The sequence below is a fragment of the Eulemur rufifrons genome, chromosome 1, assembly GCF_041146395.1.
Source record: "Eulemur rufifrons isolate Redbay chromosome 1, OSU_ERuf_1, whole genome shotgun sequence".
Taxonomy (NCBI): domain Eukaryota; kingdom Metazoa; phylum Chordata; class Mammalia; order Primates; family Lemuridae; genus Eulemur; species Eulemur rufifrons.
In genome coordinates, this window is record NC_090983.1 from 79,518,810 (window position 1) to 79,590,898 (window position 72,089).

The 72,089-nt window shown below is 34.7% G+C and overlaps 1 long non-coding RNA gene across 1 annotated transcript; it reads left to right on the forward strand.

Annotated features, from left to right (window-relative positions):
* The first annotated feature begins 20,740 nt into the window (after nucleotides 1-20,740).
* On the forward strand, nucleotides 20,741-56,195 carry LOC138386557 (uncharacterized). Its single transcript, XR_011233888.1, has 3 exons — nucleotides 20,741-20,826; nucleotides 33,848-33,956; nucleotides 55,116-56,195. It is a non-coding gene; the product is annotated as an uncharacterized lncRNA (long non-coding RNA).
* The last annotated feature ends 15,894 nt before the right edge of the window (nucleotides 56,196-72,089 follow it).

Here is a 72,089-nt window from a genome sequence, read left to right on the forward strand (position 1 = left end):
AAGAGCATGGAGCCGGCATCTGGTGAGGGCCTTCCTGCTGTATCATAACGTGGTGGGAGGCATCACATGGTGAGACAGAGCAAGTGAGCCAGAGAGAGCTTGCTTTTATAATAAATCCACTCCTATGACAGTGACATTAATCTATTCATGAGGGCAGAGCCTTTATTAATCCATTATTCTGTTTACAAGAGTAGAAGACTTAAGTTTCCAGCACATAAACTTTTTAGAGACATATTCAAGCCATAGCATTAGCTTAATAAATGTTTCTTTCCTTATATTTCAATTTCACAATTTTATACATAGCCTTTGAAAAACCTGTATAGATATATTAGAAGATATATATCTTCTAATGGAAAATCCTCAATATGCATATGATTTTTTTAAAGTGGATCTATTTAGTGGAAGTATGAGCCTATAAAACATGGTTTGAAGTCAGATTTTCCTTGCCTCAAATCTAAGTTTTTCTACTTATCAATAAACCTTGAAGAAGCTTCTTAATCTTTTTGATTCTTACTTTTGTTATCTATAAATTGAAGTTAATGTTTACTCCATCATGTCATTGTAGTGGTTAGCAAGAAAAATACTACAAAAACAACTAGAATTATTCCTGACACATACAAAACATTCAATAATGACACTCAGTAATGATATGTAATTCCCATTATTGTTATTGATATAATGGTGATGATGATAATAATGATGAAAAAGAATAGAAGGAAGATAGAAAAACTTCTTCAAAAATATTGAAGCATAGAAATAAAATATTCTAGCCTAACAAATCATAACAGCTAGAGCTAATTATGTTGGTGTGGATAAGAGATATGAGAAAACTGGAAGATATATAATGAGAAAAGGTATAGGTTATAATAAAGCAAAGGAAAATAAAAATAATTTTATAGATTGAAATCAAAATATTCTCATTAGCATTTACTTACCGTATGAGAGAAAAAGAGGGAAAATCATACCAAAAATTCAAGAGGAAGAAAAAATACAAATTGAACACATTTAAAATATTTAGAAATTCTTATCAACAACTAGGTAGAGGCTAAGAATGAATCACTGGCTCGCTTTATAAATTGTGGAAACTTCACGCATATCTTGTTAAGTAAAGGTCTCCAAGAGAGAAAGGCACCACCATCTTGGAAGAGCTAAAACATTTAAACAATATTTCCAGTAAATAAGGAGCTGAAATTTAAAGGCTGATAGCAAATGTAAATGGAGGAAATAACATTTCACATCTGTGGCTGCTGCCAGAGATCATATGCAAATGTCCTACACATAATATATACTAAAAATTAAATGGAACATTAGAAATCATTTGATTTAATAGAGTTATTTTACTGATAAGGAAACTGAAGCTAAAAATGTGTGTGATGAAAAATGTTACATTTCCCATTGATGCAAATTACTGAGGGAAAAGAAAAATAAAACCAAGCAAAGCACCTTATTTCTGGAATCAGATCCACTGATAATATGAATTACAGAAGACCATTTATACTAATAGAAGTAGTAATATAGATGTATCAATCATGCTGATACATATGCCCTGAAAGTAGACTGTAAATAAATTCTATTCTGAAAGATAGATTTTCCCCAGAGTAAAAGCAAACAAAAAGTACTTTGCAGCTAAACTCTTTGTAAAGCAAATAATTATTTCATAATGTGACAAACAAATTCTAAATGATCTCTTTTAAAACGTTATTTTTTGGTAATTATCTATTAAACAAACATGTTGGTGATGCAATATATGTTGGACATGGAACATATATAAATGTGTGTGGTCTTTCCTGACAAGTAGCCTAACGACTAGTCAAAGAAATGATAACACCATTAATTGTAATGTTTAACTCTTATGCTAGTTCCATAACAAAGATTAAAACAAATGATAAAATGATGCTGGAGGCATAGTGATTAGAAAGGTTTTCCAGAGGAGATGGTACCCAAGTATGGAACAAACTATAAGTACTTTGTGGTGGAAGTGGAATGAGAAAGTTGTTCCAGAAATGAGCAAAAGTACAGAGATATGGAAGTAAATTGTATAAATAATCCAAAAATTGGGCTGAAGTTGTGGGGACTCTAAATTCATGGGATTAGAAGGCTGTTGGCATCAGAGATAATGCTAAAATTATAGGTTAGAGCCAGTATTTAAAGCTGTTTGATGCCATATTTAAGAGGTAAGATTTACCCTAAATACGAAAAGAAGCCATAGATGGTTTGTGAGCAAGAAATGGCAATCTGATTTTTGGTTTTGGAGGACAGCTGACAGTTATATAATGGATTGATTGAGAAGGTAGAAATTGAAGAGTCTATTTGGAAGTCTACAGAACAATTCAGAAAGTATTCAGAAACGATAGAGATCTGAATTCAAATAGTTTCTCTGGGAATAAGTGGGAATATGTGGCAAATCATTTCTTGATGAAAATAAAAATATAATGTATGGAATGGGAAAGAATATTTGCAAATCTGTTAAGAGACTTGTAACAAAAATATGTAAAGAACACTTCCAATGCAATAACAAACAAGATAAATAACCCAATTAAAAGAAGAAAAATTTATCTAAATAGAAATTTCTCCAAAAAAGATATGCAAATGACAAATGATCACATGAAAAGATACTTCACAAAATTAGCCATTATAGAAACAGAAATTAAAACCACAATCAATGAGATGATATTTCATTCCCACTAGAATGGCTATTAATGGATATTGTTTTGGGGGGAGGTGATGAAATATTTAAAATTGATTGTGAGGATGGTTACACAACTCTATAAACATACTAACTACACTCTAATTGAATGAAATACATGATATTAATCAAATCTCCAACAAAACTGCCTTTAAAAGGAGTGGGTAGATTTGAGTGATATTTTAGAGTTAAAATTGGCAGAATTAATAATTCATAAACTTACAGTGTTAATGAATAAAGCTGTTAATAAAATTTAATCCTCTGTTTCATCGTTTGTGTGAGTGTGAGCATAGCATTGCCACTGTCTATAATCAGAAGGAAGAACATGTTTGGGGAAAAAATATAAATTTCATTTTATACATGTTGAGTTGAAGTTTTGGTTTCTTTGGTCTCTTGTTTTGACTTATGACATCAACAACTTTGAAGAGGTTCTGGAAAAACTGAATATTCACATGTAGAAGAATAAAACCAGATCCCTATTTTTCACCATATATAAAAATCAATTCAAAATAGATTAAAGAGTTAAATGTAAGACATGAAACTATAAAATTACTAGAAGAAAATATAGGGGAGATGCTCTATAATGTTGGTCTGGACAAGGATCTTTTGGATAAGAACTAGAAAGCATAGCAACAAAAGCAAAAGGAGATAAAATATTTCCAAGTTATGCATCTGAAAAGGAGTTAATATCCAGAATATAGAAAAAACTCAAACCACTCAATAGCAAACAAATAATTCAACTAAAAATGACTACAAGACTTTAATAGACATTTCTCAAAAGAAGACATACAAATGGCCAACAGGTATCAGGTATATGAAAAATCACTCAACATCACTAATCATCAGGGAAATGAAAATCAAAACCACAATGAGATAACACCTCACTCCAATTAGAATGGTTATTACCAAAAAGACAAAAAATAACAAATGCTGGCATGAATGTGGAGAAGTGAGAACAATTATACACTATTGGTGAGAATGTATTATACTAATGTACAGCCATTATGGAAAATAGTATGAAGGTTCCTCAAAAAATTAAAAATAGAACTACTATTAGTTATTTATTTTTATTTTAATCCCATTGATTCATTGATTTACATATTTTAAAATTTGTTAATATTTTTAATGTCCTAGAATTCTGCTTACTATGGTAAATCTTTCATGTGCACTTGAAAATAATGTATATTGTCCTCTTTGAGGTTGAAGTGTTCTATAAATATCAATTAGGTCATATTGGTTGATAGTATTACTCAGGTTGTCTGTATTTTTACTAAGTTTCCATCTAATTTATTTTATCAGTTAATGAGAGTGAGATGTTGATTTGGCCAACCATAATTGTTGATTGTCTATTTTTACATTTTTTTAATCAGTTTTTGCTTCACAGATTTTACAACTATTTTTTAGGTGGCTAAAAATTTGAGATAGCTATGTATTCTTTATGAATTAAACCCTATGTCATCATACAATGCCCCTCTTTATACCTAATAATATTCCTTGTTTTAAATCTAGTTATTAATTTAGTCATGTCACTTTTTTATTATTAATGTTTATACAGAACATTTTTTCCCATCCTTTTATTTTTATCCATTTTATGTCTTGACATTTAAATTGAGTTCCACATAGCATATATTTGGTCTTGCTTTCTTATCCAATCTGGAAATCTCTTCCTTTGACTTGAGAATATTTAGAATATACACATTTAATGTAATTATTGATGTGTTAAACTTAATTCTATTTCGCAAGGTGTTTTCTATTTATACTACCTGTTCTTTGTTCCCTTTGTTGTCTTTTTCTGACTTCTTTTGGATTAATTTTCTTCATGTTCCATTTTATTTCTACTATTGCCTTAGTGGATATGTCACTTTTTAATTTTTTTGTGGTAACAGAGTTTGTCAACCTTACCACCATCAGTATTTTTTAGTTAGACAATTTTGATTTTGTTGTAAGAAACCTTGAATTCCAGTTACATATATGTTATTCTGTATGCTATGTGTCCATGGTTGTTCGATACTTTGTTATATTTTTCTCCAATTTTTGTTCTTTGTGGAAAATCATCAGTGTGGTTAATTTCTATGGATTTATCTCTAAGTTTTCTGATTTTTCTTAAGCTGTTTTCTGTCAGCTGATAATTCTATTGATGGAATACTTTATCTCAGATATGGTGAGGGGGTTTTGCTAGCATTTTCATTTGGTAATTTCTTATAATTTCTATCCTTCACTAGTTTTTTCATTTATTCATTAATATTTTCCAGATTTTTAAAACTGTATCCTTCAAAACATTAATTACAGTTATTTAAAAATCTCTGACATATCTGGTATATCATCTATGAGACTGTGTTTATTGTTTGATTTATCTTTACAGTAAGCTATATATTTTTTTGCTTTTTAGTGTTTTTCAAAATGTTTATTAATTATTATAAGAGAACAATAGAGGCCAAAAGGACTAGTATATCCATTAGAAATGAATATGATTCTTCTTCTGGCAGCCATTAATATAGTGGGTTGAGTAAATTAGCAGGTTTCTGAGATTGACATTTTTGTTATTGCTGTGGTCACCTTCAGTGCAACACAGACTTCCGTTTCTTTCAGCACTTAGGATTTATTCCCGACATTCGTGCTCTACCATAAGCTTTTAGCAATCTAGTAATGCTCGTACCACATAAGGCTCTCTCTCTCCACACTTTTGGTCTTCCACCATTAGTAGACTGTGGTTGCTTATTATTCTTGTTACTTGGTGAAAGAGGGTTTTGTCAATGTTGTGGGGTCTGGGGTAGAGGAGGGGTTCTCTATTCTCTTGTCTCAGCCTCAGTCTTAGATATGTCTGTTTTCCTGGCCCTTGAGGTTGGAGATTTTTCTGTCTGTATTCCCTGACCCTTTTCCTCAATGACGGCCAGATTCTGTCTTGTGTCTGTTTTGAGCATTGAGCAGAAGGCAGCTTCTTACCCCACCCCCAACAATAAGAAACCTCTAATATTTCCTAGAACTGAGAAAGAGATGACTTATTTAGACAGAAGGTGAGCTATGCAAATTATCACAATCCTTTCCATTTACCTAATGTATGGCTAGGCCCTCAACACTGGCCTTATTTTCTCACTTATTTTACCTGTCCCATCCTTTCTGGGAATTTGAGTATAGAACCCCAGGTATAGGTAAATTCATACCACTCTGAAATTTCATTAAGAGCTACCATATCTAACACCTTCCCATTATTAAAAAAATACATATTAAAAGATAAATTCTGGTATAATATTACTACTAGTTGTCTAGAATTTTGAAAAATGTTCTAAATTCTAGTTACACCTAAGTGTCTATGAATCACTAGATAAAACAATTTCTTGGAACAAAGTTTCCTCATTTTCAATGTAATTCAATTAAAAAATCAGGTATAGTTTTGTGCAAGTCACTGTGTTGATCCAAAGATAAATGAAATGCAGTATTTTCCCCAAAGGAGTTTGTACTCCAACCTCAGGCATATTTGATCAATATCTAAGGTCCCTCTATGCTCAAAAATTATATGATTCAACATCCTGTGTTCAAGAAAAAAAAATACCTTAGGTTAAAACATAAATAAAATCATATAACCACACTAGATAATATTTGAAGTTAATAATAAAATACTGTTTAATTCAGCCTGACAGAATTCTATTGATTTTAGTGTATATGAGGAATTTGATTTGTGCTCCCTTTGTCTCTTTTGATTAATAGAATATCTCAGTTTATCCAAAGATTCAGTCATCCAAGCTCCTCCAGTGTATTCCGTTTCAAATAAATTGAAAGTTTTGTTCCAATGAAGCTTGGTTTAATAAATAAAAGAATCTCTAAAAGTTAATTTGGAATACAGTATAATACCTTTAGAATTCAGATAATAAGTAGTTTTTAATACTAGATATATTTCAAAAAAAATGATCATGTCTCAAGTCTCATTTGAGTTTGCAAGAAAATAGAAAGTGTTATGAACAATCACAAGTGTAGCATTTTTTCTACAACTTTTGTTAAGATTTTGTTTTTTTAGTAGTTTGTCCTAAAATGTTACAATAGTATCTGTTATGATGACATACTAAAACAACTACTAGTCTGGTTAAATTCTTATAATTATTCATGATGCCTTGAAATGTAATTCTTCATATAATTAATAGTTAAATAAATTATATATCTCAATAAAGTAGCATCCTATTTTATTAAAAAATTATTTTCAATGACTATGCATTGGCAATGAAATAATCTATACAGTATAATGTTAGTTTATTATAAAACTTTGTATGAATGTGTGTGTTTGGAGAGAAAGTGTATGTATGTGCATCTGTATATCTATCTATGTATCTTAACTCTGCTTATCTTGGGAGTACATGGAGCTGTGAGTTATTTTTGGACTCTCTGAGAATTTTATTCTCCTAATACCAACATATTCTCACACCAAATGAGTTTCCTACATTTCCTTTCAATTTTGACACTGCCCTCACATCACACATTAGTCACTAGTCCCAGGTCATCCACACTTCTGAACAACTGGCTATAAATCGGGAGTCACCAAGACCCCCTTCTCAGTTTTGATAATTTGCCAAAACAGCTCCCAGAACTCAGGAAGGCACTTTACTTATGTTTACCAGTTTATTATAAAGAATAAAAATAAATAACCAGATGAAAAGGCACAGAGAATGAAGGCTAGAAGTATTCCTGGTTCAGGAGCCTCTTACCCCATGAAGCTGATGTATGCCACCCTCCTGACACATGATTGTCAACCAGAAACTCTCCAAATCCTCTTGTTTAGGGGTTTTTGTGGAGGCTTCATTATGTAGGCATGATTGATTCAATCATAGGCCATTGGTAACTGATTCAATCTCCAGCCCCTCTCTGGTCCCTGGGGGTTGGAGGTGGGGCTGAAGGTTCCAGGCTTCTAATCAAATCTTGGCCTTTATGGCAATCAGCCCTGATCCTAAAGCTATCTAGGGGCCCAGCCCACCAAGAGTGCCTCATTAGAACAAAAGATGCTCCTATCACCCTTATCATTTGAGAAATCCCAAGGGTTTCAGGAGTTCTTTGCCAGGAACTGAGGACAAAGACCAAATATCTTTCTATGATATCACATTCTCTATATTGTTTTCTTAAAATTATAGCATATGTATGTGTGTGTGTGTGTACGTGTGTGTGTGTGTATATATATATATATATATGTATAGCTTTTGTAAAAGCAAAACTAATTTAACTTATAAAATCTACTATCTAGCAAAATGTAGCCTTAATATAAAACATTTGTTTGCTTCAATGAATGATTCTGAACCAAACTTTCTTAAGAAATGTTTAAAATATATCAGGAGGCCTTTCATGCAAATTGAACCAGGTTTACCTGCTCTCATATGTGGAATAATTTCAGGGCCATAAAACCACCACCTACACACTCCTACTTCATTCTCACTGTCACCACTATCCTTGCCACAGAGGTTGAATTACCAAATAATACTCATGATTCACATAACACGGATTTGTCTTTAAGTTAGTTTTCTGCTTGGAACAGTCTGCAAAAGAAACATGAACATTTAAAATAAACCTTGAAAAGCTACATGGTCTGAATGTTTGTGTCCCTAAAAAATACATATGTTGCAATCCTAAGTCCCAAGGTGAGGGTATTAAGACATGTGGCCTTTGAGGGGTGATTAGATCATGAAGGTCCAGCCCTCATGGATGGGATTAATGCACTTAGAAGGAGACCCAGGGGAGTGTGTTCTCTCCTTGCACCATGTGAGGACACAGCTAGAAAGTGCCATCAGTGAAACAGAAAGCAAGCCCTCACCAGACACCAAATCTACCAGCTCCTTGATCTTAAACTTTCCAGCCTCCAGAATTCTGAGCCATAAATTTCTCTTGCTTATAATATTCCTAGTATATGGTATTTTGTTATAGCAGCTCAAACAGACTAAGACAAAAAAGCAAAATAATTCTGTATAAATCTCACAAATGTCAAAAAGGATTTTATTATGATTTGTTTTGTTTTTAATCTCCTATAGTCGATGAAAATTTAAAAATAAGGATTTTCTGACTTCTGTCTAGTAAGCCTCCATGCCAGCTGTGTGGTGGCTCTTGGATCTTTTCAGGGACAATCTAGCCCCTCTCAGGTCTTTTCAGTTATGGCTTTACCTGGTCAACCCCATCAACAAAACAAAATTCTGGATCCCAAGCAAAAAGATATTTTTTTTCTTTTAGAAGGCAGGGCAGGAGCTAAAGTGTGATATTCATAATTATTTTCTATTTCTTTTTAATTATTATTTCAGTATGCAAATTTGGGTTAAGATAGCACAAGTTTCAGTTAAGTTCAAATATTAACTTCAGATTAGAATTTACATTTATGAAGTAGTTGATTTGCTTAATTTTGGTGACAAAAAAATAAAAAAGACATAATTTTGCCCTCAGGAAACTTCTATTAGATGACAAAATAACATCAACATAATATTAATACAGAAGGAATAAAGATCACAAACTGATATCATGCATCAATTTCATAATTTATAAGGTAAATTTATAAGATTACTTGGTCTTGTACTAAGTAGACCATCTATGGGATGAAACAAAAGACAATTCCATTTTCCTTTCTGGAAGAGGTCGGACAAAGATTCAGAGCATATGATGTTCTCTGAGAGGGCAAGAACTGAGAAACTGGAAACAGAAGGGGAGCATCAGCCTCTTCTGTGTGAATAGAAGGTCAGCGTAGGCAAGAGGTAGAAGAAGCATCAGTGAGGCTGGTCCCAGTTAAATCAAAAGAGAACAGACTGGATTCCAGGATGATGTGACAAAGACAGAGGTCAATTTATTTATACATGCCCTTGGCTACTGTCAAGATTAGTTGGGGATAGTTGACAGGAACAGAATTGTACTGAAACACTCAAATGTTTAGCTTCACGTGGTCACTGCAAATGTTAGGTCATTTACCTTCACATCTCCTTAGCTTTCTTTTAAGAAGTTGGTTGGCAAGCTGGTTTAAATAATTTCAACATTACTAAGAAAAGCACCTCTCAAAACATACACATACACACACACACACACACAAAAAAAAAAAAAAAAGAAACTCTTTGCATGTGGTCTTTGCACAAAGCAATGTGTTTCCACTGTGGATTATGAGAATGTTTACTTAAATACTGGGCCCAAATTACCAAGACTACTGAGAAGAAATTTCGACTCCAAAATCTGGAGCAGGCAGCACAGCTGTGAAGTCAAGTTTGTGGGGCTTATTAGGGCAGCAGCTGGGCATGGGCTGAACAAAAAGATAATTCCAGTGCTTGGGAGGAAAGAGAGTGATGAAAAGCACAGCTTCATTTTTTCTTGGTGAAAAAGAAAATAACTTTAAAAAATCACTAAGCGATCAGCACTTTAACAATGTCATATTAAGGCACTCAGAAAAGTTCATGTTCTTCATCTCCCCCACATTCATTACTGTCATTCACAGAACATTGTTAAGTCAAAGTTTTAGTTCCCGTTGATCTTTAGAATGGGTGATACAATAACTTAAATTATATTTCAATTTGTTGAGAAAATTTAATTTAAAATAAGAAAAACAAATAAAGTCAAACTGTACAGTATAACCTTTAGGAAAAAGGAATTAGGGAATTTGGCATTTCCTATGTGTTCCTAACATTGGACCTTAGGGAAAAATGCTGAAAATAGACTCTGGGAGGGAAAGCTGAAAGCCTACGATAAAGATGTATTCAAGTTTACCTTGGTTCAATGATCTCTCTTCATGTTCCATTGCAGGATGTTTCTGCCTTAGGCTGATTATCAGAGAGGTCTTGAGAAAAAAAACTTAAAGTATTTCCATGTGATGTTAAAAATGCCATGGAGCATGAGGCATAAGAGCTGCAGTGGTCTTATTAAATCTTGCACAGCAGATAAAGCTTTATTTATTGTCTTGTACCTCCCTTTTCTAAATCCTGTCTATATTTCTCTTATAATACTGTCTCCCCACATACTCTCCAACCATTAGGACCCTTACACTTACTTGAAAAAATTAGTATCCACACAAAAATATGAATTTAATTCTTTCAAAGAAGTAATAAAATTTAAAGCATTATATTTGTGTAAATGGATTTATTCATTTTATTGAGGTGCATGAGCAAGCTTGTGATTTTTATGAGAATCTGATGTTTGTGTATATGTGGAATGATGACTGTATGTTGCATCTGAGCATGACAAAGCTTCTAAATATTGGCTGATAGCCAATGGCAGAAACCTACATCCTGTCCATGGTAGAGGAAGAGGAGATTTATTCAGGACCCAGATGATCTCCCGTCCTGATGGCTCATACGTAGATGTATTAGGCAAACTACTCTCACAAGTACTACTGAATTCAGGATAAATATACTTGATAATTATATATTATGAAATATATTTGTCATATGGTTACATGCATTCGATGAAAGATATGTAAAGGGGTCATGGAATGTCAATAAAAATATGTATAATACTTGGAAATTGGCAAATCAGATCACTGGGCATCCTTTCATTGAAGTGATGAGTCTTGCCTAGCAGATCCTTGGAGAAAAATCTGATTCTATAGAGGTGTGCACTTTCTGTTGACTTACTATAGCTAGACTATTTTATAACTTTGTAGGAATAAAAGTAAACTTATGGAAAAAATAACACAAATACCAATATTCATTGCACATAGTGATGCAAATGAATTTTATCAAGTAGAGATATAACTGATTTCTACCCTGTAGAAAAGATAAGCCCAAACATTACATTTTATGCCATGTGGAATCTTAACTAGTTTTGCCTCTATTAATGAACTTATTTTCTTGTTTCTGACTGCCTATTTATACCTCTGGCCTTATAGTCTTCAAACTACTTTTTTAAATGTCTTACTGGTTCCCATATATATCAGTTTATTAGAGCTGCTGTAACAAAGTATGACAGACTGGGTGGCTTAAACCACAGAAATTTATTGTCTGACAGTTCTGGAGGCTAGAATTCCTAAAAGAGGTGTCAGTGAAGTTGCTTTTTACTGAGGCCTTGTTACCAAAAGTTTTGCACTTATCTCTGAGGCTGCAGAAGAAGAATGAGGACAAGTGGTTTGAGGAGAAGGAAAGAGAAGTTTATTAATTTGTCAGCAAATGAGAAGGTTGGCAGACTCCCATCTTAAAATACCAACATCCTCTTTCTGAGCAGAAGTACAGAGTTTTTAAAGGTTCTGATTAATTCCATTTTCATCTGAGACAATCTGGTGACCCCCACCCAAAAAATCCCCTTGAGCCATCTCCTGTTGCACAAAGAACAAAGGACACTGTCCTGCCCCTCCTGACCACTGGCCTGAGGCAGGGATGTAGGTTTTAGTTCTCAAAAAGGGTGAAGCAGTTTTGAAGAGACAGAAAATATTTTTATCCTTTTTCAGGCCATTTTCTCTGTGACAGCCTTTCTCTTGGCTTGAACATGGCCTTCTTTTCCTCCCTATATTTTCATGTGGTCTTCTACCTGTGTCTCTGTGTGCCCTAATTGTTTTTTCTTGTAAAAATACCAGTCATATTGGATTAGGGTACACCCCAATGACCTCATTTTAAGTTAAATTACCTCTTTAAAACCCCTATCTCCAAATAGAGTCATATTCTAAGGTACAAGGTCATAGGACTTCAACATAAATAGTTTTGAAACAAAATTCAGCCCGTGACACCACTATTACTTAATGCATTGATGAAAATCTCTGAGAAAGGCTCATTTATTTTATGGAGGGGAGTCATTATGGTTTTTCTTTTTTGAATATTTTAATTTAGCAGGAGAGAAATAAAGGATATGCTGGTGATTGTTAAGTCAGTTCCTGTCTCTTGACTACAGAAAAGCAAGCTCCCACCCTAAGGGAAAAATGTGCAATTTAACATTTTTTTGGGGTTTTTTTTTTTTTCTCATTGCCTATGTTTGTGCTTAACATATATTGTGAACATCAATTTTCTTGATATGCAGTGGTCAGGTTTGGGTGGAATCCCAGAACAACCAAAAATCTCCAGAAAGTTTATGAAATTGTTGCCTCAAGGACTACATGGAAAATAAATCCTCAGGTTGGAAAGAAAACCCTGACCCTTAAGTTACAAATAACCTTCAATTCTTTCTTTTCTTAACTATGAGAGGACAAGGAAGGCAGTCAAGGGAAGGAAATCTGATGTGTGTTTTGATAACAGAGTAGCTCTCTGTGGAATTCTATAGTTGTCACTTTATGTTATCTTCCTTTATTAAAGCTAGCTTTATTAAGGCCTGCTGGGACCAATATTGGTTGGACTGGCTGCTAACCTTCTCCAGGAAATGAAGCTGATTTTGGAGGGCTGATGGTATAGTGGGGAGAGGAGTGAGAGAAATGAGGACAGATATTGAGCTTACTAGTCTCAACTCCTTAATTGGAAAAGAGATCAAGATTCAGTCTAATGGCACACACACTTGACAGAATTTGACATTGCTTGTATAGACTGTCTTTATGTTGAAAACTTGACGTATAGTTCTGCTCATCTTAAAGATCCATCATTTGAAATTGTTATGCTTAATTATTTATTGAGTATAAACATAGCAGAAAGGTAAAATTTAAGAAATTTCTTACAGGTATATAAAAAAAAAATTAATGCCAATAAAAGGAACAAAAGAAAACACTGTGACATGCCACCAAAAAGAATGTTTTTACCAGTCTTAATCCCAAACTGTTGCAACTTTCTAAAGTGGTCTTAAACTTCCCAATAACAGCATACCAAATTGTTGGAAAGATGACACATGCAAAAGAAACTAGGACAGTTTAAAGGCTTTTAAATAACATATATTTTCCCTACAAATTTAAGTTGGGGAGCTCCTCCACAAATACTCTCAAGGTAATTTGCAATCTATCAAGCAATTACTAAATGTAGATTTACTCTGCAAAGAACCAAATGACTCGCTTTCACTCTCATTTACTCTCTCTAAGCCTCAGTTTCTTTCTGTATTAAGCAAGAATAATGGCAAAACCTCCCATACAGGGCTATTAGAAAGATTTGATTTATTAACCTGGTCTGTAGAAGTGCGCGATAAATGGCATATTTCCTACATAAATAAATATGTACATTTTTATTATGGACAGCCAGTGCATAGATATAGGTAATGGAGTGCTATGCTTAAATTTTTATTTTATTAAGATAACTTAGGCATCAGTTTGCATGATTGGGGTTGATATGGATAATAGAAGTCATAGAAATGTGTTGGAAAGACATATTGAATTGCAATATTCCAGGTGAAAGTTTATGAAGCCCTAATTTAAGGCAATAAAAGTAGGGAAGAAGAAGAAATCATACCAAGAGAGATGTTAAGAATCTAAAATTGTCAAAACTTGATCACAGAATGGTAGAGTAAGTGGAGGGACCAAAGAAGTCAAAGATATGTCTGGATTTCTGGAATGTAAAATGGAGAATGAAAATAGGTAAACCTAAATACCTTACAGGTTCTTAATGAGCTGCCTTTCCTCTAAATCTTTGGCTGTTTTTATAGCATAAAACATACAGCAAAGAGATTTTTAAAAAATATTAACCAAAATACATCATTAATCAACTTAAATCCCTGCAATGAATCCCATTGCTTTTAAGATAAAATCCCAAATCCCCCCATGGTCTAGGATTAACATGACTGAGTTTCTGTGCCGTTGTCTCTGAGATAATTTTATGCCACACACTTGCTCAATTTCCATGCCCAAGACACAGCTTTCTTTCCATTTCTAAATCACAGTGAGCAGTTTTCTAACTCAGGCTTTTCTACCCGCTGTCCTTCTGCCTGGAAGTTACTCTTCACATGACTGGCTGACTCTTCTCCATCTGACTTCACCTTAAATATTGTACTTCCCTGGCTACACAATGTAATGTAGATCTCCAATTATTTTTTAATCATAGCATTATATTCATTTTTCTGGCAATCATCTCTTATATATTAAAATACATGTATTTACTTGTTTAATTGTTTATTGTATCCCACTTCCAAATATTTTCAATACCATGATTCCAGGGACTATGTCACTTTGCTCTAGCCATTGTGTACCCATCACTTATCAAGGCATCTGGCATGTAGAAGGCAGGTAATATATATATCATCATGAAAGAGTGAATCTCTAGTAGCACACACAGAAATTTGGACTGACAGATGTTACAGCCCTTTTTTTGTAGTTGATGGGAAGATACTATAAGAAAATTAGCCCATTGTCATGGATTTTGCAAATATTATACTCAGTATTTTTTTTTTCTCTTCTGACATTGTGGTGGGAGCACTAACATTTAAAGGGTAGGATAAGAAGAGGAATTAGACAAAATCTGCGAATTCTCCATCAGCCATGTAGAATATGAAACAGGGGAGACTGCCACGGAAATATAGCTCACCAAGGATGAAGCACCAAGAATGTAGAGTAGCTTGAGAAGTCAAGTCAAGGCAGGGCCAGAAGATAGAAGCTACCAGATATTTATGTTAATTCCAGAGGTATTTCACCAGACTAAATACTTCATAAAATTTTTATGCAAATTTTGTCTTCCAGGTTGATTGGATCATCAGAGTAGGTGTGTTTGGGAGGGTGGGGTGTGTGTGTGTTCATGTATGCAAACTAAAAAATCTAGCAGGAAAGAAAAAGGACCAGTGTGGCTTTTTACTTTTCAAGCTGTTTCATACAAAGACCTTCCACTGTTCCCAAACAAATCCTATGAAAGACATTGCCCTTAATGCTGTCCCAGAAGTCCTGGGTATTGGAAACTGGCAATGCTTAATCACTTTAACTATGGGTGAGCTTTGATGTTTTTAGATCCCTTGAGGAAGAGAATATACTGATATGTCCATCTTTTTAAAGATAGGCATGGTATATGTTTTTAAGATCTAACATATGAAAGTATTGTCTTTAGAATTATTGTGTAGTCATAGACTCAACATGCATATTCCTAAAAATAAAACAAAATCTAGATTGTAGTGCTTTTTGACAAGAAATTTACATATGGATTTTAATATAAAATTTTAGTCACTTAGATACTCTATCCATCTCAACTCAGAGCCCTCTTAAACTACATAATTGCGATGACTCTTCTATTGCCATCTGCCATGAAGACAGTATTCACTGGAAAAGAACCAGATGTGGTAAACACATTAACATGTGTGCCATTGTCAAACGCTGCTGTTCTAAACCATGTAAGTGACATGGCAATTAATGCCTGTGAACAGCTGGTTTTTAAGAGTATGGAAAGTGATTACTTTGCCCCGTAAATGGACGAATCCACAGATGTTTCAGGTTCTGCTCAGTTGTTGGCATTTGTAAGATATATTTTGGAAAACACTGTGAATGAAAGCATGCTGTTTTATAAAACTTTTCTGGATGACACAACAGGAGAAGGAAACTTTCTGAAATATTTCAAACGACAACACAGATTTTAGGGTGAGGAGGATGTGGTGAGCAGTTCTTAATGTGAACTCAAGCAAATCAAGGACTGGGGAAAAAAAGAGCCTTCCTTGGCCTAATGCTTTCTGGATATATTGTACCATCCACAACAATCATGTAAGTAATCATTTCTTTGGAGATATGTGAAAAAAATGAAATCACTTGTCAAGTCTCCATGCATATCTTCAATGGCAGTGATGGATGAATTTAAAATGGGCTAATAAAATGTGCTCAAATGTGCTCAAATGTTACCATTCTTTCTTGATCAAAAATCAAATCTGGCAGACTAATGAATAATCCATTAAGGTTTACAAGGTCAGCTTCCTAGAATATCTTTTCTTTTGTTCTCACCTTTTGGATGATATAAACGTTCTTGAGATAAAGAGACATGCATCCTTACAATCGCTGACAAAATTGAAGCTGCCAGAGAATCAGGAAATTAGTCAATTAAATTAAAAGGCAATGTTCAGCTTATTTTTTTGCCAAGATAAAATATAAATACCAACCTGATTTATGACTTAATAACCAGTTATAAACAAAACTGGAAAATATTGTGTGATAAGAAAATAGAGTTGGCTTTCTCAAATGAATAACTATAATTTTTTTCTTCTAGAATTATTTTATTACTATAGAAGTTATTTTTCCATATTTATCTTTACTTGTGAATTCTTTATTCTTTATCAAAATGGAATTAAACCTTACCCAATATTACATAGGTCCACTTGATTATTGACTCTGTTCTAAAGATATCAGAAAATATATTCAGATTTACATATAGTGCTATGAGAAAATAATTTCAATCAATTGCTTCACATGATGAGGAATTATAACTGTGGTAGTTAAGTACCATAAATTTACACTCATGATTTTGTACTAAAGAAAGAAGATTCCTAGTTAAAATCAAAGAGAAATATGTGTGATTTTGTAATTAATTTGGTTAACGTCATCATAGAGATAACATTAGTTACTTTCAACCAAGCATTTTTGAGTAATACATTTGGAGCTCGTGAAGCATATAGAAGCAGATTTAAAACCACCTAATACAAACTGGGGTTCTATTTTTCTGCTTTTCTCTCCTAATGCAGCACCTACACATTCCTAACCACTCTGCAACTTCAGTTGTTTTGCCTTAGAATTCTAGTTGTAGAAAAACAAAACAAAATGAAATTGATTGCTTTTGTCTTTTTATGTTATCTAAAGCAAAAAATAGACATCAATGGATTGAAAAGAAATTCAAAAAATAATGCATTAGTGGTTAAACATATCTAAATTCTTCCTTAGCATTAGTATGAGTAGAAAAACTAAAATTTCTATTTGTATATTTATTACTTTCCCTTATGGCCATGAGACCAGATTATCTCTCTACTTTAAACTATTAAAACACGAAATATATGAAATGATGAACGTTGGACAAGAGGTATAACAGGGTAATAATCCTTGAGAGAAGAAAAATGAAAGAGGTGAGCCCTTTGATAGCCCCAGCATAGAGAGCATTTCCGAATATAGTTCAGATTTCAAGGAGGTCAAGGTAGGTAGAATTTGCAAGGTAGTGTGCCATAGAGGATACAGCAGAGAGAGGGAGAGAGAGAAAGAGAGAGAGAAAAATATATATCTGGATATAGGAAAATTTCCCTTCTAGTCTTCATCTGAATAATGATCAACACACAGATATGTGGAAACTACTGAGGCTGTGGAAAGAACCCTGGAAAGCTGCTCATGGAACCATTCTCAGAGTTCACCCGGGAACAGGAACAGTTTGTTCCCCCAAGACAGAGTGGAAAGGCCTTCAAATGCGTATGATATTGAGCAGAATCCTCAGAAAGACATTGCCTCAGTAATGAGGCCACGTTAAAACCAGAATAAACTACTCTGGATTTACCTAACATAGCAAACTTCAAAAGGATCAAATTATTCAAAACTAATTTAACTGCATGTAGCAAAAAATTTAAAACTATTTAAATGAATACAAAAACTATAGCACCAAATCACAAAATTCATAATGACTGGTATAAAAAAATAACTAGGCATGCAAAGAGTTGGGCAAATGCAACCCATAATAAGAAGAAAAATCATTTGACAGAAACACAACAACAAAAGACATGAATAGCATAGTAATGCATAAGGAAATTAAAACCACAATAAGAAATATATTCCCTATGTACAATAAGATAGAGAAATCATGAATATAAAAAGGAGAAGCTATGTGATGTAAACATGACCCAAAATGAATTTACAGACATAAAAAATATAGTGTCTGGAATGAAAAGTACATTGGATGGGATTAAGAGCAGATTGTAGTTACCAAAGAATATATTAGTAAAATTGAAGACACAGAAATTGAAACTATGCAAATGAAACAGACAGAAAACATAATTTACAAGTGTACATACTAATGTAAGGAAATAATGATAGGGGAAATTGGATGTGAGCTATATACTCTCTGTACTGTCTTTACAACTTTTCTGTACATTTAAAACTATTCTAAAATATAAAATTTATTTTAAAAAATTAAATAGAAGATCTGTGTGAGCTGAAGGGTAATATCGAGCAGACTATTTTTATATAATTAGAGTCCCAGAAAGGAAAGAAATGGGGCGAAGGAAAGATTATTTGAAGAAATAATAGTCAAAATCTTCCGAAATTTGATGAAGCTATAAACTTACATATTCAGAGAGCTCATCAAAGGCCAAATGAATAAACATGAAAAAAAAAATTCCAAGGCACGTTATAATCAAATTGCTTAAATAGTCTATGATAAGAAGAATGTCCTTTAATTCTTCTCATTTTCTGCACATTCTTTCATTAACTTACCTATGGGCTTTTCCAGACTCATATTTTATCACAACACTACATGCCACTGTCTAGCTATCCTGTACTGCTGGAATTTTCCAGAAAACTTTCTGATCTCACATGCCTACTTCTTCTGCATTAAATGGTTTTCCGTTCTTATGCAGTCTAGGGCAACCTATTTGTTCTCAAACATTGTGTTCAAATGTCATTTCTTCTTAAAATGTTCCCAAGCTCCTTTTGTGTGTTCTGTAGATGCTCAGGGTGCACTTTTGAGTGAATGAATTAATGGAAAGATAAATAGATAAAGACAAGGTAATTAAGATAGAGTTAGTTGCTAAGTCTAAGCTAGTCCATTGGTACAAACTCCCTTTCCCTTGGCATTACCTTGAGGAACGGGGTGACTATCTATTCTAGCTTATGGTATAACAGGAAAAGATGAATTCTTATTTAGAATACTTTCTCAGGCTTCTGCAATTCAAAGTTTCATCTCTCTGATGGACAACACGTTGAGAACAATAGGTTGAGAACAGAGACATTTTCTTAGAGTTTCCTTCAATTTCTGCAGAGGAATCTACCCATAAACATACCCATGTGCACATAGGTTTCAGCAGCCATGAGACCATGATAGTAGAGTGTAGCCAAGTCTCATGGATATTATGGTTTTGACAATCTAAATTTCCTGTTAGGAATAATATAATATTCATTAGTAAGTAATAGCAATAATAATAATTTATTTTGTAATCAACATTATTCTAGGGGCCAGGAGTAGGATGATGTAAGTGAGGCATAAAATTTAAGGAGGTGCCCAAAATCTCAGTAATCAAGATAAACATACTTTAATGCAATGTTTTTTAAAATAAAAACTAATGCAAAAACATGTGATGAACAAAATAGCAGCATTTTAAATAAAGTCAGACTCAGTACTAATGATTTTTCTTTTGTACTCACTCTCCAATATGAGATGATGCTTTTACTGATTCTGCTTAAGAGTTATGGTTTGACAAAAAACAAACTGTGACAACAGACATCAGTTGAAAATCCATTTGAAAGAATACTTGTTATTTAGTTGAGAGAGTTACACATGAATATCCTTCGACACATATTTTTGTAGTATAAATGTGGAAACAAATTCTACACCAGAGTCAGTATGCACAGTAAGATATAGTTGCATAATCTATACAAAGGTCAGAGAGGATATAAACTCTTGTCTGGTTCCAGAGTTTCCTTAAGGAAACCAATTATCTCTCTGGACCTTAATTTTTTAACCTTTCAAATGGTTAGAAAAAGTATACTGTAAAAAATTTTAAAAACCCAAAACAAACCTAAAAAAGATTCTTCCTGTATTTATCATAGAAGGTTGCTGCATTTTGTAAAACAAACAAAAGAATATAATTTTATGTTGCCTGACTGTTATTAATGTCAACTACAAGTGTTCTTAATTTCAAGGTTAAAACTCATTTGCCAGGCGAAGTTCTGGACTTAGCTAGCTCACTGATCTTAAAACAATACTTTCAGAAATATAGCTCTGCTTGACTGAGTGTGTACCAAAAATGTCTGACAGAAAGATAATTAGGCAACTCTAAAAAGCAGTGTGCAGAACAGAGCAAGAGGTAATACTGTAGATTCAAGCTTACATACCCCTCTGAGCCATATGGCACAGCTGTGGAGTATGATATATGTCAGACCAACAGAAGGGGCTACTGAATCAGAATTGAATTGATCGATCTTGAGCAAACACACCAGGAATTTTGCAACAGGGACAAATAATACAGGTTGAGCTCAGCTTGATCATGTTACTAATTAATCATTGACTTTCTTATGCCACCTTATAGTCTACAAAGTGATTCCACAAACAACTCCATTGAGCCTCATAGCAAGCTTGTGAACAATGTAAGCATTGAATGTCACAGCTATATGAAGAAAACTGAGACCTGAAGTAGACCTGTTCAGTTTCATACAGTGAGTAAGTACTGGAGGTAGTTCCTGAAGCCATCTGGCTCAAAGTTAAATAATTTTCTATTGTATAGCCTCCTTTCCTTTACACTGTCATATGCAGAGGGGAAAAACATCAAAGTACACTTTCCTTTTCTCAGTGACATTAGTAGATTTTGATAATATCTTGCCTTTCTATTTTTACTATTATTCTTTAATTTATTATTTTGATGCAATCTTAAAGTTACAGAAAAGTTGCAGATATAACACAAATAAATTATTTTTCCTTTACAGTTTGAAAAAGTTGTTGTTATGTGTTCCATCACCCCCAGATTCTTCAGTGTACAGTTTTTAGAATAAGATCATTTTTTCTATAGAACATGATACAACCATCAAAACTAGCATTGACACATTACTATTAATACCATTTACTCTACAAAGTTGAGTTCAAGCTGCAATCTAATTTTAACAACAGTTCCAAAAATGTTCTTTATGGCAAAAGATCCAGTTTAGGATTGCAGGGTACATTTCATCTCTTTTGTTTCCTTTATTCTGAAACTGTTTTGGTCTTTCCTTGGCTTTCATCCATTGGCATCTTCATAGACAGAAGCCTGATATTTTATGGATTGTTCCTCAAATTGAATTTTTATGGGTGTTGACTTACAATTAGATTCAGTTTGTGCATCTTAGGCAAGAATATCACAGAAGTAATATTGTATTCTCACTGTATTTAATTAGATTGCTTAAGATTTCAATTTGTTGAATTACTGGTAATTTTAACTTTGATCACTTGTTTAAACTGGTACCTTGCTTATCCACTATGCAAACTTTCAACTTCTTCAACTACATTTGTATTTCACTATAGATCATGGCTTCTATTTTGTTCAATAGGCTGTAACACAATACCATCACTATTTCTTTTGATGCTTAAACTATCCTGTATTTAGCCAGAGGAAGCCTTTCAAGCTGCCTTCTTGTTCTTTTGGCATAACCCCTCATCATTTGAGCCTTTTCTTGTTTGATGGTACAATATGATGTTCTAGGCTCCTTTTGTCCTTTCCTGCCTGACCTTTGGAATCATACTTTTCTCCAGGGAGTTCCAGTTCTTCTTAGGAGAAAATGAAATTTAGAACAAAAATCTGGGTTCAAAGTGTGCTTATTACTAATGGGATGTCCTGCTTCCAGGATTTCTCAATGAACAAAGCTGCAAAACAAATACAGAGAAACACATTTTCATCTTTAGGTATTTCTGTATTTCTATATTGAAATTCTTGAGTTCACACTAATACTTTTAATTTCAATATAATACCATAGGGTTTACATTAGTTAGTGCCCTCTCTATATTTGTAATTTCCTTCTCTGAGTCTGAGAAACCTAGTTCCCATTCTTTTATTTTATTTCAAAATATGAAAACGGTACAAATATTTTTGGTTACATGGATTGCTTTTGTAATACTTGAGTAATAGCACTAAGTGTGCCCAACACCCAAATAGTGTTCATTGTACACTTTAGGTAGGTTTTTGACCCTCCCCTTCTTCCTCCTCCCCTTGCTTGATTTCCACTAAATTTTGCATTCCTCTGTGCACATGTGTGCTTATAGGTTAGTTCCAGTTTAATAGTGAGTACATGTGGTGTTTGTTTTTCCATTCTTGAGTTGCTTCACTTAGGATAATGGTCTCCAGTTCCATCCAAATTGTTTCAAAAGGCATTAATTCACCCTTTTTATGGCTGAGTAGTACTCCATGGTATACATATACCACATTTTGTTAATCCACTCATGTATTGATGGGCAACTAGATTGATTACAGATCTTTGCAATTGTGAATTGTGCTACAATAAACACTCAAGTAAAGATGTCTTTTTGATAAAATGAATTCAATTCCTTTGGGTAGATAACCAGTAGTGGGATTGCTAGATTGAATTGTAGGTCTACATTTAGTTCATTGAAGAATTCATACAGTTTTCCCTAGAGGTTGTACTAATTTACAGTCCCACCAACAGTTTATAAGCATTCTTTTCTCTCTGCATCCACACCAATATCTGTCATTTTTGGACTCTCTAATAAAAGCAATTCTAACATGAGTAATGTGATATTTCATTGTGATTTTAATTTGCATTTTCCTGATGATTAGTGATATTGAGCATTTTCTCACATGTTTCTGGCCATTTGTGTATCTTCCTTTGAAAAGCTTCTGTTCACATCTTTTGCTCACTTTTAATGGGGTCATTTAGTTTTTCCGTGGTGATTTTCTTGAGTTCTTTGTAGATTCTGGATATTAGCCCTGTACCTGATGTGTAGCTTGTGAATATTTTCTCCCATTCTGTAGGTTTCTATTTTCTCTGTTGATTATTTCCTTAGCTGTGCAGAAGTTTTTGAGTTTAATCAAACCCCATTTATTTATTTTCACTATGATTACCATTGGGATTTTAGTCAGGCCAATATCTAGAAGACTTTTTCCTATATTTTCTTCTAGAATTCCTACGGTTTCATGCCTTATATTTAAGTCTTTTATCCACCTTGAATTAATTTTTGTGAGTGTGAGAGATCAGGGTCCAGTGACATTCTTCTGCATGTGGATATCCAGTTTTCCCAGCACCATTTATTGAATAGGGCTTCATTTCCCCAGCACACATAGTTCTCTGCTTCGTCAAAGATCAGTTGGCTGTAGGTAGATGGTTTTATATCTGCGTTCTCTATTCTGTTCCATTGGTCTATGTCTCTATTTTTGTACAAATACCACGCTGTTTTGGTTACTATAGTCTTGTAGTATAGTTTGAATTCTGTTAATGTGATGCCTCCAGATATGTTCTTTTTGCTTAAGATTGCTTTGGCTATTTGAACTCTTTTCTGATTTCAAAAGAAGCATAGAATTAATTTTTCCAGCTCTGTAAAATATGACATTGGTATTTTGATGGAGAATGCATTGAATCTGTTAATCACTTTGGGAAGTATGGATATTTTAACAATGTTGATTCTACCGATCCATGAGCATGGTATGTTTCTCTGTTTCTATGTTTCATCCATGATTTCTTTTCTCAGTGTTTTGTAGTTCTCCTTGTAGAGATCTTTCACCTCCTTGGTTAAGTATATTCCTAGGTATTTTATTTACTTTGTAGCTATTGTGAAAGGTATTGAGTCTTTGATTTGACTCTGAGCTTGACTGTTATTGATGTATAGGAATGCTACTGATTTGTGTACATTGATTTTGTAACCTGAGACTTTGCTGAATTTATTTATCAATTCAAGGACTCTCTTGGTGGAATCTTTGTGGTTTTCTAGATACAAGATGATGTCAGCAGCAAAAAACGATATTTTGACCTCCTCTTTCCTGATTTGTATACCCTTTATTTCTTTTTCTTGCCTGATTGCTATGGATAGGACTTTCAGCACTATGTTGAACAGAAGTGGCGACAGTGGGCATTCTTTCTTGTTCCAGTTCTTAGAGGAAATGTTTTCAACATTTCCCCATTCACCATGATGCTGGCTATGGGTTTGTCATATGTGGCTTTTATAATGTCAAGGTATGTTCCTTCTATGCTTAGTTTGTTGAAGGTTTTTATCATGAACAGGTGCTGAATTTTGTAAAATGCTTTTTCAGCATATATTGAGATGATCATATGGTCTTTCTTTTTGCTTCTGTTTATGTGTTGAATCACAATGATTGATTTCCATATGTTGAACATCCTTGTATCCCTGGGATGAAGCCCACTTGGTCATGGTTTTTTTATTTGGTTGGTTGGTTGGTTTTTTTTTTTTTTTTTTCTGATGTGCTGTTAAATTTGGTTTGGTAGTATTTTATTGAGAATTTTTGATTCCATATCCATACTGGATGTTGGTCTGCAGCTTTCTTATTTTGTTTTTTCCTTTCTGGGATTTGGTATCAAGGTGGTACTGGCTTCATAGAATGAGTTGGGGAGAATTCCTTCTTCTCTATGTTATGGAATGATTTCTGTAGTATGGGTACCAGGTCTTCTTTGTAGGTCTGGTACAATTCAGCTGTGAATCCATTTCATCTGCAGCTTTTTTTTTTTTTTTGGAAGACTTTTTGTTACTACTTTGATTTTGTTGTTCATTATTTATCTGTCCAGGAATTCTATTTCTCCCAGATTGAGTCTTGGAAGGTTCTGTGTTTCCAGGAATTTCCTCTACAGTTTCTAGTTTATGTGCACAGAGATTTTCATAGTGTTCATGGATGATGTTTTATATTTCTGTGTTATCGATTGTATTGTCTCCTTTTTCATTTCTGATCAAGATTATTTGTGTTAGTTTTCTTCTATACCTGGTTAATCTAGCAAGTAGTCTGTTGATATTGTTTACCTTTTCAAGGAATCAACTTTTTGTTTCATTGATCTTCTGTATTTTTTGTTTTGTTTTCTCTTTCATTTAGTTTTGCTCTGATATTTGTTATTTCTTTTCTTCTGCTGGCTTTGGATTTGGTTTGCTCTTCCTTTCTAGTTCCTTGTGATGTGATATTAGGTTGTTAATTTGTGGTCTTTCTTTTTTATGTAGGCAGTTAAGGGTATGAATTTTCCTCTGAGGAATGCTTTTGCTGAGTCCACTAGATTTTGATAGCTTGTGTCCCTTTTGTCATTCAGTTCAAAGAATCTTTTCATTTCCATGTTAATTTCATCTTTGACCCAATAATCATTAACCAGCAGTTTATTTATTTTCCATGACTTTGTGTAGCTTTGAGTGTTTCTCTTGTGATTGATTTCTAGTTTTATTCTTCTATGGTCTAAGAGATACATAGTATGATTTTGATTTTTTTGAATTTGTTGAGGCCTGTTTTGTGGTCTAAGATATGATCAATCTTGGAGAATGTCTCATGTGCTGATGAGAAGAATATTTATTTAGTATTAATATTTTGGGGGTAGAATGTTCTGCAAATGTCTGTTAAGTCCATTTGATTTAGAGTCTGGTTTAAGTTCAGTGCTTATATATATTCTGCTTTGATGATTTGTCCAGCTCTGACAGTGGGGTGTTGAAGTCCTCAGCAATTACCATGCTGCTCTTTATTTCTTTTCTTAGCTCTAGTAAAATTTGCTTTATGTATCTGAGTGCTGCTGTGTTAGGTGCTTATATATGTGGATTGATACACCATCTTGTTGCTCCCTTTTCTATTATATAATGACCCTCTTTGTCTTTTTTTTTTACATTTGTTGATTTAAAGTCAATTTTATCTGATATGAGAATGGCTACACTTGCTGTCTTTTGGTTTCCATTTATGTGGAATATTTTTTCCCATCCTTTTATGTTAAGTCTGTTTGTGTCTTTGTGGTTCAGATGTGTTTCCTGGAGAGAGCAGATACTTGGGTTGTGTTTTTTCATCATTTCAGCCAGACTATGTCTTTTGAGTGGCACATTTAAATCATTGTTGTTAAGAGATAAAATTGATATGTGGGATGCTGTTCTGTTCATCATGTTGGGTAGCATCTTGTTGCTTTGTTTTCCCACTTGTGCTATTATTTTATAAGAGTGGTGTGAGAGTTGTGAACTTTAGCTTTTTTGGGGCGATTTTACACTGATGGGTATATATTGTGCTGATTCATATATAAGGCACTTCTGAGTATTTCCTGCAGGGCAGGTCTGGTCATGACAAATTTCCTCAGTGTTTGCTTGCCTTAAAAAGACTTATTTTCTCCATCAATTGTGAAACTTGGTTTTTCAGGATACAAGATTACAGGCTGGCAGTTATTCTGTTTAAAAAGATTGAAGATGGGGTCCCACTCCCTTCTGGCTTGTAAGGTTTCCACCGAGAAGTCTGCTGTTAGCCTGATGGGTTTTCCTTTGTAGGTTAGTTGTTGCTTATGGCTAGCTGCTTGTAGAATTTTCTCCTTTATTTTGACTTTGGCCAGGTTGATTACTATGTGTCTTGGAGATGTCCTGTTTGCTGTGAATTTTCCCAGAGTTCGATGACCATCTTGCACCTGGATGTCTGGATCTATGGTGATAACAGGGAAATTTTTCTCAATAATTCCCTCAAAAAGATTTTCCATGCTTTTAGCTCTTTCTTCTCCCATAGGGATACCTATATTTTGTATGTTAGTTTGCTTCACATATGAGATAGTCTCATTTCTCTCTAAATGATTGCTCCACCTTTTTCTTCTCTTCTCTGCCTTTTTAAATGACTGGGTTAGCTGAAGAGGCTTGTCTTCAATCTCTGAGATTCTTTCTTCTCCTTGGTTTAGTCTGTTGCTGATCCTTTCTGCTGTGTTTTCAAGTTCTCTAAATGACTCTTTCATTTCTTTAAGTTCTGTCATATCCCTTCTATGTTTTCTAGCATTTTGGTACTTTTTTTCATTAATTTCCTGAATTTTTTTTGGCTTCTGCTATTGATTTTCAACTTTCTTTTCAATTTCTTCATCTTATTTTTATATTCTGAATTCCACTTCTGTCATTTCAGCAATTTCTTTTTGAATGGATTCCACTACTGTAGACCCATTATAATCCTTTGGGAGTGTTGAGCTATTTTGTTTCTTCATGTTGCCAGCATTCTTTTACTGGTTTCTTCTCATCTGGCTCCTCTGATTTCAACCCTGGGTTAATAGGATTGCAGGACACTTGTTCTCCTTTGCTGGGAACTCTCCTGTTTAGTAGGTGAAGGGGAGGACCCCAGATGGAGCTTTTGTGACATAGTCTGGAATGTTGACCCATCAGGGGAGGAGTGGGTGCACTGAGAGCTTGTAGAACAGCTGTCTGTTTTGGCTTGTTCCCCTGTGATTGCTTCAGCTCAAACCAGTGCTGGATAATCTTTGTGTGAGGTGGAGGGTTGTTTGAGTTGGGGGTTTAATGTGACCTTTTCCACCATGGCTGTTGCTGTGAGGTATTGCTCTGGCCAGGGTCACCCAGTGGAGGTGACAGTGGCAGCTGTATGAGTCTATTTAGGCAGTGATAGTGAATGACCAGGTTGTGTGCGTTTGCATTAACCAGGACCAGGAGTAATATTTGCCTATGGCTGGGGGATCCTGGGTCAAGTGTTGTCCCTCAAGGAGGTTCTACTGGCCCAGTTGCAGTAGTGGAGACTCAGGGGTTGTATCTTGGGGCCTAGACTCAACTCTGAAATCTCGGAAGTAATATCACAAGCCTGGTGGGGGCCCTGGAATTATGAGGGTAAAGCCTCAGGCTTGAGAGCAACGAGAGCTTCAGAGCTGAATCTGGGGATTATGGGGGCAAAGCTGCACCAATGGAAGGTTGTTCCACCATGTGGAGACTGCTGGTGTCTAGTTGTGCAGTCAGAGGTTTGTGTCAGTGGCTCAGGGACCACAGAGGTGGGCCAGAGCTTCTGGTCCCCCGAGGTTTTCCCCCACCCCACCAAGGTCTCACTGAGGCAGTCACCCAATGCTTCCCAGGTGGTGCCTGTGGCATCTGAGACTCCTCCTCTGCTCAGATCCCATGCAGAGGGAGAAGTGTGTTTGGTCCCCAGTCTCAAGGCACAGCATAGGGGAGCATTTGTTCTGTCTTCTCCCTCCCCAGGCTGGGGTGGGTGATGTAAATGCTACTACTGGAAAGCTGAGTCCAGAGCAGAGCTGGCGCCATGCACCAGAGTGATCATGATGTTGTCAGGGGTGGTGGAATCAGGGATTGGCAACCCCTAGATCTCTCCTGTGCCTCTTCTCTGGTGCAATACCTATGCATAGACTCTGAGCAGCTCCCCTTTTAGCCCAGAGGTCTGCAGTAGAGGAAGAAGACCCCTCACAGATTGAGCTGCTTGAAACTTTTATTCCTCTCCTACAAAGTGGTACCCCCTTGGGCTGCTTCTATTCTGCTGTCTTCCCCTCCCCCAGCTATGTGAATTATTTTGTGACTCCCACCTTAATCTGTGAGATCCAGGGTGGTGCTTGTGAGTAAGAATCAGCCACTCCCTATTTGATTGAATCAATAGATGCTGTAATGGGCTGTACAGTTCTCCCAGTCAGTGGTTAATGCTTGCAGGAGAGAACCAACTGTACCATCTTTGGTGCCTATTATCAATTGGCTTTAGCCCCTTAGAAGATGCACTTAAATGCCTCAGGTAGTGGGTGGGGCCCTGAATCTCCCAGGGGATTGCTAGTTCTCCGCCACAGCAGAGGTGGATGGTGAGGCAAGGCTGGGCAAGGCTAGGTCAGGCAAGCCTGACTTCAGGCTCAGCAGGCATAAGTCCTGGAACTATCCTGGCAAGGATCAAAGGTCAGCTCCCAAGCCACTGGGGAAGGCTTCAGGGAAGGGGCTGAAGCAGCCTCAGCAAACCAGAAAGTCTACTCATGAGGAAGGATCTGTCTGCAATTCACCGACTGACTATCTGGAGTGACTTTTGCTGCCCTCACACTTTCCCTGCCCCAAGAGACTCCTTCCAGTGTCTGGTTGTAGACACTGATGTTGGAATTCACCACGCTTACTAGCAGAGGCACCTGGGGCCAGAAACTGCCTCACCTGTGGACCCACTCCAGTTCAAAGGTCTTCTTGTAGGAGGATGGGTGCTCCACCAGTTTGCTGCGGCTTGGACCCACAGTGCATTCTCCTGTCTGTTCTGCCCCTATGGGCCCCTCTGCCTCTCAAATTTAGCTCTCAATTCTTCCCTCTGTGTCCCCAAGCAACTGCATTGAGTCCTGGGGGTATGGGATTTGGCTGTGTGCCTGTGTCTCTGGAAGGTGTCTCTGGGGGGTATCAGCAGGCAGGGAATTCCCATACGGGGCACCCCTAAGGTCCACTGTAGGTCTTCAAGGGGAAAGGTGTGGGACCCTCTCTCTGTGTAAACCTCAGACTGAAGGGCATATCAGCAGGGTACAGGGGGCCACTTTTCAAAGTCTTGGTTCAATGGCCTGATGGCTGCAGTGGGCAGGGGAGGAGTGGGAGAGGAAAAGAGTCTGACTGGAAGAGAGCTGGCACTCGGTTCTTCCGGTCTCTCTCCCTGAAAGGAAGCCCGTACAGAATGTCCAAGCTCTGGGATCACACAAGTTCTCTGGGGCCCACTGTAATCTGGGCAGGAGTTGGGAACTGTGTGGGAACAGGTGATGTGAAAACTGTAGGGCTGGAGCTCCCTGGGGCGGAGAATGGGGCAGTATGAATGGAGAAGCAGTATAGAGTCCACCCTCTCGGCTCGCGACGGCGGCCATGGGGGCTGACACCAAAAGAGGCTGGATTCCCAATGCTTTATTTTCAAGAGGGTCCCAGTTCAGTGACTGCAACACAGCATTTGGGCTTGTGTGGGTAGGAAAAACTCCCGAGTAGCTTGGCAGCCCAGCCACCACCAGAGGTGTGTGGGAAGGAGAAACAAAACTCCCACCTACTGCTTTCACTGAGCTTCAAGCTTCTCTGGGGTTGATCTCTGTCAATATCTTTTTTTCTTCTTGTTCTTCTTTGAAATTTCTTTGCATGAAGTCTCTGGCAGGTTCTGGCACCTTTCCCCCTGAACTACACCTGAGCTGTTCCCATTCCCCGTCTCCTCTACCTGAAACCCTTCCTTCCCTCAGGGATGATCTGGCAACCGATGTCTTTAGTCAGCCATCTTTTCTCTTGTGTCCCATTATTCTGAATGTATTTCTTTATATGCTTACTCTCCCTCTATGTAACTGATATCCCAATACTGCCACCATCTTCCTCATGCACAGATGCCTTTATCACCCATCTTGGGCTCTAGCACCTTGTGCCAGGCTGCACTGCTCCCCACCACATGTGAATGTCCTCCTTGCCCCTTTGTTCTGACTCCCTGAGTGGGATTTCCCCACAGTGTGGAAATCCTCCTCACTTCACCTCCTCTATCCTCCTTACCGGTGGTCCAGTACCTCCTGACAATGTGATCTCCCATGTGGACATACTCTTGTCTTGCTATGATTATGACATCCTTGCTAGACAGTCATTTCATGTAGATGTCTTCTGCAACCCCCTTGGGCTTGCACACCCAGTGAAGAGACAACCCTTCTAGAGACATATTCCTTGCACTATTCATGATCTGATTCTCCCTGCCAAGTTCTCTCTCCCATGCTGGCATGTCCTCCTTAGGCCACTCAACACTGATGCCTTCCATTGAGTTAACCCTTCCTCATCCCACTTGGGCTCCAACACCCCATGCTAGGCCACCTTACAATCTGTTTCCTTGTACATTGTATGTGCCATACTCATCTTACGTTAGCCATGACATCCCACACTGACTAACCCCCTCCCTCAGTGGGTATCCCACTCATGGCTTGTAGATTGAATTTTTTATGAAGGGAATAGGAAATGGAAGGGGAAAAAGAAGAGCAAAGCATTATTATTAAACATAGACAGGATTACCATTATCCTTTTTGTTTTGCAGTAGGCATTTTTTCATGAAACTAATTTGCATATTCTTTCATGTTGATCAGATGTAATATTCTCAGGTTGTTTACCAAGCCACATCCAGGAAGTGATATAAATGAAGTGCAGAAACCATATTCTGTATCAACAATATATTTACATGTAGAGATTGTATTTTGAAGGATGCATTTAAAAGAATACTTTATATGACACTAAATGATTGGAAATCATTTTCCATGATGTTAATTTACTTGTGAGAATAATTTCCCATTGACAGTAATTAATTATAACACTTTAATGTTAATTGGACAAGATTATCTTTATAAATGAACAAAACCAATTGGCTTTTTGCTCTTCTTGAAAAAAGCATGAAAACAATAGAAAAAAAAGATTTGAAACTGTAACATCAGTAAGGAATTATTTTGACAGTACACTATATAAGGAAAAGTATGTGTGAAATATGTTAACCTAGTTGTTCTTTTCCAGTACCTTATTTCATTTTTATTTTATGACTCTTTCTTTACTGAGTATGCTCTAGGTCTTTTTAGTTTATTATAGTGTGTGTGATTATGCGTATGTATGTGTATGTACCTTATTTTAAAGAAACTGAATGAATGTCAGATACAGGTCATAGAGAGTGAAGACCTAAAGTATTATATTAGTACATTTCAAAGTCTAATGTGTCTGTGTGATTTGTGGAATAGGATCTCTTGGGATCACTTTTGGGAAGGTCCAGGTCAATTAAATAGATCCCCTTTTACTAAGTCATCAGAGCTAAGACACATAAACCCCTTCATACCAAGGTCATGCCCAGTCCTCCATGCAGTATACTGAAAGGAAATAAAGATCAAGAGTGTAGGGCCGGGCGCAGTGGCTCACGCCTGTAATCCTAGCACTCTGGGAGGCCGAGGTGGGCGGATCGTTTGAGCTCAGGAGTTCGAGACCAGCCTGAGCAAGAGCGAGACCCCATCTCTACTAAAAATAGAAAGAAATTATATGGACAGCTAAAAATATATATAGAAAAAAAATTAGCCGGGCATGGTGGTGCATGCCTGTAGTCCCAGCTACTCGGGAGGCTGAGGCAGGAGGATCCTTGAGCTCAGGAGTTTGAGGTTGCTGTGAGCTAGGCTGACGCCTCGGCACTCACTCTAGCCTGGGCAACAGAGTGAGACTCTGTCTCAAAAAAAAAAAAAAAAAAAAAAAAGATTGTGATGGGTATTAGGACATTGTCAGGATCATCACCTGTCCGCAAACTGTATCCAGTCTCTAACATCAGCACCTTGGATCAGGACAAAGAAATTTGGAGATTTGGAGGGAGGGAAGGAAGCATCCAATGTCTACACACACACACACACACACACACACATGTGTATGTGTGTGTATAAATATATATGCATAGACCTATATATGTGTGTATATATATATATGTAAAATGCTGTATACCTAGGGTTTCTGAATAAAACAAAAGATATAAAGCACTAGTGGTTTTAGGACCAATCACAGAAAATTACATGGTAGTGATGGTTACAAGAGAAATGAGAAATATTAACATCCACACTGGCAGAAACTGCCACTAAAAACTGAAGCACAGCAGTGCAGTATTCAAGCTACTGTATATGCATGTGATGCTGGAGGTTTGCAGCTGGGGTGGCTAGAGCAGAACATGTTGCCTAAATATAACTGGCAGTGGTACAAACCCAGTCTTCCTATTCAAATCTCATGCAGAAATCACAAGAACTCTCACTCTCCATCTATGAAAGATTTAACAAGACCTGTCTTGGAGATTACAGTTGGAGAGATGTCAGAACGTGTCCACTTTATTTATGACTTAGATTTATTGTATACCTGCCACTCATACCCCAATTATATCTGATTTAATTTCTTGTGCCCCAAGAAATACGTTTTATATATGAAAATCCAGCTTTACTCCAAATATATGTTAGGTTTTTTATTTTAAAATTGCTTTATGTAGTCATCCTCCCTTATCTATAACAGGTATGTTTCAACACCCCTAGTAGATGCCTGAAGCTGCAGAGAGTGCTGAACCCCATAAATACTATATTTATTCCTATACATATATACCTACAATAAAGTTTAATCTATAAGTTAGTCGCAGAGATTAACAATAACTAGTAATAAAATGGAATAATTTTAACAATGTATTGTAATAAAAGTTATGTGAATGTTCTCTTTCACTCTCTCTCTGTCTCTCTTAAACTACCTTATTGTACTGTGTTCATCCTTCTTCTTCTTGTGATGATGTGAGATGATAAAATGCCTACATCATGAGATGAAGAGTGAGGTGAATGATGTAGACATTATGACACAGTGTTAGGCTACCATTGACCTATGATACATCAGAATGAAGATCATCTATTTTTGGTGATCCCGGATCATAGAGTCACGACGACGATGTTGATGGTTGGATGTCAGGACCAATGTCGGTGACTGGTGGGCAGGTAGTTACACAGTGTGAATGTGCTGGACAAAGAGATGATTCACCTCCTGGGTGGGATAGAGTTAGGTGGCATGAGATTTTTATCATGCTACTCAGAAAGGTACACAATTTAAAACTTATGAAGTATTTATTTCTGGAATTTTCCATTTAATATTTTCAGGCTGTGATTGATCTCGGTAACCGAAATCATGAAAAGCAAAACCTCAGACAAGGGGAGAATAAGGGGAGACTACTGTATATAGGAGTCTCTTGTGTAATGAACTTCTTTCTGACATTTTGTAGGAATAAGCTTACTCTGATTCAAACTTTGACAGCATTTATCTCCCACTGTCTTTTCAGCTGTCATCTGGCTCAGCTTCACTTGATCTCAGCCAATCCTGCTTGACTAGGGTGACTTGAAAGGATCTGTCAACTGCAGGACAAGTCAAAACCTCCTGGTCCATGCCAGGTAGGTCTTCTCATGATGGGGCTGAAGGATTAGAAACTCTTAGTGCCAGTTATACTTATTAATATCAAGTGAGGCCAAGAAGGATTTTTCCTGTTTTCCCCAAAGTGTGATTCCAGCAGAGGAGTCAATATAGGAAAGATCTGTGAAATGACATGATCCCATGGGGAGTGTTTGTGAGTATTATTGGACAAAAGTTTTTACCTTTCCAAAGCCAAGGGACTCACTTCTTAAGAACAGATGCCCAAAATAAAGGGAGTGAGAATTTTGTTCTTCAATGGCTGTCTGGTTAGCCAGAGCACTTGTCAATGTGCTCCTGTACTCCACAGGCACAGAGAGAGACAGCAAGAGAGCACACGCACACATTAGAAAGAAATGGAAAAACTCAGAAAGAGGGAGCCATTTGGTGATATCTACTGAACAGACAGATGAGAGGCTATGGGAAGGACTGATACTGGTGGGAAATGAGTGATATTGGACTAGACATAGCCAGAGCCTTATTTCTGACATTAGGAAATGTGCTATAGAATCCCTTCTTGGAGGGGCTTAATAACCTATCTGTGTGTCCCCCAAGAAAGCCATCAGTTAGGTACCTGGTACATAGAAGGCAAGAGTAGCCAGTTTTAGTCATTAAGAGAAACAACAATAATCAACCTATCAGGATTGCCCCTTCATTCAGACAAGTCAAGGAACACTTTCACTGGCTTCCAATCAGAATAATTGGCACTAGGAAAGGAAAGAAGGGAGGGTGTAAATAAGGATCCTGTCTGCACTTCCCTCTCTCCATCCCCCTTCAGAACACTAAAACTAAAATCACAAGAGATTTAACCTAGGCTGGTGGGAAGGAGGAAAAAATTTTAATCTAGTTTAACGTGGGAGTTTTAAAATAATCAGAATAGCATCTTAGATACTGAAAAAAAAAAAAAACCCCTTCTAGTTATTGAGAAATGACTAGACATGTCTTGAAAACTTCAAGATATTAAAAGACTAGCCACATAGCAGTATGTGCATAAATAACATTGTTTCATATTTATATCATTGGAAGTCGATATTCTTTCACAAACATTTTACTCTAGTTAAGTAACACTGGATGCTTACTTACATTTTTTTGAATTTTGAAGTCTGAAAACATAGCTTTAAATTTGGACAGTTAAAGTTATAAGCAATAGAAATTCGTGAAGGATAACAAAGAGCTGACAGGGTGGAAATTCTTTTCTGTCTGCCTTCAATCAGTACAGAAGAAAAGGTTTCCACTGGGTAGGTCTGGAGGTCAATGTTGTATGGCGAAAAGCCTCAGCTGAACTTAGGACAGAAAGCAAACATTGAAGGAAGACCTATCTCAGACACTAGGGGATAGGAAATGACATTAAATGGCCAGAGCAGAATGAGACAGGTCACAAAAAGGGAAGAGAGGGCTATGCCAAACCTAAAGCCAAATGTTAAAGGCAGAGCAAGTTTTAGAATTAAGAAAGCCGGAAGCACAAGTCTTTAGAAATGTGTAAGACAATTACATTGAAATATTATTGAAGTATGTGTTCGTTTCACTAAACAAATATCCATGAATGTGGAAACTGTACATTAATGGGGCTACAGAAGTTGATATAATATAGTCATATCTTTTCCTCAAATTGCTTATAGTCTAGAGAAGTAGAAAGAGTCCAGTGTTCCCTCTCTCCCAGTTTCTTCCAACAAAAAGTTTAATAAACTTTTATCTTCCAAACATATTTCTGATTTGCTTAATGTAGTTTATTTTTAAAAATTTCACACCTAATTAAGTTTTTAATTTTTCGAGGTTAAATTCTATTGAAATCCTTGTCATTGGGGCAATGGTTTTATAGGTAGCCAATCTAGACAGAATTGAGGCTAAGATTCACTTAGAAAGCTATATTTACTTAGAATGCTTACTTGATTTTGTCTATTCTGGACCATAGAATATTAGCTGTCATAATTGGCAAAGGTAGCCTTGCCAAGGTTGCTAACTATAAACATTGTATAGGCATTTTCTAATTTGGAGATCGTTATGTTGATAATGACTGAGTCCAAACTCTAGGGCTGAAGAACTGTCTCCAAATTCCTTTGGATATGCCCTTCTGTGAGGCTCTGATTTCTGTTTCACAAAGTATGTGATGAGAGCTCTTAAGGAGGAAATCTAAGACCTGCATTTCTATAAAACTCTTGTCTGGCAACATTTTTTTTCTCTGAAATGTCCTAGTTCAATTATTTCTCTTCTAATTTCTACACTATTCTGTGTTGCTGTATAGGAGCCTTATTACTTCTTGCAGACAACTCTTGTTCGTGCCTTCCCATTTCTTCAAAATACTGTCCTCTAAGTACAAAATTTGTGCTATGAATCACAAACGTCAAAATGTTAGTGGCTTGACTCACTAATTGAGAATCACTGCAGGTATATGTCTCCTCTCTCTAGTTCAGTTAATCAGGCTGTCTGTACTCTCTTTGCTACATACTTTCCCTCTGTCACATCACCAGGCTGTATACTTTGGTGAAGGGATCTTTGACATAGAGTCATTTATGGCTTGAGATTCCTTGATGAGAACAGATCCCCCAGTGAATATGGGTATTATTGAACATCTTTCTTTACATCTTAGCAACCATAATGCATCTTGCAGTATGCCTCTCATATCCCTCTTTCAGGACTGAAACATCCATTCCTCCAGTAGTCAGTTGTGTTGGTTATAGATGGTTCCCAACTGTTTCACTTTGGAAATTATTCTCAGCCTAAGTTACTGTCTCACTCCATGTTTGCCCCATCCTGGGGCCAACTCACATCCAATGAGCAATACCTGCAATTCTCCAAGGCCTGGCCCCATTGTGCTAATCTGGGATCATTCTGAAAGGCCAACTCATTCCATAGATGCCTGTGGGGCTGGCAGAGGCCTCTGTTCCATCTGTGTTGCAGTTCAGCTTCTCCCTCTGTCCAGTCCTGCTCCTCTCACTTCCCTACAGCTGTTGTTCCAATGTGCCTTCCCTCATACAACTCCTGTATGCAAATTTCTATCTCACATACTGTTCCTGAGAACCCTAACTAAGTCAATTTACACAAAGAGTGATCCTAAAGCGCAAACTATAAAATGGGATATTAGAGCTGGATTACCCACTGGCTGGCTGGCATTATGGCTTCTATTACTGATAATAGATAGAGTACTAATAAGCCTTGGTATGCTAAAGCCATGCAATTATTGAACCTTTACTGTTAGTGAACAATGGAAAATAACACACTGGGTAGTGCAATGTCTAATACATTAAAAAAATAAAACTGAAGTAGACATTAGAATGTATGGAATTAGATGACCCTTGCTGGATACTATCAATGCATTGAAAAATACAAAGAAAGATAGAATATGCTTGATGGTTATTTTAAGGTAGAATGTGGTTGATTATTATTTTTCCTTATTATGATAGTCACAAATACCCACTTGCCATATAGAAAGGGACTCTTAGAAGGGTAGGGAATCCTAGCAAGTGATCTCTGCTATGGTCTGGGCTTTAACTGAGAAAAAGTGGGACCATGGCATTAGAGATATTGATATCTGTGTCAATGGTCTCTAGAATCTTGACTCTTGAGATCACTTTGATTTTGCTGGGCTTTCAGAAGTGGCCCACTCCTCCCCGTTTAAACACTAGCATTTTATTCAGTCTTAAAGATGATGTAGATCTCTCTGTTTGCAAGACAATGCATGCCTTCTTCAAGAGATAACCCTACTTCTGCTCCATGCCAGAAGATTCTTAACTAGGGTGAAACCTTAAGATAAGTTGGCTAGGACAGTGTTAGGCCTGCTACAGGGAAAATATGACTAAGTGCCATTTGGCTGTAGGTCCTAGCCAAGATTACAAATAAGACCCAGGAAAATATTTATGGGATTGATCTGAGGATGCTGGCTCAAGGTCAGCATACTATAAACTTCTATCAGAGAGAGTTTCTTAATATGGAATATTCTTCTTTTATACAGAATTTAACACTCTGACAAGAACCTTGAGAGATGGTACTAACGCCCTACTAAGGTAGCTTGTAAAAGCTTGGAAAAAATGATTAAACTCACTAAATAAAGAGAAGTACAGAAATCTCCTGGAAAAGAGTGAGATAAATGTCAAATGCTAGCAAATATGGATAATTGGAGTGAATATACTCAATAAATCTGTGAAACCCACTGGACATCTATGTTCTGTGGGAGGCCCTGAGCTTCAGCAAAGCAGTAAAGAATGTGTTGGTGAGGGGTGCACAAGTATTGTTGTACATATCTGTTATGGCTATCCTCTGTAGGCTAGAAATGAATCTAGAAGATGATGTGATAGAATGGGCTCCCTGATTTTAATGAGGATTATAGAATGCCAAATTTATAGAGACCAGGTCATGGGGCTTAATTGTCATGGAAAGAATAAGTGAAATTATTGAAATATGTCTCAAGGCCAGAGTGGAATCATGAAAACCAGGGACCAGACCAACCATTGCTGTGATGATTGTTAATAAAATGGGATGTTCTTGGGAATAAACTAGATGGACTGAAGCAGCAAGAGAATTAGACATCGATATATAGGAGGCTCAATGATCCTTAGGAAAATGCATTGCAAAAAGGGCCTCACCACAACATACTATATTCAGAATATCTAAAGTCAAAGTGAAGGACAGAATTTTTAAATTAGAAAGAGAAAAGCATCTAGTCACCCTTAAAGGAAACTCCGTCAGTCTAACAGCAGAATTTTCAGCAGAAGCCTTACAGGCCAGAAGAAAATGGGATGGTATTTTCAAACTGCTGAAAGAAAAAAAATTGTCATCCAAAATTTTTTATTCTGATAAAATAAAGTTCATGAATGAATGAGAAATAAATTCTTTCCCAGACAAGCAAACACTGAGGGAGTTCATCACCACTAGACCAGCCCTAGAGGAAATGATAAAAGAGGCCTTAAACATAGAAATGAAAGGTATTCACCATCATTAAAATATATGAAAATATAAATCTAGCAGGCCTTATAAAATAATCACACAAAGAAGCAAGAAAAAGAAATAAAATTGCAATATGAGTATATTTCATCAAGCCGCAAAGACAGAGAAAAAGATAGAAACAAGGAACGTGTAAAGTAATTAGAAAACAATAATATGATATTCACATATCAATAGTAATATTGAACATAAATGGGTTAAATGCTTCATTAAAAGTTATGGATTGGCAGAATGGATTAAAAAAAATCATCTAACTATGAAGCTGCTTACAAGAAACTCACCTTAACCATAAAGACACACATAGACCGAAAGTAAAAGCATCGAAAAAAATCTTCCATGCAAAGCAAGCAGGAGTAGGTATACGCATATCAGATAAAACAGACTTTAAATCAAAAATACTATAAAAATTACAAAGAAGGTCATTATTCAATGATAAAAGGATCAATTCATCAAGAGGATATAATAATCCTAAATATATATATGCACCTGACATCTGAGCTGCCAGAGTCACAAAATAAATATTACTATACCTAATGAAAGAAATAGAAAGTAATACAATAATAGTGGAGGACTCCAACACCCCACTCACAGCACTACATAGGTCATGAAGATAGAAAGTCAAAGAAGAAACATGGGACTTAAATTGGACATTAGAGCAAATGGACTTATATAGAAATTTACAGAACATTCTACCCAACACTACAGTGTATACATTCTTCTTACCAGCACATGGAACATTCTCCTAGATGAGCCATGTTAGGCCACAAAACAAGTCTTAACAAATTTTTAAAAATGGAAATCATATCTTCTGAGACCACAGTGGAATAATGCTAGAAATCATTACAAAGATGAACTTCAGAAACTATGAAAATACATGGAAATTAAACAACATGGTCCTGAGGCATTACTGGATCAATAAAGAATTAAGATGGAAATTTTAAAAAAATTTGGAATGAATGAAAATGAAAACACAACACACTAAAATATGTGGGATACATAAAAAGGAGTGCTAAGAGAAAAGTTTATAGCATTAAATGCCTACATCAACAAAGTACAAAGATCACAAATTAACAACCTAACCTCATACCTCTAGGAACTAGACAGCAAGAGCAAACCAAACCCAAAGCTAGCAAGAAAAGAAATGACAAATATTAGAGCAGAACTAAATGGAAGAGATTATAAAAATTGGACAAAGGATCAATGAAACAAAAAGTTGTTTAAAAAGATAAGCAATATTGATAAACCACTAGCTAGATAAACTAAGAAAAAAAGAAAGAAAAACCAAATAAATAGATTCAGTAATGAAAAAGGAGACATTCCAAGTGATCCCACAGAAATGCAAAAGATTATCAGAGCCTGTTATGAGCAACTATGTGTTCAAAAACTAGAAATCCTAGAATTGGATAAATTCCTGGAAACATACAATCTCCTAAGATTGAACCAAGAATACATAGAACTCCTAAACAGACCAATAATGAATAACAAGATTAAATCAATAATAAAACAACAAAAAGTTCAGTACCAGATGGATTCACAGCTGAATTATATGAAACATACAAAGAGGAATACCATTTCTCCTGAAACTGTTCTGAGATATTGAAAAAGGGAATTCTCCCCAACTCATCATATGAGGTCAGTTTCATCCTGATATCAAAACATACATTCGATAGGTGACTAGTTTCCAGAATTTACAAGGATCTGAAGACTCAGCTGTATGGGACATCCAAGATGACTCACTCACCTGGGTAGCAGTCGATGCTGGCTATTGGCTGAGAACTTAACTGAAGCTGTTATCTACAGAAGTCCATGCTAATACTCTATCATGGTATTCTCAGGATATTTGAACTTCTTACATGGGAGCTGGTATCAGCCAGAGCAATCATCTGACAGGGAGCAGGTAGACACTGGACAAGCTCTTTTAAGCTAGCTTTGAAATTCACATAGCATCACTACTTCTTACTGCATTCCTCTTGTCAAGTCAGTCACAGACCACCAGGACTTAAAGGAGAGAGGTGAGTGTAAGAATTTTGAGGCCATGTGCTAAAACTGCCTTACCCATTAGAGGTAAGAGTTACCATAATGGGAAAAGTGAAAAAAAACAAACAAACAAACAGAAGTTCCTGGAACTGTCCCTTCACCAATTTGTTCAAAGTATAATAGTAAATCAAAACCAATAGTTATGTCCCAGGAGGAATGGCAGAGATTGATGTGAATCAGAGGCAGTTGGCATTCTATGGAATGAACAGAAGTTATATTTATGGTCTTGCCCCAGAGTAGATTAATTCTCCTTCTCTCAGTCATACTATAGTCCAAAGGATCCTAGGAATATTCTATAGAATATCTCTGTATGGTTGGCATTGTGTTAATTGGACATGAGTAAGAAGAAGTTGCATATTAGAAATTTTGGTAAAAATTATATCATCCAATAGGTCGGAGTTTAAAACCTATGAAGTTTTAAGAACTACTCATATTAGAGAAGTATTTTGGGGTGCAGTGGGCTGGGACATGCCAAAATATACCACTCATAATGTACAGGTTATGAAGACAGCATCTTCCATACTTGGGAATACTGCTTTTACACATTTAGTTGGTGATGCAAAAGCCAGCTCTAGGTAAATGGCTATGCAAGAAAGGACTTTGTAGCAGGTCTAGGCTATCTTGCAAACTATGTGGTAAGCAGCCTTGATGTTCAAGCCATATAATTCAGCAGACCCTAGAGAAGGAATGGATAAGCTATTGCCCTTACTCCAGACCTGGCCAGCTGCATGCTTTTGTAAATGAAGTTTTACTGGAACACAGCAGTGCCCAAATGTGTACATATCATCTATGGCTGCTTTCACTGCAATGGCAGGGTTGAGTATATGCAGCTTTGCTTGGTGTGGTTCTAATATGTACAAATTTAAGATAGCACAGTTAGATAACAGAAACCACTCAAGAACATGGATCAAATATCAGTTCCATGCTATATTAACTGTAATTGCTTAAAGCACAAACTTTGCTGCCAGCTCTTTAGTCCACAAATCACTATGCAAATAACAGATTCACATCCCAGTCAGTGACCCCATCAATAATGATCATTAAGCATCAGCTCTTCAGTTCACACACAGACAGTAACTATGTAGTTGCGTTGTCTCTTTGTTTCCTAGAAATAAACTCATGTGACCTTTTACAAAAACGGATAATCGAGACACCAAAAAGATCTGTGCAAGAACAAAATAGAAAGTGATTTCTTTACCTCAACTAGACATAGAAAAGAAAAAAGAAAAAAAAATAAAGTGGTAATACTGGAAGTGAAGTTTGAGTATAGCATAAATGGAGTTAGAGTAGCCAGAGCTGACTATGGAAACATTGACACCGTGGCTATTAGGGGGACTTTAGAGGTACAGTCAGAAAAATTTGTTGAAGGAGAACCTATGTGGACATAATAAGTAAAGTGGTTGTGATAAAAAGGTAACGATGTTTCAGAGGAAGTGATGCCAGGAAAATCTTCACAGTAAAGGAACTCTTGGAGATATTTCATAATGTTGAAATCACAAATGATGAAATGGTAAAAGCTGAATCAAACTTAGAAAAAAATATTACTATTCACAAAGACACAGAAATGTTCTTCATTCCATATATTTAGTTACACAACAAGGAGTAGAAAGCAAAGCATTATTCAAACTACTCCAGTAAGTTTTTAATCAATCTTTTTTTTTTCTTTTTTTGAGATCATTGTGAATTCACATGCAGTTCTTGAGAAATAATGTAGGGAGATCCCATGTACCCCTTACCTGATTATCCCTGGTAGTGACATCTCACAAAACTATAGTACGATATCACAGCAAGAATAAGGGTTTTACAAAGAAATAAGACATTTTAATTGCCAATATTTCGAATGTCTGAAGTCACATTGTACTAAATAAATTAGTTTTTTCACTTTTCCATTTTCCTATACACTTACCACTGATCAGTACTATGTAATGTTTTGACAAAAAATTTGAAGTCTACAGAGCAATCATTTTTATCCATTAATAATTAAGATTACTTTGCATTTTTATGGTTCCTCACTATCATGCAAAGCCAGGACTTCCTTAAGTTGTGACGGAAATTGCGTGGCCCACAAAAGCCAAACTATTTACTATCTGGCCCTTTACAGAAAGTTCGTCAACTCTTGGTCTATGGTATTAGTAGGCAATTGATGAACTCTGTAATGTTCACATTTAGTAGGTTATATCATCTGACAGAATCCCAAATTTTTTATGGAAAAGCTTTAGAAACTGCCAAGTAGGTCATGTCTTGAATATAAATGAGCAACCACTTGACATTAAAGGTATTTGAAGCTATAAAACTTCTGGTATTAGAGAACATTACAGTGTTCATTAAAACAGAGTGGCTTCTATTCAATAGTTGAATAAATTAAATTCCTTCTTCTACACAAACCTTAATCAGAATATCTCTGGAATTATTTATTTGTGCCCTTATCATTATGTCTTTACCAAAAAAAATGTAGCAACATAAGAAATACATAGTTCTAAGATTTCAGCACAGTCCTTTTAAGCTAAATTTTTTGTTAATCTGTCTAGTTCAGTAAAAACAATTACATTTCACTTGTAAATTGTTCTAAAATTGAAAGGTGCATGTTTTCCCTACTGTGCCAATATAGTGTTTTTGACAAAGAAGTTCATTTTATACACTTATATTATTAAGACGCTATGAGCAATTTTAAAAAGCAGAAGAAAATTCACTTCACAGAGTATTTTTTATTAGCTTTTATTTTTGAGTATTTAAGGATAGTTAATTATATATGAGTTTACATCATTACTTGGAATTTTAAAACACATCATAAGTGATAGTATTAAATAGTTTTACTAATTTTAAAAATTAGAGTTGTAGAAGAACAGAAAAAATTTGAGTTCTGTCTGTGTCACCATGACATCTCTGTCCATGATAACTTATTGTCCTCATCAGAATCTGCGCTGAAGAGATGAAAAATAATCACCACGAGGAAGTATTACTCAGACAATCATTCTTGAACAACATGAATATTGAGTTGGGTCTGCAAGAAAATGATGAAGACAAATGGGAGAGATTTGACCAATATACTTTTCATACCATTTGGAGAGACCTATTGAGACTTTTACTTTCATTTATTTTCACCTTGCTGTATGATTGTAGGCAATGCACTTAGCACCTTTAATCAGCAGTTTTCTCATCTGTAAAATGGAGGCAATCATAGTATTTACTGCAAATGTTACCTTGAGAATGAAAAGAAATACTGCTTGTGAAATGCTTAATACAAAGCTTAGCGAAAAGTGCTCTGATAGTTATAATGTTCTATAAATGAGGTCTGGGTTCAGATGGCAGTCATTTTTTTAAAAAGCTAGATATAATATGATGTGATAAATATTACAGAAGCCATTTGATGTAGTAAGCAGGCAGAAGCCACTTTACCTTTTGACCATGATGTGCTTTCTGAGGCAGCCAGATGAATAGCCTCTCATTTTATGCTTTGTGGCAAATTGGTTCCCTTATGTCTTAATAATGCAAAAATATCAGAGGCAGAATAATAGAGGGAAATTGTAGATTGAGAAGTTAAGTCAGAAAGAAAAAGTGCAAATACAGATACAAGCCAAGAGAGTAGTGTACTCTCTGTGTTGCAGCCTTTCAAGCACCGTGTCTAGCAAAGGAAGATCCAAAAAAATAAATTCTTTTTATGGTCATATCGTCAGCCCTTGGAAATAGGAGCTCTTTCCTTATTCTGGCAGGTTTGTCGTCAGACCAGAAAAGTTTGATTTGCAGTTGTTTCTGTTGACGTGTCCTTCAGCTTAAAGTCTGAAATGTAGGCGATCGAAAAGAAAAAATAAAGATTAGCCACACAGGTTTTGAGAAGCATTAATCAACCTAAAATGAGAATAAAAGTATATGGCATTGAAAAAGATTTTGCTAAATTAAGTTATATTGGCGCAAGATGGAAAAAACCCATCATTTTGAATTGTATTTTGTTATTAAAAACCATACAAAAATTAGAACTTGCCTGTTTTTTTCAATATATGTTTAGTTAATTATCTATTTTATCAAATAAGAGATGAAAGGTGACATGATGAAATAGTTGAGTGTACAGTGAAATGTAACTGAGAGAAAGTGAGCTGGATGAACCAAGGTTATTAAAGTAAAATAAAAAAGAATCAATGTTTTTATTATTACTAATATTAGGAAGGTAAAAATTAAAACAGTAAATAATCAGACAAGTAATGTGAAGGCCAAATCTGAGATGCTCTCCTATAAAGATAAGCAATAAGACAGAGAAATTTTGATGATCAAAGAGAGAATAAAGGACTTCTCCAGATCAATAACATGTATTGACACCCCAAAATTAAAATGGGGAAAAGAATTAAGCAGACACTTTACAGAAAAAATATCCAAATAGTTAATAGGCATACGGAAAGGTGCTCAATATGACCATTTATTAAATAAATACAGATTAAAATCACAAAAAGATACCACTATGTACCTATTGGAATGCCTAAAATTTAAAAAGACTGACCATATTAAATATTACCAAGGATATGAAGCAAATGTGATTCTTGTACGTTGCTGGTGAGAGTATATTAATAAAATGGTACTACCATTTTGTAAAACTGTTTGGCATTTTCTAATCAACATAAACATGCACCTACCTTATGACATAGTAATTAAGGTTTTAAGGTAAATATTTTTACATGTCCCTAAAAAGATGTGTGAAAGAATGTTCATAGTGAATTTATCCATAACAGCCAAAACCTGAAATCATCCCAGATGTTCATCAATAGAAAACTGGTTACCTAAATTGTATTCACACAATGAATACTACTCAGTGATAAAAGAAAAAAAAAAGGGATAAATTATTGATGCACATGATCTCCCAAATATCATGGCAAATAAAACAAGGCAAATAAGGTACAATTTCTTATATATGAAGGTTAAAGACAGGCAAAACTAATCCACAGTTACAGAACTCAAAAGAGTGCTTATTTCTGTGGGTGTTGAGAACTGGGTTTGGGATTGACTGGAAAGTTCAGGAGAGAAATTTCAAGAACGATAGCAATACTCTCTTAATGTATTGTGATTTGACTGAGGTCTGCATAGCTGGATCAATGTGAAACAGAAATTTTGAGTGTACAATTTGATAAGTTTTGACAAATGTACTAAGTCACGTAACTGCCACCACAATCAGGGACTAGAACTGTAGTGTTTATATGATAGCCAATAGCCACATGTGACTAGTGAGCGCTTGATGTTATGACGTGCTATACGTGTAGGATATACTCTGGGGTTTAAAGATTTAGTACAAATAAAAGAATGTAAAATACTTCATAATTTTTACATTGTTTACATATATTTTGTGTATGTAGGGTTATATAATATTAATTATATCTGTTTCTTTTTGTTTTTAATGTCACTACTGGAACATTTAAAATATATGTGTCCTGCATTATACCTTTAATGAATAGTGCTGATAAGAATATTTAATGGAATTATGGATACAGTTTTTTAAAACTCTATCATCTTGTTATTTGTTTTCTATGTGTCCCATCTGCTTTTAGTCTTTTCCTCACCTTCTTTTCAATTAAATATTTAGGTTTCTATTTTATCTCCACTATTGGCTTATTAGCTATAGTTTTATTTTACCTTTTTAATGGATTGATCTAGGGTTTACACATATGTGTTAGTTTATGACAGCCTATGGTGAAATAATTACATCTTTTCGCATATATTCTAAACACCTTACCACAGTACATTATTTCCTCCCTCCATCCTCTGCATTTTTATTGCCATATATTTTAATTCTATATATGTTATAAACATTAAAATACATTGTTTTGTTTTTTACCATAAACAGGGAGTTATATTTTTAATAAAATTTTAAAAGTAAAAAATGTCTTTTGCAGTTAATCCTGTATTTACCATTTCTGGTATTCCAAATTTTTATTCTGCCAGATAACCTCTTAAACATATCTTGTAGGTCTGCTGGTGATAAATTCTCTTACCTTTTATTTGCCTGAAAAGTCTTTATTTTGCTCTCATTTATGAAAATATATTTTTGCTGGCTTTAGAATCCTAGGTTGGCAGTTAGTTCTTTCAGTACTTTAAAGATTTCACTCCGTTTTCTTCTGGCTTGCATATATTTTGACAAGAAGGCTGCTATCACTTTAATCTTTCTTCCTTTGTACTTATGTATTTATTTATTTATTTTGGGTCAGGCTACTTTTAGATTTCTCTTTATCACATTTTTAGCAGTTTCGTTTTAACATGCTTGGTGTAGTTTTCTTTCTTTCTTTCTTTCTCTTTTTTCTGTTTTGGGTTCTTAGATTTCTAGGATCTCTGGGTTTATAGTTTTCATCAAAGTTTGAATAGATTCAGCCATTTATTTTTCTTCTAATATGTATTTTTCTCTCCGCATCCCTTTCTCTCCTTTCCTGGAGGAAAAAATATGACTATTATAGTGCACTGATATTTTTCCTCAGGTCAGTGATTCTCCAGGGTTTTTTACTTTGGATTTTTTTTTTTAACTTTTGTTTTTAATCTTTCTTCTCTCAGTACTTTATTTGGCTAGTTTCTAATGCTAGGTCTTTAATTCTGCTGATTTCTTCTTTAATATCTAATTGCTGTTCATCTCATCCGTATTTATTTTTACTTCCAGTATTGAATTTTCTCTAGAACTTTCATTTGTCTCTTTTTGTATCATTCATTTTTCTTATCAGGTTCATGTATTCCTCCACCTTTCTGAACACACAGAATACATTTTTTTTTCTGGATTTATGTTTTAAAATTTTTTTGGTTAATTCTTATAATTTAAAAATTAAAAATTATATCATCCATGTAATTTTTGTGACTGTGTAGATTAAATTTTTTCCTGGTTACGGGTCATATTTTTTCTGCTACTTAGCATGACTGGTAATTTGGATGCCAGAGAGTATGAATGTTACATTTTTGGGTTCTTGGTAGTATTACATTCCTTTAAATAGTGTTAAGCATTTTCTGAAAAGTAGTTAAATTACTTGGAATTTGTTTAATACTTTCGAGGCTTGTTTTTAAGCTTTCTTAGGTCAGTGCAGGGGAGTCTTTAATTTAGGGCTAATTTAGCTGCATTACTGAAGTGATATTTTCTGAGAATTCTATCTGATACCTTATTTATTGAGATTTTTCAACTTTGGCTGGTGGCAATATAAACTACTTGCAGCTATGTGTGAGTTTTGGGAATTGTTTAGCCTACTAGCCTACTACTTTCTGGTAGGTCTTCCCTCAGGCTTGTATAGCTTCCTTTAACATGTGCATTGATTGGTACTGATCTAGGCAGTCAGGGGGACCTGTCTGTGGGTCTCTGTACCCTTCTCTCTGTGCAACTACCTCTTCTCCATTATTGTGCCACAAACTATAGCCACCATGACCCCCAGCCCCAATTCTGATCTCTGCTCCTACTAGTGACTACCAGGTTCTTTGTAGGTGTTCCCTCTCCCTGCACTGTAGCCTAGAAAGTGCCTCTAGGCAGGAAGCAGAGGCAATCATAGAGCTCACTTCATCTGCTTTTCTTCCCTGGGGATCTTGCTCCTGTGCTACCTCTTGCCCGATATCTGAGAAACATTGTTTCTAGTATCTTACCCAGTTTTTCAGGTGTTTGAGGCACACACATAAATTCAATTCCTTTTAGTTTATCCAGATCTGAAGTGAAAATTAATTATTATTTTTTGATTGATTTGTTTCCATATTTAGCTGACTCTAGATTCAAATACTGTTTCTAAGACACTCAGAAATTCTTATTAGTTGATGCAGAGAATGCAGGAAAAAAATATGTGTCCTGGAGAACTTTGTAAACATTGAGTAGTGAACAATAAAAAGTTGAAAAATAGGCTGGTAAGCATTTAAATATTTACATGAATATTTTATCAGTTTGGCACTTGGCAAGATTTTAGATTAGATATTAAAAAGTGCTTTTTGAGAGTAGAGACAGTTAAGAAATAATGTAGGTTACTAAGGTAAGTTGTTCAAATGTTACTTTTTCCCTTAGAGATCATCAAGTTAAGGAAGAAACTTTTCTTCTGTAAGTGCTTTAAATAAAGCTCTTTGAAGAAATAAGGCTGAACAGGACAACTGAGTATCTCTAAGCTCTATGTTTTTATGATGTGCTTTTCTCTTCTTCATCTGAGACTGTTTAATCAGCTAATTTCTATCTTTACTGATTAGCCCTCTCTGTGCTCCACTCCCTAAATAATCCAGTCACCATCTACACTTTGAGAATGACAAATCATGACACATATTCTACCTACCTTCTCCTGCTTTAGGATGTCCTATTCACCAAAGTCTTTTTAACGAAAAATTTCCTTATTTATCAAGTTATATCGTGATAGAAAATCATATATATGACAGAAACTTTGTTCCCAGTTTACCCACACTCTAAAATGCTAATCAGCTATGTTTCTCATCTTTCTCATCTCTTAAACAGAAGGCTATTTGATATTTTTGATGTTGGAGTTACCCACTTGTGAATATCAAGAACTGTGTAATATTCTCACATGTGGTATGTGAGGTTCTTGACTCCTTTCCATATGGCTAAGATTGCAAAAATTTAACTTCTAGATGAATGCTAAATTTTTATTTAGGTGAATGCCTACGAAATTATATACAATGTTTTTGTCAGGGGAATTAAAGATGATATTAAAAGTCATATTCATTAATTCATGTATTTAATAGATACTGAATACTTACCATGCCTCAGAGACTACGTATCTGAGTACATAATAACATAATAATAAATACAAGTACCAATTATGAAGACTGAGGCTTGATTTACATTCCTATCCTTGTTTTTACAGTTAGATTTAGTTTTCCATAATGGGTCAACTACATTATATTTAATATGTGACAATAAAATTGAATTCTTAGTCAAGAACTCTTTACCACTCTCCTAATTCCAAGCATAAATTATTAAACTGCTTAAAGTCAGGACTGGGATAGTTTTGAAGAATGAATTCAAATAGTGAATGAATAAAAGCTTTCCCCAATTTGGTGGAAAATAGAAGACATAAACAAGATTAATCCTACTGCAGCCTCACTTTCGTTTTGACACATTACCCAAACTTTTTGTCTTGAGAAGAGTCTCTAGATAGTGTGTTTGAGTCCTATCACTGCCAGAATTATAGTAACCCATGAAGGTGGGTTTTGCACCTACAGTAAGGGGTAGCACTGGGGAGAAACTTCCTTCAGCAAACCCCCTTCTACAGGTGTGATCTGTTTTATGGTGACTACTTGGCACTGCACATTTTTCACCGTCAAGCCCTGAAAACCATCGTGACAGAGCATTTCTGTAAGTGGTTTCAGAGAATTATTTATGGCTCTGCAAGGATGCCAGATTGCCTCATTTTGAGACAATTAAAACAGAAATTTAGGCAGCCGTTATTTGCATCGTTAGGAGAAAAATCCATTAACACAAGGCCAGGGGATCACGGGGGCCCAGAGAAGCCACCTTGAATAATAATCCTGGAACCTGGTAAACTCCAGCAAACAGAGCAGACAATGCCTGTTAGAGCAGTCTGCATGTAGCTAGGCACAGAAACAGAAGCTGAGTCTTTTAGGGTGATAACTAATATATTTTTTATGAGGCATACTGAAATGAGACTGCAGAGAGAGTGACAGAAAAGACTGATCAGAGAGAGTAAAATTGGTGACAAGAAGATTGGAAAGTAGAAGTCAATGTAGAACAAATAAATCATGGGAAAACCTATGCATAGAGGTACAAGAAAGCAGACTAAATGCCAGAAATCCACATTTTGCTAGAGGTCAGCTTAATGAATTATCAATGTGACTATTTAAATTATTTAATATTTTGCCATGTATGGGAGAAGGCCAGTTGTTGACTAGAAAGAAAATGTCATCTCTCTGTCAGCAGGTTCAACGTGACATTAGGAAATAATTGTGCACAAATTTAGAATAAAGAAGACAGGCAGAATCCTTCAGACAAGCATTTCATCTTTTTTAAATTAACAGTTCATGGTCTCTGTGTTAGCAATTAACATACAAATTGACTCACTCCCAGAGTTGATATTGACATTGATATTCCCACTTGTTGAAAGAGAGCTTTAACTCATGTCAGATGAAATAAGGCCAATGTATTTTAAGAATTGAGGGCAAGGTATTCTAGTAGGGATACATGTGGTTAGAGAGAGAGGTGAAATGAAGAGTTTCCTTTCTTTTTAAAAAATATCTCCTATTTTTGGCTCTTCTCATATAACATTTCACAAATAAGCTATTCCCAAATCCACTATGTTCAAGTACCATCCACTAAGTTCAATCCACTATGTTTCTAGTACTATGCCAGGTACTAGAAACCCAAAAATATTAAATATAAACTTGATTGGATTGGAGTTGTAACTAACTTAAACAGAATTTATAAATAGCTTTTACGGTGTTTTCATGGAACTTTAAGATTCTAATAAATATATCAGTAGAGACAGAACATATATATAAAAATATATATAATATTTATTTTTGTATTTTGAAACAATGCAATATAAGCTGTATGTATATACGTATATATGCACATATATAAACTTATACATAAGTAAATGTATACATATGTGTATATAAATACACACATATGTATGTATGATATGAAGCTGAGTTAGAAAACTAGTGAATTTATTGCTTAATTTGTATCCTTTCAACTCATTAAAATTGAGTTTTATATACTTTATACTGCTCCTGGAAAATTCTGGAGATCAATAATGTAAAATGTTATATGTATAATTTTATTCACAGAATCTATAAGTCAAAAGTATCCCACTATAATTATGGAATGATTAGTTATTTTACAAATATTTTTTATTAATTTACTTCATATGTTTTGAAGTTATGTTGATAGATGTATAAAGATTATGATACTATTATACATTTTGGAGACTGAGTGGATGCTCTTTAATCTTGTTAGCTCTTACTGAGAACAGAGATTGACTACATATCTCCCTGTCCCTTGCAGTTTGAGTCTTTATACTGCCTCTGGCCAAAAGAACAGACACTGAAGTGATATATACTCTTCTAGATCTGGACTCAAAAAAAGGCCAACATGCTCATTTTGCTCTTCCTCTTACTCATAAGAATGTAGAGAAGTAAAAAGACTCTGGAAGGAGGTTCTAGAAGATGAAAGGAACAAATATGTAAGGAGTTGGGACACCCGAATTATCATGTGAGGGCTTACCAGTAAATATCAGTTGGACTGGGTCACTTGAACAAAATAAATATTTGCTGCATTATACCTACCCTGACAACCCTCTCATATCTTTATTGATATAAGTTGTTTTTCTTTCTAATGGTTTGTACTAATTATGGTATAGTTGATACTAATATTTTTATACTTAATTTCTCTTTGTTAACATTTTTCTAGTATTTATATATGTCCATGTCATTATTGATAGTTTTTTAAATTCTATTTCGTATAAATAGATTTTACACAACCTATGAGGCTCTGCCATTTACATGTGAATTCAGACCTCTTTTAGTTAATAAAATATTTGTAATTATTTCTGCTGTCTATATTATTTTTCAATTTGCCATGTCTTCATATTACTCTCTTCTTTTCTGCCTTTGTTTGGACTTTTCAATTTTTTTTTCATTCTTCAACCTGTAATGGTTTGTAAGACAGAAGAAGATATAGATTTTAATAGTTTTAGATTTTTTGTCATACATAATATAAATAAAACAAGAAAATTAAAATCTAAAAAAGCTAGCTTCTATTTTCCACTGTCTTTTCTCATTTCCTAATTCATCATCTTCTATTTAATAAAATAATTCTGGGATTAAGTTATGGGCTTTTGTATATACATTTTTAAAAGATCACACTCTTCCTATTTAATGTAAGTTTTACTGATATCTTTGTTCTGAATTCTTTCGCTTTTGAGTATATTATCTTATAATTCTTACAGAGTGGGTACTTTTCTGATAAAATATGAATTCCTACATGTCCTTTCACTTAAATAGTAATTTAATTTTCATAGGATTTTATGTTCAAGATCAAGTGTGTTTAGCATTCTGTGGATATATTTCTACAATCATCTTGCAGCAAATACTGCCAATAAGAAGTCCGTTTTGCATGTCATTTAATTCCCATAAAACTTCTTTCTTTTTTAATTTTGAGGGTTCAGAAATATTGCCATAATTTGTCTAAGGGTGTGTGTATCTGTATGTGTGTGTATCTGTGTGTTTAAAATTTCTGCCACTTGATACTTGGTAGCCTTTTCAATTTAGTAACTCTATTATTCTGCAGCTCGAGGTAATTTTATTCCATTTTTAAAAGATCATTTGGTCCTTTATTTTACCACTTCACATTTCCATAACATATTTTAAAATATGTCTTAGGACTTCTGAATATCTCCTTCATGCTTTATCTGTTTTTTTTTTTTTTTCATTATCTTCTGGAGTAGTCCTCTATTCAACAATTTAGCTCACTACTGTATGCAATTTTTATATTAATCATAGATTATGAGAATTTGTTTTTTCCTGGAAAAATTTTAAGTCACTGCAGCTTACATATGATAATAATTGCAATTTAAAGTATTACTTTGCTCTAGTAAGTCTATTTCTCAAATGTTAGTTCTTTTTATCGAATTTGTGCCTTTCTTTTATATTGTTGGTTTCCTCAAATAGTTTAGGATTCTTGGTTGTGGGATAAGGTAGTATTTGCCATTCCCATTTACACTACCTTGAAATGCTTGCTTTTGGCTTCCATAAAGAGGTGGTGACAAAATAAAACTTCTCCGTATCAGAGTTACTATGTGAATGAAAAGAGAGTAGACATTTTAAAATGCTTGGCAAATTAAAACAAGTATGAGGCATAATTAAATAAGAAAATTATTTAGGCACTACCCTATTTGAAGAATACATAAGACTTGTATTTCTTGGAGGAAAGGTCTTAGATACACTATAATTGCTTCCTTAGTATTGGTATCATTGGCTGCCCTTCCTTTGTTAAGAAGAAAAACATCCATTACCCTCAGTTTTTATATTATCATATGCTAAGAACTGCATATTAAATTACTTTCCTATGTTCCTTTGAATTCCATTCCTCATATGTCAGATAACTCTTTGAATGCCCAATTTATTAAAATGTCTACATTTCTTAAGTTGTGATGTAAAACTCAGTAATAATAATAAAAGCAGTATTACTAAGTCATGATCTTGACTCATATTCATATGAATTCTATGTAGTCTAAAATAAGAAATCTGGCCATTTTATTTTATTTTTTCCCTATGTTTTTTATCAATAAGTCCATTCCCTTTAAAAATGGATTTTCATGTTTCATTTATTGCTCCAATAAACATCATGTATTTCTAATAATTTTATTGGAATAAATATAAAGCTTGAAATATGAGGACAAAAACCACTTTTATGACCTCAAAGTCAGTGTTCAGGAGCTATTTTATACAAAGAATAGACACACATTTACACACAAAGGTCTCTTTAGCCTTTCCTTGACCAATTGCTACAAGAACTGTCATAGTTTACTAGTCTCAATTTACTTATAGACACCACAGCAATAACATCCATGAATATCCTGTCTTTACATTGAATAGTCAAAAGATAAAATTTAGAATATACATACAACCTAAAATGGAAAGTATACAACCAGATTGACTGTTATATTTTAAGTGGTAAATATCTTTTTAGTTCCAGGAACACGTTTATTAAGCAAAGTAATGGAAAATAGGTGTTTGGTACTGGGGACACAAAATTTAAAAGGCAGAGTCTATTTCCTTAAGATGCTAACTATATAAAAAATGCTGTAATTAATGCAAAGATACCATAAAAATATTTAGGAGTAGTAATGATCAAAATTGGCATGTCAGGGAGGGCTTCTTAGGGGAAGGGAAACTTGAATTGATTCTTAAAATATAAGTACAAGCTTTATATAAGATGAGAGGGGATAGGAGAAGATGATTTTTTTTTAATCTCTAAGGGGTCGACTTAACCCATATTCCACAATTCTCCATATTCTCCTATTTGCTCTTCAATTTCTAACCTCAATTCCTTTAAAAACACTCGTCTCCCTGTTTGATGTCAACCACCAAACAAAACAATCTGTTGAATTCTCTTTGGCTTCTAGAAAAAGTAAATTTTAGTATTTGGGAGCAGTAGTATAAATTTAATACATAATTTTTTAATACTTAAATTTACATGTTTTATCTCCAACCCCAAGGTTGGGCATGTTTTATCAAGGGGACTACTGATTGGCCTGATCTCTCTCCAGCACCAACCAGAAGAGCAAAGATTGGGAACAGAATGGCACAACAGGAGCACGAAGAGCCAGGGACCCAGATCCCAGCGGGCAATTAGAGGACCAGGCAGGCAAGATCCAGAAGCAAAGGAAAAAATAATAGAGCAAACACTGATCAACTCTCATAACAGAGAAAAGGAACTTTCCATCAGACTTGTTTTATAGGCATGCCGTGTTCAGGTGGCAGGGCCTATGTGCTTGTGCCTAAAGGAAACAGGTACAGTTGATGAAACGTAAAGTAGAAAGGGAGCAGGTATTTGAATCAGGGTTCTAATACCAATTTTACTGCTTATTAAGTGTGTAAACCTAGGAAAAACTATTGATCAAAACCTGTGTACTTTTTCTCAAATAGGAAAAATATAACTATAATCCTGGCAGATTGTTATGATAATTAAATGGAATATAGAAGGTAAAATATTTAATCAGAGTTTAATACATTCTTTCTTTTCCTCTCTTCTGATTAATATATAGAGTAAGGACTGGTGTTTTTTAGAAGCCTCCTATAGTGACTAGTTGCTGATTTATTGACGTGCTTAGCAACATTAAAAATGTGTTAGAGAGGATCCAACAGGCACATCGAATCTAATTACAAAGAACTAGTATCCGGGCTGGATTGCTACATCTTCCAGTAATGTAATTCCTTTTTATTTGAACCCCAACTTTTGTAGATTTCACACATGTGATTAAGGGATAGGAAAGTGCTGTAGAGATAAGAATTGCTACTCAGCGCAAGTGAAAAGTGCCTGTCTCACCTCCTCTTCAACTCCCTTGTACAACTCATAATGCCTCTGTGGTTTTTGACTCCTTTCATTTAATAGATTTCGGCACCTCATCCTCTCCTGTTGCAGGCAGGATTTTTGTTTAAATATTATCTTAAGTAAATTAGTGTGTATAGGCATGATTTGTATAATTACAGTAGTTAGTAATTAGTATAGAGATCATGTCACAACTAGCAAACATAATTAAATCACAAGAAGTCTAGAAAAACCTACATTTTTTTTTTTGGCAGGAAAAAATGCATTTGATGAATTCTAAAATTGTATTTCAGAACAAACGTTACTTCAAAACATTGTGCTTCATATCTAGGTAAAAATCATTATTGCAAAAGAATGTTTCTTATGCATATTTTTCTTTTTGTGTTGTAAATAATTTTGAAAATCAGAGAAAATAAAATATTAAAAATATAAACTTTTTCTCTTATTTTTCTTCTGTTTTTGTGTGGTTTATTCCCAAAGAAAAAAATCCAGGCATAGGACATAATTAGACTGGCTACAAGTAAACTGTGCCTCACATTGTTTCTTTGAAGGAAGTTTTGTTTTGTTTTTAACATTAAATGGTTTCACCCTTCTAAGTGTCCTGGTGGAAATTGCTTTTTTTGGTGAGTTTATCATTTACTGCCTTCTATTACTATTTTTAAAAAATATATGAATGGCAAATTTCTCCACCTAAAATACAAGCTTTTTTGAGTGTAGGAGCCTTCTATTTTTTACATTTCTCATGTACGTTGATGGCCAGTTTGTAGTTGTTGTCAATGTTCTTTAAAAGGTGAGTGAAAAGGTTAAAGTAGTAGCATTTATTAAATAAGTTTAATTTGTCTCACTAGATGAAACTAATATAATCAAAGGATAAAATGTATTTGTTCTGTTTTTTAGAATTCAGAAAATATTTTCTTCCACACTAGTTCTTTGGGTCTTTGGGCAATTATTTATATTGATAAGAGTAAAAACTCAGAGGTTAGAGAATTACATAAAGTCATAGCCTTTGAAACGTGGGTGGTAGAGCTACCAATTAAGCCCTGGAACTTCAACTTTTAAATACCTACATACCTGAATCCATTTAATTGCAGATTAACTATATGTTCTGAAAAGACATAAAATTGCATATTTTCTTTTGTAAAGTAAGCTTAACCATTCTTATGAATAATAGCTACATAGTTGAAATACCACTTATTGAAGAAAAAATGTATGCAGTTGATTCTTGTTATTCATGCCAGTCATGTTTTACAACATCACTGCAAACGGTGGATTAGCCAATACTGGATCATTGCTCTCAGGGAAATACAGAGTTAGATTCCTGCAAGCCTTGGCCACATTTTCATTAAGCAATCAATAAGTAACCTTGTTTTATATGTGTTTTTGTTTAAAGACATCTTATTTAGTATATACTCTTGATTCATTAACACTGAACTCAAGGCCAACAGCAATACAAACCCATACCTGAATGAGGCTTATCTAACACACATGCTTTCTCTGAAAGACACACCACAGCCTTCTGGTATTTAGGAATAGCACACAGCACTTCAGCACTATGCTGGGGGCGATTTTCAAAAGGAAAATCACCAAACAAAAGCACAAAAATATGAAAAGAAGGCATTAAATAAACCAGAAAAAGGACACTTCTCTATAGCTTGAAAGCTGAAACAAGGTGGCAGTTTCCTTATTCAGCTTTGGTTGGGAAAATGTGCATTGGGTGACTCACATTTCTCACCTCTCTGTACATGTGCATGTCTTCAAATTGCTGTGAATGCACTGTATTTATTATACAATTTATTATAAATAAATTTTATTCGGTAGGTAAACTTACAAGCAGAATATGTGAAAAATGAGGATCAACTGTATTAAGTTCCCAAACAAGAAATATTATGCTAATAGGGATTAAAGATATGAAGAGGAATAAAATATTATTGCTGATTTTGAGAAGTTCAACGTTCTATATGGAGAGATGGAATATTAAAAGACAATGACAGTTCAATGTAATTGTGTTCTTATTACTAAAGAATCACAAAGGAGGAAACAGCTTAATCTTCAGTTTGCATGTCTTTCATTTTTTTCCTTCCATATTGTACATTTGAAACAGCATGGTCAATTCCTAACACAATTCTAATCACTTTAAATTTATAAGCCCGTTCTTCCTTGTTGGTATGAATGAAGTCCAGAGGAGCACCTGTTTATTGTTGCTCTATCTGTTTGGTGCTCAACACGGCAAAGTAAGGCTCCATGGAAATCTGAATTTAGAAAAATGAAATATTCCTTGCATCCCTTTATTTCTGTACATCCCATCACTATTATATTTTTCCACTGAAATTAGTTCTATAAACTCTATTAGAAAAAGAAGTCACCTATACCTTCTTTATCCACGGAAGGCAGTGGTACATTACCACAATAGTATCCATTTCTCTTTTCTTCTTTGAAAAAGAAAGTTTGTCTTTGAAAGAGAAGATTTGGAGTCACATCCAAATATCTTCTATAATATTTTCTTAAAGTCTAAAATTCCTCATCTAATTCAACTTCCTACTTGGATTATATTTCTTTGGGTACCATAGTACTTTTTAAAAAAATGTATTTTTATGTACAGAATGAGATCTAATTCTGTAAGTATCAATTCATTTCATACTTGTATATCTGAAAATCCGAAATCCTAATTGTGTTTTCCAATTCTTTTCCTGGATGCTGCACGCTGAAAAATAAAGTGCAATTATTTGCTATGCTACTTTTTTCCTATAACACACCTATTTTCCTCTAGGATCTGTTTTTGGGTTTTTTTTTCCAATTTTCTCTGAGGAACATTTCTTATTCCAACTCGCCCTTTTTTTAATGTACCCCACTCCCACCAAAACAACACCAACGACAACCTCAAAACTATTTAAACTCTTTTATTCATGTAAATAAGACTCCTTCCTGATTACTGTCAGTCAAACCCTGTCTTTGTTAGAAACCTCTCATTGATTTAACCTTGCCATTAACTGCGATGCTTTAGATGGCAGAACATGGTTTAAACTCAGGTGAATGTAATGGGAGTTAAATTTTAAGTCCCTAGATGCTGGTTTGTTGTTTAACTTTCACAGTGAATCATGGACGCCTTTTTACCTGTCCTGATTTTAAGTTGGCCTTCATATTATTATTGATCATATTTCTTTTTCTTAGAAAAATATACATACTTTTCTACATTTTCCTTGAAATCAGCTCTACATTTCCAGTGTTTTAATATTAATAGAAAAACACTCTGAGTTTGAATCCCCAAAATTTGAAATTAACATCAGCTATTATTTGGAAAAGTATTTATTTAGGTGAACTTGAAATGTATGTTTACTTTCCCTTCTAGAACACTGAACCTCCAAAAAACCTGCTGTCTACCCCTAAGACTGTAAAGCTAAAGCAATTGGAATGTTACCCTCCTCACCCTCTTAACAGTTTTGTTATTTGATCTCAATTATTTGTTGAAATGAGGTTCTTTTTGGTCAGAACTGAAAGCCTTTTAATTGATATTTACATAAATTTTCAATTCAATTTGATCTCTTAGGATCATCTCCCTGGCATAGAAACAGATTATCCACTTTGGTGAAGTTTGTACTATAAAACCTCACCAATTATTTACCAGTAGTCTCTCATTTAGAAAATTGCAAATTGTTCTGGGATGTGTGGGCAATAAAAATGTATTAATATTTTATAGTTTTATGTCATTAGAGGGAATAGAGGCTTTTGGAATATCATCTTGTTAATCAGTTGATCTTTCCCCTCAATAATTAGATCTTTCAATTTACTTCTAAAATTACTGGAAATGGTATTTTCAGGTAGCATAAAGTAAAATGCATTTGATTAAAAAATGACATTTGAAAATAATAGATTTTTTTCTTACATTGAATTCAATTCTTTCACCATTTTTGGTGGCTAATTCATTGCTACTATTATTTAAAAATTTGAGCTTTTAATTTTTAACGGTTTAGAATTGAGATAATTAGAAAATACATGATAATGACTAATTAGAATATGAACCGCACTATGCCTGAAGCACAAATAATGAGTGGGAAAGGTGTTGAATTTTTGTAATGTTTGGAATTATATTGGTATTTAAGAAATGCAATATCATTTTAAATAGCAATTTTGCTCATACAAAGACATTTCAAAACAGTATTGCAGCTTAAGACCTCGAAATTTGTTCAAATATGTTAAAAATCTCACTATGTCCTTTTAATTTTTTTTATATATAAATGGTGAATTGGGAGCTGAGATTTCTGTCTATTTATAAAAAGGAACATTTGGGGTTACATTAAAATATGTATCACATCTCATTTTTGAAATATATGAGACAGCAGGCTGTTTCATTATGGGCCAGTTTGTTGGCATTTGTGGGGCTACTGAATGAGTATTCTGAGATATTTAACCAAATTAAAGTTCTGATTTTTTACTTGTTCTCTCACCAAATGACTATGGGCTAAGATTGTATTTATAGCAGCCATATTATATATTCATGTAGAGAGATATTTTGGTAAAATTTAATCCTAAGGAATGTGGAAATATTTTCAAATTTAGAATTATTGGTCATTAATGAGGATGGTTTGGGAATTGCAAGAGGGTTGTGACAATTGTTTTGCCACTAATTCTGTCTTAAAATTTTTGATTTGGCAGATTTCTATTAGTCCAGGTGGCCGAGAGCAAACTCATTGGTAAAACTAACTCTATAAATTCTTCCAGCACCTCAGTAATGTCTAATTTAGGATTGCTCAACTTTCTAACATTCTTGTATGATATCTCCATCTTTCTAATTTCAATCAAATTCACAATATACAAATGGAATGATCTGTCCCAGAAAAAACAAAAAGTGAGACTCCAAACTCTGGAAAATTTGATGTGCATAGAAAAAAATGGACAATTCACAAAATTTTTCTAATAAATTGCAGTAATCCATGAGAGTGTTCACTAAAACTTGTGTAAAAAAATAAACCCCCAATATTTATAAATACAATTTGCAAATAAGCTTTAATTATACATTATGAAGTGGGTTTAGTTTGTCTAAATATGAATCTCAAAATTAAGACAAGTATTTTCTGAATTGCCCAGATAACATTAGGCTTTATATCCCATTTCACTTTGAAAATTGGCCAGATCCCCTAAGTTGTGTGAACATGAAGAACTTGAGTCAACCTAAAAACAATGAAACACACACAGAATATGCACTATAGAGCAAACTGAGAAAGAGGTGTTGGCATGACCAACTTCTATTTCTTACCGTTAGTTGAAAGAAAAGAAAATAGATGCCAAATCAAAGAGCTTATCTATGCCATAATCATGGTCAACAGCTATAACTTTTCTTTGGAAGTTACTACATTTTCTTTTAAATGTAAGCATTTCCCTCTGCATTATCAGAAATTTAAGGTAAGCATATTTAGTGTGAAATTTTGAAAGCATGGAATGCCAGCGATAACCTATATGTAACACCTTGTCTATCCAGCCTCACTATTGTAGAAACAGAGGAAATCAGGTTGACAGCCTGAGCAGAAAGGCCTATTGCACACCCTAACATCAAGCCCTGAAAATGAGAGCTCCGAAAAGCAGCAATGCATCAGAGCAGTCCTGGAAAACAAGGATGGATCAACAGAGCAAATATAAAATAAACAACAGAGTGCCTGAATAAAATTAATGATTTTATGAAAAAATAAAAAGTATCTGTATCGATTCAAGGATCAAGAGAAAATCTGGTTGTCATAATAACCATAGAAAAACATTGAAAATGTAGTGCAAGTTTTGCACCTAAATATATATTAATCCCCAAAGTTAAATGGCCAAGTTTTAAAAATGTTGAAGGTATAGCTAATTCTTGTGTTATAAGTCAAAACCAAATCACTGTCTTTCTGTATATACTTTCACTATTAATGAATAAGAATGCCTACTCACCAATACTTGGTGTTATCATATTTATTTTTATAAAAAAGATGAAAATGTTATATCTTATTATTTCAATTTATATTTCTCCAATTACCAGTCAGATTGAGCATCTGTTCATATGTTTATTAGTCATTACTTTTGTAAACATAGAAAAATTTTAGATACTACAGTGTATACAATATAGTTCATAAATACATACACAGTATTTATTGAGTAGGAACAAAAATATATAGCAATAATATTCACCAAATTTTTCATAATGATTATTTCCAAAAGGGCTCAAGCTAGAGTGAACTTTAACTATAGCGAAGTAAAATAGACTTTTGTTCACGAGTATTCACTCCCTTCCCTCCCTGAAAAGAATAAATTCATCACCCTATTTGTTTAGGGTTGGACCAAGTCATTTGATTTGAGCAACAGAATGTCCATGGAAGTGAAAGTATTTCAATCCTTAAGAGAAATTTTGTTTCCACTCCCTTCTCCGGGAGCTTCCATTTCCTACATAGGAAGCATTAATAGATGTTCCAAGTAACCATCGCCATTCAACCAAAGTCCAAAATTGGTACAGGTGGAATAGACCACAACTCAACTGCAGACTTTAGCAGACATGACCCAGACATCCTTTGGACACGTGAGCAAGAAATCCATATTATGTAACATACTCCTACAAATCAATAGAAAAAATGACAAGATAGCAACAGGTATATCACAGAAGACAGAATATAAATGAGTACCATAAAAAAGATGTTCAACTTTGTTAGGACAATGCAGAAAAATATCAGGCAGATTATAATTAAAACATCAAATGAAGCATTATTTTTCTCCTACAAGGTTGGAAAAATTGATAGTGTGATCACATACAGTGTTAGTGAGGAATTAAGTATCATATACCTTTCCTTAAAATATTAATTATTACAGCCTTTTGGGGACACAATTTGTCAATATCTTTAACTTCAAAAAATTCAAACAAAGTGCCTCAGAATTTCCACTTCTAGGGATCTGTCTTAGAAAAAATACTTGTGCACATACATGTACAACTCTATTGTAGCTATATTGGTGACAACTTAAACATGAACTCAATATTTGTTAAACAATATTGAGAATAGGCAAAATAACCTAGCTACTTAGTTCAGAAAAATAAGAACCAACTAAAATAGCTTACTTATCAAAAATAACAGATTTCTCATCAAAACTTGCATTAAGACCTTCACCTCTCAAGCCTACAAATTCAAAGGTGTTATATTATAAATTCTTCACAATTCCACTAGTTCCTCACCACATGAAACCTTTTAAAAATCACTCAATCAGATCCTAAAACCCTGATCTGCCTTTTCTGAGACATTTCCTAACTATCTTGATAGTCTCTCTTATTATAATGAACTTCACCATTATTATAGTCCCCCTTTATCCATGATTTTGCTTTCCATGGTTTCAGTTACCCATGGTCAACCATCAACATTGTCATGTTCCAAGATGATGCAAAATAGATGGTCTTCTTTCTTCTGATGTATCGTCAGAAGGTCAATAGCAGCCTAATGCTATGTCACAATTCTTGTGTCTTTCACCTCACTTCATCTCATCACAGAAACATTGTATCATCTCATATCTTCACAGGAAGAAGGGTGAAGACAGTATATTAAGATATTTTGAGAGAGACAGACCACATTCACATAACTTTTATTACAGTATATTATTATAATGGCTCTATTTTATTAGTTATTGTTTTTAATCTCTTATTAGTTATTGTTTTTAATACCTAATTTATAAATTAAACATTATCATTGTTATGTATAGGAAAAAAACGTTGTATGTATTTGTGTATATGTCTGTGTGTCTGTGTGTGTGTGTGTGTGTGTGTATTCCGTATTACCCTGGATTTCAGGCATCCACTGGGGGTCTTGGAACATATGTCCCATGGATAAGGGGAGACTACTATACTTGATAACAAATTTTTTACTGGTGGTTTTTTGAGAGTTGAAGGTTGACATTTGAAATACTTCAATAGTGAAAAGCATAGTTCTAGAATCAGATTTCCTGGAGTGGAATCCTGAAATCATACTTTTCTAGCAGTGTGAACTTGAGAATATTATTTCACCTGCCTGTGAAGTAGGGATAATAATAGAACTTATTTATAGAATTTTATGTGTTATGAACTTCATGCTTGTGTCCCCACGAATTTATATTTGTTGAAACCTGTCTTATTTCATTTGTGCTGCTATAACAGATTATCACATACTGGGTAATTTATAAACACTAGAAAATTTTTTATAGTCTATAAAAAACTTATAAATGTATAAAAAAGTTTATAAATGTTTATGGAAGCTGAGAAGTCCAAAAGCAAAGTACAACAGCATTGGTTTCCGGTGAAGGTTATTCTCTGCCTTCAAGATGGTGCCTTGTTGCTGTATCCTCATTGTAGGAACACTGTATTCTCACAAAGCAGGAGAGGGGAAGAGAGAGAGCCCTAATCCCATCTATAAGGACTCTGCCCTCATGACTTAATTACCTCCTAAAGGCCCAACTTTTTAATACCATCATAATGGCCATTAAGTTTCAACACATTAATTCTGAGGAACACATTCAAACCATAGCAAAACCCTAACCCATAATGGAATATTAGGAGGTGAGTCCTTTGGGAAGTAATTAGCTTTAGATTAGGTCGTAGAAACATGATGGGATTAATGTCCTTATAAGAAAAGAAGAGACTAGAGCTCTCTCTGCCATGTGAAGATATAGCAAAAGGTAGCCATCTGCAAAACAGGAAAAGCGCCCTCACTAGGCACTAGATCTACCAGCACCTGATCTTGGACTTACCAGCCCCAGAACTGTGGGAAATAAATGTTTTTTGTGTAAGCCACCCAGTTTATGGTATTTTTGTTATATCCTGAACTAAAATATTGTGAAAAGTAAATTAGTTATTTTATTTAAACCACTTAGGATAAAGATACATATTATGATCTCAAAAAGCATTAAATATAAATACTAACAAGTAAATAAATGGCTTAAATCTATATCAACTGAAGAGTAACTAAAGAACCTACAATATATCCCATAGTGTATGGTAATCAAAAAGAATACAAATATATAGATTTGATGGCATTGAAAGGTAGATTGATAATGAAGAAAGGCAATTGCAAAACAAAACATATGGTGTATTTAAGTAAAAATATAAAATAGCTATAAATTTAATTTGCAGTCAATATATAAAAATGTTCTTTAAGGATCTCATCAAACCGAAGACTGATCATTTATGGTGAGGAATGGTATTGCAGACAACTGAAAGTAATTGGATCCTATTCTTTTTTCCAAAAAGACATATTTTGTATTAATTGTATTTTTTACAAAGTATATATTTTCACTGATTTTTTTAAATTGTGTTAATGAGGAACTGTACATGGGATTTTAAAAATCTATCTAAAATGACTACATTTTCTAGACAAAACTTTCAAATAATTTATAAATGAACATAACAAAGTGCTTTCCAATATTGCTATTTCTATAATTTTCTAATGCTTCCTTCAGGAAAAAGACTCAGCAGCTGTTTCTACTGAATCACTTAGCAACTTTAGGTTATAACGTGAGGAGTAATTCTTTAACCAATGAAAATGTCAAGAGAAGTTTAGGTAGGCAAAATATCATTCTGCCTGGATGGTTAGATTGCATGTTGCTTCATTTAATTTTTGGCAAATTGACCCATATTGCTGTAATGAATACATCTTCTAGAAATCATAGACTATTTTACATTTTATTGGAAGAAAATATTTTTCTTAGTAAAACCAAGCAGGATATTTTATCTGGTCTTTACACAAAACAAAGAGAAAGAAATTTCAACCATTAAGCTTCAAAGATTAAAACCAAACTCTCTTCTATACAACTTTTACATGTATTTTGCAAATAAAATCTTTCACCCTGTTATGGATAAGACAGCTATCCTCAAAGGCAGTTAATGTATGTCTGTGCAATTAGGTTTTTTTAAAAATGATAATTCATTGCTTTAGTTTTAAAATCTTTTCATTCAGAACCTTGTTTGATTTTTTAACACGTGATGCCACTGAAATACATTTACAAAGTCAACAGTGTTGAAGAAAAAGAATACTGATTAGAGAATATTAAGTTCTACATTTAATTATGCTAAGTACTGGCTCTAATATGTGGTTCATAATTTTATTTCTATGCATTTCAGTTTCCTCATCTTGATATATACTTTAGTCTTCGTTCTTTTTGCCTTTTCAAAAACAGTATAATTTAATGTATGATATACCAGGTTCTGCACTAGATTCTGGGAATGCAAAAATGTAAGATGTGTTTCTCTTCTCTCAGGTTCTTAGCTGCTGAGGTAGATATCTTAATCAATCATCATTAAATACTCCAAAAGATGATTTTCACAGCAGTATGATTAAAATACAGTGGAAACCCTGAGAAGGAAAAAGTCAGGCAGTCAGGGAAAATTTCAAAGCCACCTTACCTGGCTATAAGGATGGGCAATGTGCCAGACATAATAATGCCAGGAAGAAAATGACACTCCAGGCATAGGAAAACACATGTACAAAAGCATGGAGTTGAGAAGGTGATGATGAGGGGTAATGTTGCCAGGCAATCAATGGGCTTGCTGCCTGATGCATGTAGAAGCCAATACCGTGGCACCGGTCTTTGAGGAAAGAAAAGCTTTATTGCAAGTTGGCAAGAAGAAAGGAGAAAATGCTCGAATCTGTCTCAGCTGGGGCTGGGTCGAGTCTTAGAAGGAGAGAGTAATGAAGTGTGATCTAATTGGAACTTGCAATGAGGTGATACAGGGAGGCATGATCTGATTGGATCGTGCCATGTGGCGTCTATTTCTTAATGCAGTCCCTGTTTCTTGGTCCAAGCACTTAAGTTCCACCTGTGGTTGCAGACTTGGTACCTCTGGGTGTGTTCAGGTTACATGACCTTTAAGCTGGGGGACCATGGCAACTGAAAAACAACTAACAACTTTTTTATATCAAAGTTGCGCCATACTGGTCTGGTGGGGTTAAAGTAAGACCAATATATAGACTGAAGGAAGATTGAGACAGTGACAGAAGATGAGGCTGAAGAGGTAGATTAAAGCTAGAACAGAGAGGTTGGCCACGTACCTGCAGTCTGAAGATTCTCAGGGACAACTGAGTCACTAGAAAACCCTGGGGAAATCATATGATAAATTTTCCCCCTAAGGAATATATGAAGGAATAGTAAGTATAAGGGCAAATGAGACCAATTACAGACATTGCAAAGAACCTGAGAAGTATGAAATGAGTCTATGGAATACAGAGTTAATTATATGCCTCAAATCTGAATCCAAAAGTAATACTATATTTGGATTTCAGACATTTTGGAAAATACAGAAAAGCACAAGAAAGAAAACAAATATATCCTCATTCTCACAGCACAAATATCAGTGATTAACATTTTGATATATTTATTTCAAGGTCGTTTTCTATACACATGTGCTTTTTAAAACAAATATGATATCTGTGTGAAACACTTTGTAGATAAACAGGGTTCTGAGACATTCAGTATTAGATAGATGTCATTTATGTAAAGTACCATCAGTTACTTCCATTATGTAGGGATTTTTACCATTTAGAAAACATTACAGTAAATATTCTTGTGCCTACACTTTGGTGCCCTTGTCTACTTAGAATAAGCTACTAGATATGGAATTTCTAAGCAAAAGATAATATACATATTAAAGGTTTTAAAAAATGTCTATTCAAAATTCCCTTTCAGAAAGCAATTTAAATTCCCACCAGCAGTCTCTTTTTCTGCAGCTTTTAAAACAATGCATATTTTTATTTTTTCCTGACAATAGGCAAATATAATATCTCACCATTTAATTTACATTCCTTTGATTACTTATGAAGTAGAGCTCTTTCATGTTTATTGTAACTTGCCTGTTCTGTCAATTTTTCTATCAGAGTGTTTCTAGTTTTATGTTTGATTTAAAAAGGCTCCAGGACCTTCCTGTTTGGGAAAAGCACAAGATAACAACTAGAATTAGTTATTCAACCATAGAGAAGCTGTAGAGGGAGCTCAAAAATTCTAAATGTGTGAAAAACAGGAACACAGCATGGCTTCGGGTGAAAAGAGGAATGTGTGCAAATATTTGATGGAAAAGTCACAGCTATGCAAACTTACCAAAGGCATGCCATAATGAAGTTAAGGCGTGAACAACTGGCTATATTCAGGTTTCCAAATGAAGGAGGCAAGGGAATTGAGAGACTTTGTCCATGTGAATGCAAAGAAATCCCCTTGGGTTTGGAGAAGAAGGGTACACTCAGATGGGGACAGCAGCTAGTTACCAATGCCAATTTTCTATACTTCGCTTTTCCCTCAAAATGCTTAAGAGAGTAAACAACAAAATGCCAAATTGCAATAACTTTGGAAACTGTAATAGTTATCAGCAACCTACTAAACTTCAAGAGAATTAAAAGAAAGCTAGTCAAGGGAAAATTATAAAAGATTAACTCATATCTACACTGAATATTAGTACCTTAAAATGCAGTCACCTTGTTCTGTAGAAAGGGCAGCCTCTATTGAAGTATCACAAGAATGAAAAAACAAGCACCACATGTACTGACCATCAATTTGGTATTAACTGATCAACCCTTATGTGCACATATGGTAGTAACATTCATCGGGTGTGGGGCAGGTGGAGCAGGGAGGAGAGGATGGGTATATTCACACCTAATGGGTGCTGTGTGTACCATCTGGGGAAGGGACAGGCTTGAAGCTCTGACTCAGGTGGGGTAAAGGCAATATATGTAACCTAAACATTTGTACCCCAGTAATATGCTGAAATAAAAAAAAATGTGAACCAAAAATGTTCATAAATGATTTTCTGAAATGGTTAAGAAAATACAAAAAAAGGTACTGATTTGAGTAACTATCATCACAATCAAGATTTGGAAAATTTCTATCACACTCAAAGCTTCTTCATTTTTTTTTTTTTGTATCAGTAGGTTATGTTATCTTTTAAAAATATTTCATATAAATGGAATAATAAAGGATGTATTCCTTTGTATCTGGATATTTTTGTGCAATATAATGTTTTTGAGACTCATCCATGTTGTTGCATACATCAGTAGTATGCAGAAGTAGTATTCTTTTTTATTGCTGTGTCATAGTCCAGTGGTATACCATATGCCACAAATTATTGATCTGTTGATCTGTTGATGGGTATTTGGGCTGTTTGCAACTTGGGAATATGAAAAATAAGGTTGTTATGCACATTCCTATAGAAATCTTTGTGTTGATAAATGTTTTTATTTCTCTTGGGTATTTACCTAGGAGTGAAATGGCTGGGTCTTATGTTAAATATAGGTTTAACATTTTTTTTTTTAAATCAGTTTTCCAAAGTGACTGTACCATTTTCCTTTCCCATCAGAAATGTATGAGAGATTCAGTTCCTTCACATCCTGACCAACACGTGGTAAGGCTAGTCTTTCTAATTATAGCCATTCTAATTGTTGTATATTGGTATCTCATTGTGTTTTTAATTTACATATCCTTGAGGATTACTGGTATTGAATATACTTACATGTGTGAATAGGTCATTTCTGTATCTCCTTTGTTAAATGTTTTCTAAATAGTTGCTTCTTTATTGCTTTTGTTTGTTTTATTTTCTTATTCTTTATAGGCTCCAGAAACAAGTCTTTTGTCAGATATGCATATTGCAAATAGTTTCTCCCAGTCTGTAGCTTGTGTTTTTCATTTTTGTAATGATGTCTCTAAAATAGGAGAATTTAATTTTGATAACATTTTATCAATCTTTTTCTTTTATATATTGTGGCCAATCTAAGAAAGCTTTGCTTACCATAAAATAAAAAACTTTTCACCTATGTAGGTACTTTATAGTTTTAGATTTTTACCTGTAGATCTGTAATCAATTTTGAATTAATATTGTCATATTATGTTAGGTTAATATCAATGCTTATTTATATTTATTTATATATGACAACAGAATAAAAATAATAATTGAGAATCTAGAATAAGACAGCTTACTTTGGCCAAAAAGTAATTGGAACCTGTGGGTTTATTAGAATATACCAACATCTAGATAGCCTTGTGAAATTTTTGAAATGCATGTATTAAGAGAATGCCAAAGGACAAAATAAAGTTTATAAACAAAGGAATAATATCATATCAAATTGATCTCAGACCCTTTCTACATCACTAACTCCAGAAGACATTGGGATATAAAAAGATTTTTGAGGGGAAAATACTGCCACCAAGAAGTCTATAACTGCTATGTTTGAAGGAAAAAGAAAAAAATAATTTTCAGATACAGATGGCTCAACAACGTAATTTTCATGCTCTTACATGGTGGGAAAAATCCTCTCAGACATATTCCAGCTATTTGAAAGCTGTATCAAAATAAAGAAGTTAAGAACTTGGCAGTAAACAATATGAAAAATCTGAGTGTCAGTATGAAGTTAGTTAAGCATTGAGTAAAGATAATAATAAACAAACTGAACACAAATGCCACAGTAATATTTGAAAAAAGAGATACATAATATAAAAATAAAGTAAATCTGAAACTTAAAACATAAAATCAAATTAAAATAGAAAAATAATTATAAATGGAAAAATAATTATAAATGAAAAAAGAAAATAAATTAATAATAAATTAACTATTTTAATAATAAATGTGTATTAAATTTTTCATCTTCTTTGGAAAGAATTAATATATAATATATCAACTTAACTGTGATAATAAGGTAAATGTAGATTTGAGTTTTTTTAAAAAATGATAACATAATCATTAATAGAATTGTGAAGAGTTTATATCACTATCAAATACCTAAAAGAGAACGAAGGAAATAGACTACATCAATTTGATAATTAATGTAAATATGCTAAATTTCCTTAATAAATTTTTAAAACCCTCATTTTTGTGAACAAATAAAACTCAAACACATTCTGATGCAGGTTCCTTGGTTTCGGTTTTTTTTACACTTACCAAACGTTTAAGGATTTTTTGCTATAGACACAAAGTAAAGAATTTAGCAGGAAACTCATGACTCAGCATTCAAATATCTTTTGTCACGTATCAGCTGTTTACAATAGGCAAGTTAATAAACTTTTCTGTGTTTTGGTTTCTTCAACTGTAAAATGAAAACAATAATAGTACCTACCTCACATGATTGTTATAAGGATAATCTGAATTAAAAGATACAAAGTGCTAAGGACATTGCCTGTTTATAGTAGGTGCTACAATAATGTTGCTTCGTAAAGAAATCAAACCTATGCTTGACCAGGGGCTGGCTGGGTGTTCTGGTTTTGATGCCGGGTGCAGAGGCTCATTCCTGAGGGTTGCAGCTCCTGATACCCACGTGGGAGGCATCTAAGGCTCTGATTAAGATTTTCCCAAGGTTATTGAACATACACCTAAATTAATGCAGAATTTGAGGGGCTAGGAGAGGAAAATTTGGAGTTGGAAGGCTTTGGCATTATTAAATCCCAATTATACCTGTACAGTTGGTCTGTTCCAGGGAGGGACTTTTAGAGTAGAAGAGGTCAGCTGTCAAGGACAAAAATAGCTGTTCAATTGATCGATGAGAAATTTCAAATGTTTCCAAAGGAGAACATACAACGGCTATTTATAATGTTTGAACAAGCAAATAATTATCTTCTCTAAGAAAATAGAAAAATATGCTAAATAATGTCTTGGATGCAAAAATACTCTATTTGCCAGTGTGACTGACATCTTCAATCTTAATGAGTGGGCGGGGAAAGAAAGGAAAGGGACAAGGAAGTGAGGTTCAGGAGGTCATTTGGCTTCCACTCAGATTATGGATTGAGAGCTCCCTTTCAGGGAAATGCTGCAGTCCCCTGGGCTGTGGGCCGCTACCAGTCCCCGGCCTGTTACAAACCAGGGGGCTGAACTGCGCCACCTGCCCCTGCACCTGCCCCAACTCCCTGAGCCCAGGAAAAAATTGTCTTCTACACAACTTAGGAACTGGCTGCACAGCAGGAGGTGAGCAGAGGGGCCAGGGAGCAGGGAGTGAAGCTTCAGCTGTATTTACAGCGGCTCCCCATTGCTCGCATCCCCCCCTGAGCTCTGCCTCTCCCCCACCCACTCCCCAACCCCAGTCCATGGAAAAATTGTCTTCCATGAAACCAGTTCCTGGTGCCAAAAAGGCTGGGAGCATTCCACTCTTGGAAGCAGAAGAGCGCTAAGATGAAAGAGAGAAAGTAATATGCATCGTGACATAGG